The sequence below is a fragment of the Lagopus muta genome, chromosome 1, assembly GCF_023343835.1.
Source record: "Lagopus muta isolate bLagMut1 chromosome 1, bLagMut1 primary, whole genome shotgun sequence".
Lineage (NCBI taxonomy): Eukaryota > Metazoa > Chordata > Aves > Galliformes > Phasianidae > Lagopus > Lagopus muta.
Genome location: NC_064433.1, coordinates 45,501,099 through 45,573,187, shown reverse-complemented (window position 1 = coordinate 45,573,187; position 72,089 = coordinate 45,501,099). Strand labels below are relative to the sequence as shown.

The 72,089-nt window shown below is 36.8% G+C and overlaps 1 long non-coding RNA gene across 2 annotated transcripts; it reads right to left on the bottom strand.

Moving 5' to 3' along the window:
• Positions 1-13,341: 13,341 nt before the first annotated feature.
• Positions 13,342-67,205, bottom strand: LOC125696115 (uncharacterized). 2 transcript variants are annotated; one of them, XR_007378197.1, is made up of 5 exons: positions 67,055-67,205; positions 59,833-60,360; positions 58,794-58,923; positions 35,968-36,131; positions 13,342-13,745 (listed from the first exon to the last, which is right to left on the bottom strand). It is a non-coding gene; the product is annotated as an uncharacterized LOC125696115 (long non-coding RNA). The 2 variants fall into 2 exon arrangements; XR_007378195.1 differs by lacking the exons at positions 13,342-13,745; positions 35,968-36,131 and having other exon boundaries at positions 57,867-58,923.
• Positions 67,206-72,089: the final 4,884 nt, after the last annotated feature.

Genomic DNA, 72,089 nt, shown 5'->3' with positions numbered 1-72,089 from the left:
AAGAATAGGAATATGCAATACAGTTGCGGATCTTTATTAAGACCATCTAAGCCAATCTATGTGCTTTAAATATTCTTTTCTACTACTCTCAAATATATTTACAGTTTTTCATCCAACAGAACTATTAAGAGTGATTAAGTACTCTATCTGAATACCTGATCTCAATAAAATTGAGAAAACCATTCTGTCATTGTATTTTGCAGCACAGTTCAGTGTAATTAAAAGCTGTCTGCAACATTTAGAAATACAAATCCAATCCTCCTATTTTATAAAAAGCAGATGCATTTTTGTTATGGTTGCAGAAAGAAAAATATCTATTGCTGTAAAAGATCTCTGTTACTGTGATATGTTTAACCTTTCTGTTATTTGGTTTTATTGCACCTACTATCTAGCTTTATTAAATTTGCAAAATAGTTTGTTTATCTTCATACTTGGAAAGTAGGTGGCAATAATTTATAAATATGTCAGTGAAAAATAGACCAGTGAGCTGTTCTTGGCTGGCGTGTTGTCAGCATACACAATGTGCTCCTCCCTCCTTTTTTACACTTCTTTCTCTTTCTCTCTCTCTGTCTCTCTCACACACACAAAAATATCTCCAGTAGAGTAAAATATTCACATTAATACTGAAAGTGATGGAGAAGAATCCCGGCCGACATCCCATCTGTTCCCATGAATTAAAGTTAGAACTCATATGTAATATAGACATTTCTGTCTGAACATCAGAAAGCCCTGACACATTCAGGTTTTCATTAAAAAGCTCTGCGATGTGACTTGAATAACAATCTGTCTTAGCTAATTAGTATTTTCAGTTTAGCATATTCACTTTCAGACGTATTGCTGTTTGCACATGGTAATTTAGGTAAACAGAGCCCATCCACAGCTGCATCAATTAACACTGCTAATCAAAACTGAATTCAGGTAATTAGGCGTATTTATGCAAAAAGTATGTAATTTGTGGGGAAAGCTAGATTCTTCAGTAATATTTCAATAAGTAGGAGTCTCTTTTTGCAAATAAGACAAGGAAATAATGGTAAATCAGCTCTAACATATACATGATGCATACTCAGTGACAAATATCTAAATTAAATCTCACTAATTGGTCTGTATTTGCAGAAATTGGACTATATCTTTTCATATAAATGTTTGCCTCAACATTTCTACATGGAAAAATGGATTCAATTCTGACTAAAAGTTTAGTGATTATTCAGACAGGACTTTAAAAGTTAGTGTCTTCTTAAGCAATTTTTCAACTGTTGAACATGATGGTCCAAGTAGTTCTCATTTTCACTCAGGCAATTTTGAATGAAAACTCACTCATTTCATTTTTGATTTCATTTCTTCAAAGAAGATATCTTTTAGTCCACTTTAAAGTAAGGCTTCTAGAAATTTATCTTGCTACTCATTATAAGAATGTGAAATAGTAAATACTTCTAAAACATTGCACTTTGACCTACCAAGTTTTATGGCAACTTGCAAACAAGCAAAAATACTAAAGCCATATAAGCCATATAAGAATCTGTATACTTATAACAGAATTTTCATCAGTACGTAAATTGAATGAAGGATCAGTCACTGTTCTCCAAAAGTTTTCATATGGAGGTATTCGTGTTTTTCAGATTCAGTTCTCTTTATGCACACTTCCATAAAGCTAACAAGTCTGATGAGCAAAAATTCCATCATCAACCTGTAGCTAATTTTCCATAAATTGCAAGACTGACTAAAAGATCACCTAGATAATTACTGATTTTTCAAAAGAAGCTTAAAAGGAACTTATCATTTTTGTTACTTATAGCCAACTCTTATTTCCATAACAAACAAATAAGACAAAATAATTTTACTTCCAAACTCATATTATACATTTATTCAGACTAATCAGCTTGCATCTTCTGTCCTGGTTCTAGGGTCACTTTTGGTGTGTATTTTATGGTCACATTACAGTGCATGTATCACTATTTAGAAAGCTTCTTCTAAGTAGAAAAGCAGAATACTGAGAGAATATTGACGGAGTTCAGAAGAAAAATAAAGCTTACAGAAAAAATATTGAAAATTTTTGAAGTGTTTTCCGTTCAAATAATCATAATGACTATTGCAAATGTAGTTAAATGTTAGAATGTTGAAAAAGATGATTTCTAAAAGAAAGCACTAGGTCAACCTAGAAGTATGTGTAATTCTGGATGCAGTTGTGGCTGGGGAAATGGGACATGATGTAATAATTTCTGATGTAATAATTCTCTGTCGCAAGAGAAAATCAGCTGTGTGTCATACTACAGGCTGAGCAGCTGCTTGGTCTCTCATATGCCGTATTTAAATTGACAGACAGTAAATATTACTTAATCTTATGTGAATTGTTTCTAGAAGAACTTCCTATACTTGATAAATGCTTTTGCAAAAAAGCAAAACAGAAGGTGTGTTGACTAACTATATATTCTACATGATATACTCTGTAGGAAGTGAGTACAGCAACAATATCCTAGCCTCCCTCCATCACCCTGTTCACTATTTTTGCCTAAAGTAATCAGATTTAGTAAATATTCCAACTAAATTTCCAGAAATATTTTACTACATTCTCCTGTCTATTCTACCTATATCTGTCAGTTAATACAAAAACACATTTAGGAGCCTCTTTTCACCGAAGACATGTATTGCTTACATTATTACTTCATGAATTGTCCTGATGCACCACCATTTGCACATATTCTGGAGTGCTAGAGTATCATACTTTCTTGCATTTTTTTTATTTCATGTGGAGTCATAATAAATGTGTGGCAAGATTAAATGACAATAAAATACGGCAGAGTGCATAAGGAGCATGAAAGTCATACAAAAGTTGACTAGTAAAATAGGAATTTCTCACACAAGCAGCACCACTCTTTTTCCTCTCCTGAACTGCTCTACTCTAAAATACACAGAGATGGAGAGATGCAACTACTAAAATTTGAAAAAACACTGGGTGATGTATATACACTTATAGTTAACCAAAATAGGATGGGCAATTACGAATAAAAAGATCCTATGAAATACTGGTTTTCTAAATTTTTATTAAAAAGTATGTTCCAAGCACTCTTAGCACTATAACAAACATATACATATTTAAAGTTCGTATTTATTTTTTATATAGAGAATGCATCTTGTTCTTCATAACAAAAGCTGTGGTAATACTTCATTTCTCCAGTATTTATAGAGTTTATCTAGACAATGCAAACACTGTAGTTTGAAGAAAGCAGAAGCAAGAGCCCAAAGCCAACAATTAGTACTCTACACCTTACTACAGGAAAAAAGCTCAGTAATTTACAAATGGTGAAGGGAGTGCTATCTCCATAATTAAAAATCAGGCAGAGATCCTTTTGGCAAATGGATCTCTTTGTTAAACATCCCACTAATCCAAGCCTGGAGGTATAATTCAGTACCCTGGAGAACCCCCTCTATGCTTTTGCCAGCTGTTCCATTTAGGTCACTTCACCACAAGTTTAGCTTTTATCTACTCCTCACTTTCCTCACTGGGTCCCAGAAGCAGCAGCTCATCTCTCTGAAGGCTGTTTAAAGTGTAAATGAAAAGCCTAGACAGAAGTGAGCCACAACTGCAGGATCCTTAATTACTTAACTACAATTCCTTGGACTTCCCTACCTTGACAGATGCAATATGAAGTCTTTCTTGATGAAAAATGAGAATATAGAATCCAAATGGCACATTCATTGTCTTTTTAATGTTTTGTGGCTATATAAAGTAGGGAATATTACTAGGCAGAAAGTCCACTCAAAGCCAAACAGAGAAAGCAGCCCTTCTGCAACTCCCAAGTTAATGCTATTGGCATACAAGAAGAAAACTTTAAAGAGCCATTTTATCACTACTCGGACAGAGAGAAGCGAACTTGGAATGGAGTGCCATATAGTTTGATGCAGAACACTTTGTGCCAAGGACCATGAGCACTCTTGAGTTGCGATCTGTCCCACTTGCCCCCTTGCTTGGGCTAGTGGACAAAGGAAGGAGGCAGTGATGCAGCAAGTACTTCTATGCAAGTTCAGCCTCAAGTAAATAAACTGCTTTGAATTTTCTGCTATTTTGACATGAATCTTTAACCATCATTGCTCACCAAAAGCCACAGAAATATACAAATTTAAAGTGAATCCAACTATAGTATTTCTAGGTAGTGTAAATTTAAGCTCTCCAAGTCACTGCAATCCTCAAGAACTGCCTGTAAGTTTGCCATTTTATAGTAACACACTGACTTCTTATTCTGGGAAATGCAAAACTGTTTCACTACAAAAGAATCCAATCGTAGCATTCTTTTTTTTTTTTTTTTTTTTTTTTAAACAGGATATGAGCAAGACAGGTCATCTGTGAGAAATTTGAAGAAATTCAACTTTTTATAAAACATCCATTAAAAAAATTAGAGTGAACACATCACTCAGGTCAATAAAATTTATTATTAGTGTGCACACAATATTGTGTGCACGCAGTTGCCAGCTGCACTGTAAAGTCACACAATCTATTACAAATTAATTCAAAGATTGCTAGGTTCTCCAAGTCTGCTCAAAAACAGAGGCAGTGACTCTAAAGACCATTTGGATGAGTTGATACCGGCAAGTAATCTCCCACAGGCTTCAGGCAATTTCTAAACCCATGGTCTGATCCTACTCATGCTGGCTCAGTCCTAAGAACATGTGCACACGTGGTCTGAAGGACTGGGATCAGTATGTTTAAGTGGTACAACCATTCCCACACCTGCACTTGAGCTGCTCTCAAGGAAGTGCTGTCAGTCAAAATATACATTTCTGCATGCTTATAGAGCCAACAATTACAGGTCAGGGAGAAGGAAAAAAACAGTAACACATGCCTCTTTATATCCAATTCCGCAATGTCTCACAGGTAAGCAGTCCAGCTCCCTCAAGCTGCCTTGCAGGCTCAGCAGAACCCCTCACCTGTATTAGGCTCCTGCTCACGCACATTCCAGCCAGCTTGAGCTCAAAACCAGGAGATAAAGCATCTCAATTGTTCTTTCTACCGCTTACCTTACTAAATGTGCCTCCATGTGCTTCTGCTGACATCCCTGCATGAGGGTTTGTCTCAGGCAGCTGCTCCCAAGTTCAGCATCCCTGTATCGCGCTGCTGCTCCAGCGGTGACGAGCAGAGCAGAGCAGAGGCAAGATGCCACTGGGCAACTCCAGCAGAGCACAGTCACGCACCTTCTGCAAGCACAGCTCACTGAGTGCAAAAGGAAAATTAAAACATTTTTTTCCCTTACACTTGAATGACACGGCGCAGTGTTCTGTGTTTGCATTTAAATTGGACAGAATAATTTAGCACCGGCTTTTAATTTCAGGCGGGTTAATCACCTCAGCAAAGGTCAATCAAACTTTAATCTCCAATAAAATTGCAGCAGCTTCAGTCACCTGCAGGACATTTATTATATTCTTATTTCCATGCAAAAGAATGCATCGCTAATCTTCTAACTCTTTATATTAGCACATCTGCCATTAACATTTTACTAAAATTATTAATTCCTCTGAAACTATTACAAGAGCTCATTTCTACACATCTCAGAAGATAATCCTGTTAAAATCCAGCCACATCTATCTGACATTGCTTTAGTTGTCTGCTCTAATCCTCACAACCGTTTGATACTCCAACTGAGTTCCAACAATGCACAGTCTCAATTACATCAAATATTACAGGGTTTAGTTTAGAATAACAATATACTGTTTTAGTAACTTAATCTTTCCTATTGTCTGCAATTACAATACTAATCTATTTTGCCACTGTTCTCAGCATTTTTCATTCAAAACAAAATATTGATTTTTAATTTTGCTTAGTACCTCTTGAAAAGCAGCAGATTCAGTATGCTAAGTTAAAACAGGAATATATTACTGATTGAAGAAATAATCACGATTATTGAAATATTTTTATGGCCTGGAAAAAAAGTATTTCTTCCTCAAAACAGAACTGTCTTCTAAGGCATAGACTATTGACAAATAGAGAAATGATAATAATTTTTAAAAAGGCTTCAGTTGGCACTTCCAATTTGGTCTACTACTTGAAAATAGTTTATCTGAAATTAAAGTGACTGAGAATTGCAAATTCTTTTTCAAAAACACAAGCCAGGATTAGTTTGAAATTGCTATGATATTTGTATCAGTTCAAAGCTATATAGTTATTTAACTCAAAACAGTGAATCGTATAATAGAAAAGAGTACATCTCCCAAATACGCTGTTTTTAAATAAACATCAACTATGTTAGCTATACAGCAAAGCATTTCTTTGAACATCTACTGTAAAAATTTCATCTGAATGCTCAAAACTATTTTACCTGTAAAGACACAAAGAAGAGCAACAGAAAACTCAGGCAGAGCTCATTACAGAACTGAAACACAATGCAAAGAATTCATTTCCCAAATTTTAGAATCTAGCACCAAATAGACATCATTATTAGAGCAAAATAATAACCAATAATACTAAAACAAATGGTCCTTGCTTACTCTCTCACCATGGTCATATTAACTCCTGTGAGAGAGAGAAGGAATTGTCAAATGCTATCTCATTTCTATTTAAAATGGATTTTTAGCCACAGTAACATTTTGACATACCGTGATGTAAATAAACTGTTCTTTCCCATCCCAATATTTCCTTCTGTGTCTCTCTGTCTTTCTCTGTCTCCGTCTCTCTCCTCTTTTTGTTTTAATATATGGCACACAGACAGACACACGCCCCCGTCACTGTCAATATGCACACTCATTAGCAATATGTCAGGCTGGCATTTTCAACACATACTCCAGAGCAAAACTGAACTACCACGCAGAGCGCGCGCACACACACACACACACACACACACACACGTAAAATACAATTGCAGAGAAGATGAGCTCACTGGAGTCATTTTTAACTTGGAAAACTACAGAAACATGCAAAAGGAATAAGTAACGTCCTCAAGCAATTTTTATAAAAGTGCTGTGAAGAGGCTTTCCAGCCGATGGAACTGACGCTGCTCACATTTCAAATGCACACACAATTATGTATATATAAAGGCAAATATTTTAACAGGATATCCTGAGACTGAATTAAAAACGCAAGCAGACAGGGTTTTCCTTCTTTTCTTCTGCCTTTCAAATTGCATTCTAACTTGAAGAATTGAGTGAAAAGAAGCATAATGAAACAAAACTGAATTAAACTACAAGTTCCTGCAATATAAGCTTTCAACAGTATTTATAATTCCTACGACTGAGAAAATTAACTATGAAAAATAGCACATCTGTATTTTTTTTGAAAACCATCTGACAAGACAGCAAAGAACACCTAGAAAAGGTGAGTAGTATTGAACTACAGTTTTGGCTATCTACCTTCTGATGCACTGATAAAACACTTGAAATTGCCATTGCCACTGCTTTAAAATACAACAGAATAGCTTCATATGTCACCCTGAAATGAAAGATATCATCAAAGACCCATTCACTACATTTTTCAAGTGCACAGACGCAGGAGAAAGGTATGGGGAAAGGAACATACCTTTAGTTATCCTAGCGAACGACTTCTCTGCACATCTACATAGTCCTGCGGTTCCAACAGTACAAAAGTCGACACTGCAGTGCTTGTGATCTCTGTGACAATGGTATCATACTGCCAGCAATTTTTTCGATTAAACTTCTCAGACATGGTAGCAACTTTGTTAATTATGATATTAGCCAGCTGGCGGGTACAATCAATCATCCACTGTAAGAAAGCCAGACAAAGAGACATCTAATCATTGCAACCAGAGCAGATAAATTTTGTTCCTTTCTTATACGTGTCAGAGATTCTATCCCTCCTGACCCTCTACACAGCCATCGACTGTCAAATTTAGATTCAGCAAGCTCCCAGCATTTCTTTATCCCTGCCTTAGATCTGAAACTCCTGGTTATCAGGAAGACAAGCGTCACCAGCTGTCTCAGAGCAGGAAGGCAATCAGGTGAATAGTACTTATTATCTCTCATTGCCTTCTGAGGAATGACAAGATTGATTTTGGACCAGGAACACATCCAGATCGCAGGCACAGCTACTACAGATTCCAGTCTAAAATATGGCTCATGCATAAAGCTGACCCCAGCCTTTATTTAATACCACATACTGAAAGCTTGAGGGTTGGTCATTGTTCTGTTTTTACGAGGTTTGGGTTTTTTTATCCCAGTTCTTAAAGTACTTTTTTTCTGCACTGCTTCTGTGGATATTCCCTTATTCCAGTCCTCCTTCCCCTCCACCTCAAAAAATCCAGGCGAGCCTACTGCACCGATACTCCAGAGACTGAGTTTCACAGTTGGGTAGTCTTAATTGGGCCCACAGAAGCAGTTAGCTACCATTAAAGGCGTCTCTGTATACATCTTCCTCTCAACAAGTCTGATAGTCTATAAATCCCAACAAGCAAAGCCTACACTTTCAGAAGGTTAAAAACGCAAATATATTATAGACTCAAAATATAAAAGCATGCTAACAAAATAGAAGCCGATAGACAATTTCAACACTGCTCTAAAAAACAACGCTTCATCTTTTCGTTTACTGCAACTTCTGACAATCTTGTGTTGGTGGTGCAAGACTTTTTTATATATAAACCAAATACGCATCAAAGTAAGGTAAAAGTAGAAAAAAACACTGCAATAGCAGAAATGCCATCACAGTAAAGCATTCCAGCACAAAACTTGGTAATTTTGAAATGCCTTCTGACAGTTCATTTAACTAGTTAAAGCTAAGTGTGATATTCAACTAATTCTAATTTATAAGAACTTGCAAAAATTTTTATGCCCACTTTTGAATTTGTGTTAATCTATTTAATGTAGCATTTGGACTAACAGTTGCTTTCGTAAAGCCATATATTCTCAGGTAATGTGATCCTACACTTCACTTTAAGGCTAGCTTCATATTAAAACTTCTACCCATCAATGCCGCGCTTACTCATTTGTGCCATTTTATCTTAAACAAGATGATACTCTCAACTTTACAGTGTTTAAAAAAACAAACAAACAAACAAACAAACAAAGTATGTTTTTAGCAAATCAATTGAAAACAATACATTTTTTCTTGAGGTTATCACATACAATTCTGATAAAATTTCACACTTTCTCGCGAACCAAACAAAATAGCAACAGTCAGAAAACAGCAGCTTGTAGGAATATCAATTATACTTGACTGCCCTTCTTGAAATTACAGTGTTGCCAGAATTTGCTTTGTCCTTCAGAAGTCAAATTTTTCTCTTATGGAACTGTCTCATTTAGAAAGCTTACAAAGCCATACAGAAGAAGGTTACAATATTTGTTACTGGTCAAAACACAACTAATTGCTTTCTCATATACGTTGAAAAGGATGAGGGCAGGAAAATTTCACCCTCAAATGTAATGCCATCCATCCAGTCATTTTGAGAGACTGATCAAGTATTCTCTCAGCTTCTCAGTCAGATATTGAAGAGTGCACCAGTTCTGCACTGCTACCTAAACTCGAGTTGTTAACAAGTTGAGATCTAGCTCAAGTGTCTTCATACCCTACTATCATCAATGCAATGGCAGACACACTGTTAGAAAGATCAGTCCCAGCCCAGCTAGAATGACTAACTAATTCATTTTGTAAAAATATTTACAACAAAGAGAGTTCTACTCAGAAGTTAAGGAAGACCATTGTACATTATTCTTTCTCATTTCTATTGCTCTACTCAAATCAGATCTTGCTCTTATAGATAGCATGTAAAAATGAAGAAGTAGTCTTGATCTTAATATCCTGACAGAGTGTAAGGCAAGAAGAAATCATTGTGTATAGCAAATGAGGGAGTATCTTGGAAAGTACATAGGAATAGGAGGCTGAGTAAAAACTGATTCCAGAAGGTGAATCAAACTAGCCATATAAGCCTGCCTATGGCAGTATCTCCAGCCAGCGACCAGCGTGGACCTGACAATGTTTCTAAGTTGACAGAGCAGATCTGAGCTGGAGCAGCTGGGAAACAAACAGGATGGTCTCTAACATCCAAATTGAAAATCTGAATTGCAGCATGAAAGAATGATAAAGTCTAGTGCCTGAGCAGCACTTACATTTGTACATTTTCAAATTTTCAATAAATACATCAGGCTTTTCTCTCACACTTCTTTTCTCCTTACTTCAGAGATTGCTGTGGTAAGACATAGAATGAGTCTCACATACTCTACTCTCAGCTTTTAGGCTGGTCATCTGTGCTCTCCTCTGTCACCACTGGGATGAGGGATACAGGCATGACAGAGATCTACTGGGCAAGAATACATTTCCATACCTAGACGCCAGTGGAATGACTGGTTCACTGATGTACTGCTCTCTCTGTTTGTTATAATGAAGGATACTGAATTGATCTGAACTTAATATTAACCCTGCTTTGAGCTGGACCCTGGACTAGTTGACCTCCAGACGTCTCTTCCAAACTGAATTATTCTATTAATCTACGAACTGGCTATGATTAAAAAAAAAAAAAAAAAAAGGAAAAAAAAAAAAAAAGAAAAAGGACCAGAGTTGGCAAAAGCTATGGGAGATGTACCCAATAACATGAACTACACCTGTAAGAATATTCTGAAATGCTTTGATAAATCGTCACAATCGCATTACACAGTGTCAGATTGACATTAGCCAACTTACTTTTTAAGTTACATATACCTTAAAAATGTCAGCCTGGTAAACCTTCCTGATAAATTTGTACTCTAAACCTTGCACATCTTCTACTCAGTACTTCTTTTAAAAAAAAATTGAAAATATACAATACTATATGTAAATTCTACATTTAAAATAATAGGACAGCTTAATGAAAGGAATATTCTTCACCTTATGAGGAAGTGGGCTTTTAAATTAGTTTTTAATGTTCAGTGGCTCCCAACAAACAGAGAGTCTGTACATTTGGTGACAAGAACACAGAAACTAAGGCCAAATACAACTACACAAAATCAATGCAGGACAGTGCACAGATGCCAGCTGGCAAGTTTAAGGAATCACACATGGCAGAGCAAGCGTATGAGAGACAGTATCCTCCTGCAGTAAATGTCTTCATGAAATCGAGAGCTTCAGATGCTCAGTTATGCAACAATCCACAAATCCCCTCACCCACTGATTGATTCCCTCTTAATTCCAAGAAAGAACATATGTAGCTACAGACAGAGAGCTTCTGGTATAATTTCTCATTTTGGCATGTCATACTCATCAAAAATAGCAACAGATTTATTTTACCGTATTTTTAGCAGTGCAAATCAAGAGTCAGACTTCGTCATAAATTGCACATGTATTTCACTGAATAGAATAAAAACGTAAAGTTTCACAGCACCAAACAATGTCTGCAAAGGTCATGTGTAGCTTCTCCAGGGGGAAGCTCCTCAAGGCAGATGTGAAGAGGCCACATGTTGTTTCAGTTCTTAGAACAGAATGAAAAGAAGTGAAATATTAACGCTTTGTAAGAAAAATGACCTTTCGTATATTCTAAAAATTGATCAAGGAAGAAAAGGGGTAACAGCCTATTTTTTTTCAATCATCATTATGATCAACAGGTTCGGTTTTCTCCCCATGTAACATCATCAGTACACATGAGTCAAGGACTTCTGCTCTAATCAGCTCTTAGGTAAGCCCCAAAACTGATTTTTCTTTCACCAATATTGTCACCCACACTCGTAGCTAAACATCTGATCTTTGACAAAGTTCAGTAGCAGGTATCCTAAAAAAAGCACAAGGGCATAGACAGAGCAATTTTTTCCCCATATTATTTCCCAACTACTGCCTATCCATGATGAGGAGGCTTACTTAGTACAACAAATGTCAGGATGACTTAATGCAATATATTCGGCAACTTCTGTGACAAAGAATGACAAAAAAAAAAAAATCAACCCAAAAATGCAGTGAAATAAATGACAACATACCTGGCAATTAGCAAATCTCATGTGAATAGGAAGCCAAGAGTAAAATGAAACCTACTAAAATAATTCTATCTTTCTGAACAATAACAATTAAAAATTAAAAAGAAAGCAAGTCATTCATTCACATTCAGAATGCCAACACTGCACAACTCTGGATTAAATAATTTTATTAGTACCATTTCATCACTCTGTAAGATAAGGCAAGAAAATCTTGCATTGTCTTAACAGAAAGATTTTTTTTTCATACACAAAGCAACTTCTCAAAGAGGGCCTCATTAGGTCAAGTGAGACATCGGAGCCCCAGGGCTCCAGAAGCTGGCAGTAGCTCTTCCCTGAAGGCACCATTTTGCAAGAAACTAGTGTGCAGAAATTCCTTCCCTATTTTGCTCTTAAAAAGCCTTTTCTAAAGCAAAAAGCTCCTACCTGCGCTAAACTGGAATGAATTTCATTATGCTTATGGGATGACATACAGACACATGGAAGCGCAGAGAGAAATGACATCTGAATTCAACAAATGCTTGCTCTGGAGACAAAAACGAGTACAAAACATATTGGTGAAAACATATTGCCATGTTACAGTAATGCAATCTCTTTAGGTCATATAGGATTTTTTATTTTTTTTCAAAAGTAAAAAACTGCACTTACAATTGAATTATTCAATCAAAGTATTCTAAAAGTATGGGTTTTTTTTTCTGAACAAAAATGAAGCACGTAAAATAATAATGATGTAGCTGAATCAAACTCCATTACCTTATAGCCTTTCTAATGTGCAGTGTTCCAAACAAAGCAAAATAACCTAAAATATATGACAGGTAGGATTTTGATTTATTGCCTATCTATTCATTATTTAAATAAAAGTGGTCGCTATAGTTAATGCTTTGGGTCTGGATTTTCCAAAGGCAGGTCTCAAATCATGAAACTGCGCAGTATGGGCATTCAGGATTTCATTATTTTCCAGATTGCATTAATGAGATGCTTTCAATACAATTAGTTTATTTCCTGACAGATAATGTTTTACATCTGATTAGTTTAGGAACAGTTAAAAAGCTGTAACTCCAGAGATAAATAAAGTAAAACAATAATTTTAAATGAAAGAGAAGATGGCCAACTGTGCAATCATTTTCATCAGAATCTCAGTTTCTTTCATATATGTCCTAAAACTGGACTCAACCTCTGTTATTATCTTCAGTGTCAGAGGACAGCAAGCTCCTATAGAGTCTTACATCAAGCACTAGCTAAAAGAAAATACAACAGTAAGAGAAATATAGTTGGAAGATAGATATTTATTATAACAGGAAACAAGTACGATTTGTAGCAGATGTAATTGCATTGTACAACATCAAGGTCTTTTAATGTTTCATTATGGAAATTATTGTGATGAACATTCCTATCTACCTTTGTCACCATGAAACAAATCGAAATGTTACTCATTTCTTGAGACTAATTCCAAAACAAACATTGCAAATTCTTGTGATAAGGAATACATGGCTGTGTTATACGTTGCTAAAGTTTTCCAAGCTGCCAGAACATCATGAATACTCTAATATTACACATGTTCAAGTGCGTTCTGCATCGTTGTGTGTTCTTTTTAAATAAATCTTAGCAAGCTCAAAAGGAAAAATATTTCAATTTCTCTGAAGTTACTGTCTTCTTTCTTTTTTTTCCCTCTCCATTTTAAAAGATTGTGTTTGAAGGAAAATATCAAAGGATTCCTGTGCAACATGACCAAAATGATCATATTTAGTTGGCCAAAGAAGCATTACTCAAGGATCCCTCTCCCGTTCCACATGAAAGTTCCTCCAGTTTCTCCAACACACAACAATCAACCGCCCCTTCCCCAGGCTTCACCACAGAAGTTCCACATGATGAGCCTTCTCCTGTGGAAGAACAAACAAAACAAACAAACCAAAAAAACACCCAAATGATGCCTATTCTCTAAACATTTTTAAGTCAAAAATATGACCAGTTTATGGATGAAAACAAGAAATAGCCTTGTGCAATGCCATATATTAAAGATGCTGCATTGCAGTAAAATATATCAAACCTCTTATGAGCAAGGACTCCTTGAGATTTTAGCTGTTGCAGACCAAAAGCTCTTCGCTCACTTGAAAACGCTCTTGCCACTTTAGCATTAATGATCACTAGAGGAATTAAATTGGTACTGTCACTCAAAAATGGAACACTGATTTAAATCTTTTTGAGAAGGGAATTTAAGCTCTCTTGCGTAAATGCTGGAATCAAATATACCATTGCAAAATGCTTTGTTGATACTGTTACTTTAAAGCTAAAAAAATATCATCCAAATTGTTCCTTTCCAGTTTTCGTTTGGAAAAGAATTCATCACGAGTTATCTTAGTTAAACTGGAGGTAAGTTAACAGTAACTTTCCACTTAAAAAAACTAGAACATTGAATAGGTTTAATCAAAGCAGCCTGAAGCAGAATAAGCCCACAGATTATCCCTGCTTCATGGTACCTAAGGAGCTGCTAATTTTGAACAGAAATTTAGACAGTGCCCCTAGCAGGCATGAACTTCAACATATGCTTATGCGTTACATTTCAAGAAAGCACTGCTTTATATTGGCATTGCCCACCAGTGCTGTAGTTCAGATTTCAATACCCAGTAGCAGCCTACACCAAATGTATATACTGTGAAACATCCTCTCATTCTTTGATATTTCCCCCATTTATCACACTCACCAGGAACAAAAATCTTCAAGTTTGTAAAGAAATGAAAAAATCTCATGTGACAACTCTGATCAAGTCTCAAAGATGCTAGGTGCCAGCCATAAATAAAACCTGTTGGCTACATATTTGCCTGTGCTTTTAAACACCCATACCAACTTAACTATGACTAAGTTAAAGTTCTACAAACAAGTTCATAGCACGTGAAAAGGCATGTCTAAAGGAATAAAGTAAAATTGATGGACTCAAGTGGAAAATAAATAAAAAAAAAATAAATAAATCACTAGCGAGGAGTTAGGAAGATCATGCATTAAGATGAAAGATGAAACAGATGCAACACACAGCAAAGATCAAAGAGCTACATCAATTCATTCTGAGAGTCAAAATCCAGCTGAGCATGGGAGCTCTGTCCGCATAATAAGAAAGGTTGACTAAAACATAAGGATTAAACAGATGAGCTGTCTCCAGTGAATGTATGGCATAGGAAGCCCTGCTGAGCCACTTGTAAAGACACTTTGGAATTGTACACCTGCTACTTCACAGTAAAACCTACAGGAAGCCAGTCTGGAAGGGCAAAGAAATCCACTAATGCACTAAATAGCTATCTTTAGGAGAGAAAAAAAAGAATAGAGTCGATACAAGAAAATGACATTTAACAGATTTGCTCTTCTCTCTCCAGCTAGTTTGTTTACCAAATATTTCTGTCAAAAGTGAATATAAAGAAATTGCTACAACCACCCTCTAATTCCCTTGAAATAAAAGAAAAAGGCTCAGTGCATACCTAACCTATGAATCATGAATATACAACAGGGTCAGCCTAGGATTCTCAATGATATATATACAATAATGACAGAAAATATCTGTCACTATAGAACAATTTTGGTACCTCTTCTTGTACTCCATCACTCATATTAAACGGTCAAAGCTCTAATAACTACAGTACAGCAGTATTAAATAAGTCTGAAGGTCACTAGAATTGATATTATTTGTATTACTTGATGCCGTGTTAAATAGCCTTACATTTAGATCTTCAGTTTTCTTGTCCTGTTCATTAAATAGATTGCAGTGGAAACGCTTCAGCAATCAAAAAGATACGTAATGACTCGTTTCTTTCCTCTCATTATCTTTAGTAACAAGAAATAAAACTAGAAAAAAAGTCATTCACAATAGACAAGAAACACAATTTAACCAAACTTACTAATCTGAATGATTCTAGTATTAATGTAAAATCCCTGTGGATCCATAAGCACAACCTTCATGTAAGTAAAAAGCTGTAGCACTACCTCTCAATTCAGTCGCTTCATTACTCAAAGAAAGCCTCTGAAAGGATCAGAGCTGTATGCTACACCTCACTGCAAGGGACAGACAAAAGAAACCCTTGCATCAGAAGGCAGCAAACCATAACTTAAAATAATCAGAAAAAAAAAAGCTAATTGAACATACACATGCTTGGAATTTTCTTAAGGCTCTGCTTTCTGCTGGATGTTCAATTAATGTCAGCTGCTTGCTACAGGTGGCTCTTTATTTATTTTTTAAATGAATGTTACCAACCCGCTTGTCCCATGAATGTTATTTACAATCACATCTTTTATTCTTGTTTTAGTTGACAGGACAATCTCTTCAAGGATCTGGGCAGAGCTGATCTATTTGATTTGCAGGTTATCTACTGCCTGCAGATACAAGCACTTTGATTGTTTACAATGCAGGAGTAATTGGTAACAGTTAAATAACTCCAGAGACTGATTTAAAAGTCCTTCGCCTACTGCATGAAAGTAGGGCTTCATCCCACAGCTCTTCAACTGGCTAAACTCTCAAAGATTTCAATACAAAAATAACATATTTTAAAAATATCAAATGCTATGATAATTAAAATCATCAATCACTTGCCAGCATTATATGTAATTTTAATGGTTTTAAATGAATTTGTATTTACAAATGAAAATTATCATAAGAAGCAAGTATTTTCAAATTTCTCATTACATTTCCAAAATTGGTTGCAAAAGAGATTTTGTATTACACAATATTAAGTCAGATTTCTACAGTGCTTCTTTCAGCAAACCAAAATCCAAAATGAGAACACTAAAAGCAAATTCAGCAAGTATTCCTATGAGGAATTTTATGTGTTGTTTCATTGGTAATACATTGCTTCCTGATTGCATACGTTCAAGATGTGGATAATATTTAAAACAACTTTTCTACGAATTTGTCTAGCCTTGAGCAGTCAAAGAGAATGGCTTTGCTATAAGTAAATCAGGGTAATACTTTGTTTAGGAAAAAAGTCACAGAGCACATTTTATTTGCTGACACCATTTTATGGCCACTGAACGATACTGTTTCACAAAATGGTGTGGAAGCACAATACCGGTAAGATTACACTGATTGCTAACGGAACAACTCTTAAGTTATATTCCAGCACAAGAACCAGAAAACAGTAATGAAATATGTCACTGAAGTCTTTATACACTGCTGGACAACACCGTTGTGGACATAGACTGACTCAGGTGCTTAGGCTCTCCACTCCGTGGAAAGACACTCCATTAGTACTGCATGAAATTCACCATGGCTCAGGAGCAAGGCTGAAGTACGCAGGAGGACATGGGGTATCCCTGGCCCTTCTTCATCACTGCAGCTCCTGCAGGGAGTATTGCAGCAAGAATTCTCAGTAACTTCTGTATAAAATTCAAATGGGTTTGAACAGGGTGCAAGTTTGATGCACCTGTTGGAGGACCAAACATGATGCCAATGGAAGAGCTGACACGCTCATGCAGCACTGTGGCTGCTCTTAGTCTTTGCTGGATCCCCTTTGGCTCCGTGCAAGGTTATCTGCAGCATTTCTCAATCCAGTTTGGGCAGAACTCTTTTTTCAAGAGAAGGAAAACAGAGAGGAAACTAAGACAGTACCTAAATCCTTAACAATAGAACTCCTTGATTTCTTGGAGCACAGATATTGTTAGCGAGCTGTCAATCATTTTACAAATTACAACCAGCAGTGAACGACACCAGGACTCTTTCAGATCCCAGGTGCACATCCTGCAGAAAACACTTAAGATATGTAAGGAGATACTTAGCCAACTTTTCTTCCAAAGAACTTGGTGAAGACACCATTAATAAAATATTACTGCACATGTGAAAATCACACCACTTTAAGACTAAATTGCAACCATTTCTATAGAGACATTCCAAAGACATTTCTCCTGAGATAGAGCTGCCACCTTGAAAAATTTCACCCTGATTCCCCAGCTGCTTCGGTACTACAGCTGTCATTAAAAAGGTCAGAGCCATCCCTTTTCATAATGAAGGCGCTGTTTTTCTTCCTCTGTCTTTAAATACTCCTGAACAGTTTTATATACTCTTGAAGTAATTTTTGCAATGAAAATATTTAGTACGTAAATGAAAAGGCAGTATGAGGAAAGTTCAAAACTGATGTTAAGTGAGGAAATTGGCTCTATTGCTATCTTAATCATTAACCACTATTCAAGATCCGCAGTAGGATGTGCTTATTTACATGTTTGGTTTGCTTTTAATCTGAATAAGAAACCATCAGCTCTTGCAATCTCCTGTTCTAAAATAAAGAGATTTCCCTCCGTAAACATCTAGAGATTCAGCAGAAGGAAAACAATACCTTATCTGATTCTTTCAAGTTAAAAAGAAAAATTTCTTTTAAGCTTCATGATTCAACATAGAACTTTAAGAAAAAAAACCATCTGAAAATACTTTGAAGTATGCCAAACAGAAATAAATAAATAAATAAATAAATAAATAAATTGCACACAACTCTGAAACTCTTCTTCTTTGCAATTGCCTTCAAACCAGACTTTGTTCTGCCTTTACAGAAAATAAGAGCTGTGATTAATTTTTATTTATTTATTTATTTTTGGTGAGGCAAGACAATTATTTTCCAGGTCGTTCTGATGATGATTTATGTGTATAACAGATACAACTGATCAGTTGTGCACATAATTCTGGCTTCTCTTTGTAAACTTAGCTCACTGGATTCAATTTCCTACTCTTAAACTATTCTTCTTCATATTTCCTGAAGGAGAAGATCAGACAATAAAGTATATGCAAACTACAGTACCATTTCAGAGAGACTATAGTTATCAGTGCAATTTTTTTCATCCACCTCACCATTCAGTTTGTCTGAAAGGTTCACATCCATTGTACTCTTATCGTAGTATTTCAATTGTACTTCAATCAGGCAAATATATTTCCTGATGTTAAAAGTGTATTAAAATTGATACAGGGAAATCACATTGTGTAAAACAGGTGAGTTTTACAGTCACATCACACGAACGAAACCCTGTTTACAGGAAAGTTTCCATACACAGGTTTTGTTTTAAGACAATATACAAAAACACATACATATTGTAAATGCTACTATACCCGAAGTGAGTTCTGCTTTTACAATTTCCTTGATACAGTGTCATGAATTATCTAACTTCATGTCAAATTCAGATATTCAGTCTCATATTGAAACCTCACTTTGTCTATCTGTTCAGCTTCATTTAAATAGTGGATAAGGTGCTACACAAAGAGAACAAGGGTAAAAGAGTTTTGACCTACAGTTTGTACTTCAAGCAAAGGAGATAACATAAGACGAAAATGAAAATGAAAGAAAAAAGCCCTAAAAAAAATGTATTTTCTTTCAGGTTTAAAATACTCATAAGCAAAATCTGGTAATATTTCCTCAGCTTTTCAGATTTAGCTTCCACTGATGAAGACAGCGCTACAGCATTCACCTGCACATGATCACACGTACCTGAATCTGTAGAAAAATGGATCTCTGAGTCCTTTCTAGACTGAACTATTCAAAATGGATTATAAGCATTTCTCTGAATGATTTCAGGCACTAGATGGTATAACTACATTCAAGCTTGCCACACTTCAGCAATGATCATACATTTACCATAGTTTTCATTATATCAAAAATGCTTTGGCTTCATCAGCAACAGATGAATTCATTAATTTCTTTATTAATTCAAACGATTTTTTTTCTAATTTTTTAGAAGCCCCAAGGTTCTCTCAGCAATATTGGCTCCTTCTCTGTTCCATAAAATTGTAATCAATCTCTATTATTGTCATGAAAATGGTATTTGTCACTTTGCTGAGAAAAAAATAATCAATACATCTTGCAGGGCAGAACAGGCATTTAATGCAGTGAATTGATGCCTGTTAGAGAAATTTAGCTTGCCAGTAGTTTGGGACAAGCTAATAGAAAACCAGAAAATTCACTGAAGGTTGACAGATGAATATACAGACATGCCACAGAAATTAATATTTGGACATTTTGTATAGCCTGTCATTTCACATGATAGAGAGAAAATAGATTTAGACAAGCAAATCCCCAAGGAAATCTTTTTTTTTTTTTTTTTTCTTTCTTCTTTTTTTTCTGTAAGACAAAAGCCAAGAAGTATGTACAAAAAGAAATTCCTCACTGTGTTATTTCTGTAATTATATATGTTTCTGGAAAAAAAAAATAAATCTGATATAATCTTCTATTTAAATGTTCCGCTCCAGAGATGAAACTAAATATGAAAACACTGTTGACTGCTAAGTGACAAATAGAGCAAAGGCTCTGAGGTAATACTGAACTCCTGATCCTTCCGGAGAACACAGCATTATAAATAAAAATCAGAGCACTGCTTCAAAAATAAGTACCTAAATTTCACAATGGCACTGTTCAGAACTTTTTTTTTTTTTTTTTTTTTTTTTTAACCATTAAAAAACAGTGAAAGTGTCATAGCTGGTATCTACCAAAAAAAAAAATAAAAAAAAAATTCAATCATACTTCTCGTGACAAATACAATATCCTCAAAAGAACTGCTAGAATTATTTGAACCTTGTTAGTAAAAAGTTACATGCTAGGAATGCAATCTTCTCTCCTGTCTGCTGCCATCTGCAGAAGCTGTCAAAACACTCCTCCTTCCAATTATGCACGTTCTGTCTTTCACTTGCTCTACGATAAGCCTATAATCTGTTTAATTCCCTTGTTTGGTTGGTTTAATAAACAACTCTTTAAAGTTGCAGGGCTCAACAAACACAGCACCCAACATACAAGCTGCAATTATCCATCCTTCTAGGAGCGCATGAGCATCACTGACAACAGACACATCCCACTGCCAACAGCAGAAAGAAGTGGGGGGGCAATACTCGTGGACTTTTGTTGCAAGGCTACAGTTTTGCCAAGTGCACCTGAAAAAGTTTTTGCAGTAAATGACGAATCTGCTAATCTGCTCATTTTTAACTTGCTGCATTTTGGGATGGACCACTTCTGACTCTCTTCACTGTGAAGAAAGTTTCAGTTCTACTTCACGGAAGTCTTTCAGAGACCTAAAGAAAACAACAGCTAATCCTAGCATGAAAACTATCGCCACATTGCTCCTCCAGCATGCAAGGGTTAACAAAGCTTCAAGAGAAGACTGTCTCCTTTCTTAACTCCATTATTCTTAAGAAGGTGCCCTGATTCTGGGTTGGATGTAAATGGAGCACTCTTCAGTGACCTGCCTGAAGCTTCTAGCAAGCTGCAACAGCGTGAATTTTAAAACCTGAGGTACCTATTAGATCAGGGAGCAGCAAAGAGAACGTTCCTCTAAATGCCTGAAAAGGCAGCCAGACAATTGCTCATGGTGAAATGCAATCATGCTCTAATTCCACAGACTGAGCAAATGAGCCCATCACACAGGTGCTGTTTATAAAAGAGGAACAACACTTTTTTCATCATGTGCAAAATAGCATTGTCGAGAAAAAGGAAGGGCTGCTGAGGGCATCAATAATTTTACATATCTTCTGAACAAATACTCATGTTCAAACACTGGAGAATAGAAGGGAGGCAATTTAACATCTTCCTGTCTCTACTCACAGAATTGAAATAAAATCAGGCAACAGAAGTCTCTAACAAGGTGGACACTGAAGAAATTCTGTATCTCCTACTGCCTTCTCCGTTCTGTCATGGATATTTAAAAATATCCTTGTAAATTAGAACTTATATTGCCACTACTGTTCTCATTCCCAGCAGCAATGGTGCTAACACTGAACCAATTCTTGGCCATCAGAAATTCACTGTAGAAAGTGGAGGATTGCTGACATCACTGAGATTCTCCCAAAATAGGCAATTTAATCCAAATTTGTACTCATTTGTAAAAGAATTCAACCTCCTGACCAACAAAATTCAGGCTGAGTTTCCTAAACTAAATAAAAGGAAAATAAACTTGTAACAAAACAAAATTTTGCAAGCCTAGTAGAAAAGAAAAAGTAATACAATTTGCAGAAGTTTTGCATTCCTTAAATAACCAAGTCATTAAAATGAAATAAAATAAAGAATGTTAAACTCCATAGAAATTTGGCAACACAAACATACGGGGTCCCAGAAGCCCCTGTACTATAATTATTATTTTTCTACCACCAGGTTCCAACTGCTATTGTACAATATAGATCCACACAGCTGGCAGGAATGACAGAAGTCACTGTTGCATGACACTGTCAACATTTCTATTTATGCCTTGTGTGAATGCAAACATTTGTAATTCACCCTAGAAAAGTTAAAGGGTTACTAGAAAAGCTGACAGAATGTTACAGAATGCATGTACTACATCTTGGAAATTGCTTGTATATTTAAGTCAGAAGAGCAAAGCACAGATCAGAGGAAATGTGACTGCAAATTTACCAGCTCTGGAAGTACTTGCAAATGTCGTTGGCTCCATGTGAATGTATACACCATATCTGCTTCATGCCCAGTTGGGGAAAGACAAGAATAAACTCAGTGTTAAGTATGAATATTTTTGTAATCATTATGGTGGACCCTGAGGGAAATACTCCATTGACTTTTTCTTGGGCTTTCAGAGCCGATTTGTAGGAGACTGATGGGGAATTCAAACAGTTTTGAAAGCACCATCTCACTTAGGAATGAAAGGTATTTCCCAATTCAACTCCTATATTAGCTTACTGACAAAGGGGTATATATTTTAACGTACAGCATGTATTAAAAGGAGATTAGATTTTACTGAATACACTAATTTTTCAGGTGGTTGTTTTCAATTTCACAGACATTCTTCAGTCATTTCTATACAAACAGTAAGAACTTCTGGTGAACTCGTAGAACGGACCAATGAATTAGCAGCAATAGTGAAGGAGGGCTTTCCTTCTTTACTCTTCTCCTCAGTCACTGACAATAACTGAACCGCAAGAATGTTCTTAGCAAATTAAAAAAACCCAACATTTATATACAAATACCATCTGTAAGAGTTACGATAAACTTTTAAGTTTTCTTCGTAATTCTCTAAGCACAATCTTGTCAGTCTGCTTTCTCAGAAATATTAAACACTTTTAGGGTCTATGTGAACATTTTTGCTAGTAAGACTCCCCAAAATTATGATGCAAGGGCATGATTTTACATCGATATAAGTTAATAAATAATCTGCACTAGTATAAACAGTACAGGAAGAAAAGTCAAAGAACTAAAGTGCAGCCAAAATAGAGGATAATCCACTTAGCATCTGGTCTCATTTACCATAAGCACCTGTCATGGCCATTAAATAAAGGATGCCTTCAGTTTAATTTCCTTTGCACCTACAATGTCCTTTAGCATAATAAATGCATTTTTCTTGACTTCAAATAAAAAATTCAAAATACCAAGAAGCAGATATTGCATTGCTTTTCCTGCCCAAATAAAAACTGTTGGGATTTTTATTTCAGTAATTTAATGAAGGGCTTTGTACAATATAGATTTTCTCCTGAATCCCCTTATTACTCTCCCTTTACATTTGCAAATAAACCCAATTGATCAACAGACAAGACTTCATACAGTATTAAATAAAAAAAAACATAACCAATCTAAACAATCTTCTAGTTCCTTCTCAAAATCTCAGCTTCTTTTCTAAGAACAATTATGACAGATACTTTACATAGCATGCCCTTTAAAGACTGAGATACTGAAGTTTTAGGAAAAGTCTTTGGCTTCCACAGCATCCATTTCTACTCCCTTCTTCTGCAGGGGGTACTAAGTTGAAGCTTAGAATAACAGCAAAGGTTGTCACACATACCCACAGCAGTGACAAACTCCACTGAAGAACAGACTGTCCTAAGTCTGCTTTATTTACCCTTACAAAGAGTGTTAACTCTTTTCACTTTAAGTTAAGCCTACTCAGTTGTGGGTTTTGAAGTCAAGGGGTCTTGAGAGTTATATTTGATGCATAGCAGGTTCTTGTACACCAGGATTTTACCCATTAGATTCTTAAGGAAAACATCGGCTCTGAAAATGCAGGAAGTGAAAATGGGTGAGCCAGCATTCTTTCATCTCCTCCCTAAACTTCTCGTCTTCAGTTGTAGATGTAAAAACATGTTTTCTTTGAAGTCCAAGCCTTTTATTTCTTCCTGATCTTTACTTCTGGTCAAAGGTATTTCAAGGAAATGGACAACTTTCATAGAGACCAACTGAAACAAACCACCACCACTAAGTAGAAGGAACAAACTTCAGCGAGGCTATCTGCTGCCTCTTTTGTATCTACACAGAAGGATTCATCATGACCTCAACTCCTCCCATATCACAGATGGGTGAAGGAGGTGGTCACTGGTCCTCTTGGAGCTCCCTGCTTTCTATCTCGTTCCCACAGGTCCCTATCACAACTTCCAGTGCAATAGGGAGCACATAAACTGTTTTCATTCTTACTGGAGAAAGAGGAAATGCAGCATTCCTTTTATATCAGGTATTATAACTTGGTTTGTGCAACAACAAGATAAAGGCTTGATCCACCAGCTTCAATAGTCACAGCAGAGGTATCAAGATGGGAAATAAGAACCAAAGAAAGAATCACAAAATCTACGAAAATAAATTGTTTCATGTCTTTGTAGAGAATGTGACAAAATGAACACTGACTTGACATATGGTGCAGCAGAAAAACACAATGTTGAATGCATTGGAAGTAGCAAAGCAGCAGGCAGAAAAAGTATGAAGTGAACAGTTTACTCACTTCCAGCTGAGACAACAACAAGGTTATCAGTTTCTTGCTGCCTGACCTGGAAACACCAAATGGTGAAGTTTCCTCCTTACCATAGCAATGACAGAATGAACAGACAGATATTTCTGTTGTTTCTTTCACCTTCAAAGGATGTTTTCCCTCTGCCTGATCTTCTCTAGGCCTCTAGCATTCCTTACTAATAGCATTTCTGCTGCAGAAGCTATCTTTAGTTTAAGACTAAACAAAGCATTGCAAGGAGAAGCATCATGTTATTATGTGCCCAGTTACAGGTGTTGAGCAAGAACAAGTGCTACATATGCCATAAAAAATAGTACCTTGCACTTTGTAATCTCTTTCCTTGGGAAATTGGGAAGCCACATAAAGCCATAATTTAGTAAACTCCTTTGACAAAACTTTTGCTTTGCTTATTACTGACAAAATGTTCAAGGTGGCTTTAGTGCAGTACCCGAATACAAGCTACTATAAGCTATTAAGTTTATTAAGATGTATGAAAAACAGACTGTATCCTTGAAGTCCAGATTTTTTTTCTTTACCCAAATAGTTTTGTACAGTGATAGATTATCAATTAATTTGTTTTAAGTGGTTAAGAAATTTAGAACTTACATTTTTAATCCTGACAGATTGTAAGCAAAGCTTAATTGTTTATTTTATTCTTGATGTTTAACCTAAATTTAAACTGCATATTTACAATTGAAAAAGTGAAGTTGCAATACATGGTTATGTTATCACAGAACTTGAATATATATACCTCAATACTGGAAGTTACATATATATGTGTGCACATACACACATCCCTAAAGTAAAATAAAATAAGAAAATGAAACAATCTGTACTTTTCTACACTGACGCAACTATGTTCACTTTCATCCTTACATAAAATAAGAGAGAGAGTAAACTCGAGTCAAAAATTACAGCTACATTTGTACTTAGCCTGATGGTCAACAACTTTGATAGCGGTCTGCTATAATAGCTGGTCTTGTTTGACATTGTGCAGTCGCATTGACTCAGCTGTGTAATATAGACACTAAAAAAGCTGCCCTACAGAGGAAATCCGTAACATGGAGACATCAATACAACTTTACAAAGAAAATCCTCCAAGAAATCAACTGCAGAATGTCTTGTAGCAGCTCAAGAATAGTCTGAACTGCACTTGTGCATTGTATTGCTCTGACAGCACAAAGCAACAGCAAATTGTGCTAAACTCAAAGCTGGCCTTGATATTGTGGATGATTAAACTTTGATTTAACATAGAATTGAAAGTTATAGTTCAGTAACATTTAATGATGATACATGATCATCAGGATCATCCTCAATATGGAGCAGATCATCAGCAGTACAGCAGAACAACCTAATTTTATGCTGACTCACTGTCAGAATACCTTGAAGTAGAATTAAGGCAAAACATTAATATCAGAAATACAAATATATGCATTTTAAATAGACCAGCAGTTTGACAAGACCCACTGACTTAACAAAGTTCAGAATTAAAGTAAGGCAAATAAAAAGTCTCAATTAGGTTAAACAGGGGCATACGTAATATCACAGAATCACAGAACTGCAGGGGTTGTAGGAGACCTCAAAATTTCAATAAGTCCAACCCCCTGCTAAAGCAGGTTCCCTACAACAGGCTGCACAGGTAAGGGTCCAGATGGATCTTGAATATCTCTGTAAAAGAGACTCCACAACCTCTCTGGGCAGCCTGTTCTGGAGGTCCACCATCCTTATCATAAAGGAGTTCTTCTGCATGTTAGTATGGAACTTCCTATGTTCAAGTTTTAGGTCATTACTCCTTGTCCTACCAGTACACTCCACTGAGAAGAGCTTGACTTCATCCATTTGCCTCCCACCTCCCCTTAGATACTTATAAACTTTTATCAGGTCCCCACCCAATCTTCTTTTCCCCAGGCTGAACAGACCCAGGTTACTCAGCCTGTCCTCATACAGGAGATACTCCAGGCCCTTGATCACTTAAGATGCCTCAAGAGCTTTAATTTTGGATCATGTCTATCTGAAGAAAAAAGAAAATGGGGGAAAAAAGTCAACTTGCTATTCATTCCTTCATGAATGTTGTAGTTATTAAAACACAAACATACCATTCTTTCAGGACATTTATATGGGGCAGCATCAAGACAGTTTAGCTGCTCCTGTATTGAGCTCAGTACCCTTTTAGGGAGCATAAATTTAAATATGAATGCATCATATCTTCTATGCTTCTGTACCTGTTGAGAATTCTCAACATGAATTACACATTATAAAGTTTATTCTCCTGCTCTATAGTGGCATTTAATTCACCAGAAAATATTTATTTTTTAAATAATATGAAACACATGAATCGAAAGCTTCCCTATAAATTTCAAACTGAATTAAAATTTTAGCGAAGCAAGCAAATACAAGATGAACTTGTGGCACTTACTTCCTTCTTCTGAACATTGGTAATACCATCTATTACTGTGTGCACTTATTCAATCTGAAGAGTGGAAGAACACTAAAAGTGATGTATAACATGTGGGAACAGAGTACTATGATTATATTATACCTAACTTATAAATCAGTTCTTAGTATTACTACCCTACTAAAAGTGAAATCATACTATTTCACTATAGTTTTTTTTTTCTTTTTAAAGAAAACATAGCATCCAAATCTTAAGTGTCCTCAATTTTTTTTAACGGCTGCCTCAAAAACATCATTCTTCTGTTTCTTTCTTAGATTAAATGTAGGCAGGAGATGTTTAATTCACAGTTTGGTTCCTCAGTACTTCCATGAATCCCACATAGGGACTTTCACTTTTGTTTTGTTAATAATAGCACCATGCATGAGGTGGTCATCAGAAGCTCAAGGAGAGCACTTTCCTGCGGGCTGTTCTCAGTGAGGGTCTGCTCAGAATGGAAAAGCAAGAGGAAAGAGATAAAGATCAAGAAAATGGCAGAGACCAATTAGTCAAGGCAGCCTGTCAGAGAGACCCAGCATCAAGAATGAAGAAGCTGTCTCGCTGCACACCAAGCCCCAGAAACAGCAGGAGCAAAAATATATACTTGGGTAAAGTAAATCCTAAATGGCATTTCTCATGTTAAAAAAAAAAAAAAAATCAGGGGAAAGAACCTATCTTATATCTAAAACTGTTGAAAAATTTGTATCAAAGAGAAATGCTAACTGCTAATTTGGGATCTGATTAAGACTCTCAAACTGTGATACTGGGATTACACAGAAAATGAAAAAGATAACCAAGAAAATAGGGTATTTGGAGAAGGACAAATATTGATGCCAAGTAGAGTGTTCATGTACTTGTTCAACTTTCTTATATAATGATTTTATTACTTCTCACTATCAGCAAAAATAGGCTGGAAGAACAGTACTCAGTAAACCTGAAAAGCGGCTGTAGCACAAAACATCTCAGAGAAAATTTGCTCTAAGTAGGGAAGAAAGTCAGAAGAGAAAAAATAAGACTAGGGAAACTAAGGCAGCCCATGGTGTTTGGAAACAAAACAAGTTTTAAAAAAATCACATAACTACATCTGCGAAAGCAGGAGTTTGGAAAAGGAAAAAGAAAAATTAAAAGTCTGAAGGAATGTTCCACTGGGAGCATCCCAGAAAAGGTAGGCTAGTTAAATGCTCCGCTTCATAAGAAGTCTGACAGAGGAGGCTTTACACAGTGTGTAGCATTCACTGGGTAGATAATAAGATTAGACCAATACAGCTAATTTTATTTAGCTACAGAAGGCAGAAAAGACAACATTAGGTTGCTGAAAAATGAATTAATAGTTTGAAAGAAAAAAATACATATACTTAAAAAAAAAAAAAACAACAAACCCAAACGCTGTGTTGAGTGACTTCAAGAACAATTGATGAATTTCCCTCTGTGATGATATCTCAAAGAAACCCCCTCTATGCCCAATTAGATCAAAATTTGCCTTCTCAGAATTTACTAAAACTTACTGGGCTTTGACCAGCCTTCCTTCATCTTTTTAAAAATTTTAGTCTTTCTTTAACTGTGTGCAATAACAGTTTGCTTCTTTTACAGTGTATGCAGCTATGGCACATGAGTGAGAACACACAATTCTGTTCCACCCCTATTTGTCTGCTGCTGTTCTGCAAAGTAAGAAACAAAGTGACACTGAAGCTGGAGGCCAAACACCAAAACCAAGCTGACTTCATAAGAAGTTATTAAAATAGATTTTAAATGTAGAACACACAATCATCTATTATAAATAAAATATTACTTAAAATGTTCCTCTCTATATTCCCATGCCCATAAATTCCCTATTCCCTCTGTTTATATTCCCCACAGGGACATTCTCAATTTCTAATCCCACTCAAGAGAAATCATTCAAACAGAGATTTACTTTGAGGTCTTTCAGATTTAACATTAGATAGGAAAACATATTTGAGAGTTCTGACTCATTCAAGTGCCAGGAACAGTTGCAGGTGATGAGATAGGGGAAATTATGTCAAAACTGGAGGAAAATTAGTTTCAAAAGCTGTTGTTCAATTCACGGATGCTAAATACATCACATGACAGTAACCAGTTTCATACTGTTTCAAAGGCTTGGCTTTATTTGGCACTTTAGTGATTTAAAAAGTTGTCCTGTTAGGGCTATAGCTGACTTGAAAAACATGCTGGACTACTTCACAGGAGTATGGACTGAGGCAGTTAAAAGAGAAAGAGCATCTTAAATCCCTTACATCCATATCTGCGTCTAAAATTAATTTAAACATCAAATAGATGCAAAAACCGTACATATACATATTTAAAACACTCAAAAATATCAGGACATTTGTCTTGTAGGAGTTATTGCTCTCGGTGAAAATACTTACAGAAGAACAGAGACTTCTGATGATTAATTGAGCCAAAATAGGCCTACACATTACAGACAGAACAAAAAATAAAATCCTTTCGTACTTCTGCCTTCTACATTCTGGGTTGTTTTTGTTCTCAAACAACAAGGCATTCCCATGGTGCTGCACTGTAAAGCTGAAATCTGTCCTGTGACTTTCAATCATAACATCACAAATACAGTTAAAAAGTCATTTCTGACTCAAAAATCTGTATTAACTACAAAAACGTAAGTGTGGCATCTTTTGTGATTGATGTAAAACTGAAGTACACTAGCAGGTTACAAGCATGCAACAGAGGTGCTACCATCCATGATTAATGGAGTAGAAATTAGTATTCTCAAATGGTGCTTCATTGCGCATTTGCAAGAAATAATACCAAATAATTCAATAAAACAGTAATTAAAAACCTGCCTCAATTCTCCAGGTAGCGTTGCAATTGTGCTCCCACAACCTCACAGCTGAGCACAGAGAACTCAGCTGCCTCCATTGAACTGCGCATACACAATCCACCCACCACTGACTGCTGCTGCTTCATAGGGGATCCAATTACTGATATCATTCTGACACTGGAGATTAGCTGATTGCCAGTTCAGTGTGCTTACAAAATCTTATGTGTCACAGGAGGCCCTTTACTTGTTTCTGTAAGACAAACAGTATTTTTTCTCAATCTATTAAAAACCCACTAGAACGTATTCTCTCTCATGTGTAGCGCTTCAGCCCCATCCTGTTGGCCTCAAAGCAAATTTCCCTTCTTAAATTGCCACAGAACTAATGCATGGTGACAGCAGCAGGAAAAATACACTTTTAATTGTACTTTTTAAAGAATAGACTTAAGAGAAGCAGGAGCCATGTAAGCCACTGTTTTAATACTCAGAAAGACCACTGCTCTATTTTAAGCCTGAGAATGCAACCAAAAATTTTCTTTTTAAAAAGCATTGATTGACTTTGCATTGATGTTTTCTTTTCTTTCCAAATTTAAGAGCAGGCAGGAATAAACATTTGTGAAAGACAATGATTTGACTTCTGCTAAAAGAGTGTTTTTCTATTCTTCAGTGATGTAAATAGAATTAATTAAGACAGTGGAGTATTAGTTTAAATCTTTTATCATTCAGTGGAAATACATCAATGCAGTTCCAGAACTATTTTCCCGTTCCAGCTGTTGAATCAAACTGAAAAGAAGGCATGGAAAACCAAACCACAAGTAGGGCAAATTAATACCTAAGCAAGAAAAGTCAGTTGCAAGACAAATGTGAAAGACAGAATGATGAGCAAGAAGTATTTCTGTTTTCTCACCATCAACACTGGTATTGTTACAGGCAGACATTCTAATGACTCTGCTGATTATTCAAGTGTCTAGACTGTATCTACATATGAGATAACAAGAATACCATCCTTAATGCTCTGATGAACTTTGCTATCCATTCTAGAAAACAATGTCTTCATCAGCTGTGACCAGACAATTTATATTACTTTGAATACTGTAGGATTGTGTTGTAAATAACACCTTCTCTAGAGAACAGAATTTTTAATTGACGTGGGACATGATGTGATGGCACAAAAACTCGGAATAAAAGAGACTTTATTTATGTTCCTATATTCAAGAAAAAAAAAAAACAACAAACCAGAACAAACAAAACAAAACCAGAAGGGTATTCCACAACACCCATTTTAATTAATCTTATCAAATCCTCTTTAAATAAAGCTGGAACTGAACCCATGAATTTCTGAGGTTGAATTTACCTATCGACAACATGCAAATTTTGTTTCAAATGATAAAAAAGACTTCATTCACAACAGAAGCACCAAGAATACTGTGAAAGAACACAACAATCAGGGTTCAAATAGTATTAAAGAAACAAGCTGCATTTTCGCAAGTCAAATGCAAATCTCGTTGGGATTTGACTATCCTCTTAACACCCTTCTTGGAAAAAGTAATCTATGGAAACCTACCGGTGAGAAGTATCTTAGAGCTTTATCTTATGCCCTAACAAGCGGTAAAATAAGGTGTTCAATCATAAAACAGCTTAGGGTGGAATAGCTGTTTCTGACTTTTGGACCTCACTGAATCCCCAGAAGAGCATAATATCAGACCTGGGTACAGGAGGATGAGAAGTAATGTCAGAATGTCATCTCATCCATCCTTCTTCTTCCATCAAGGAGCTCCAACCTGCCTTTGATGGACACTGCCTCATTCCGAAAGTCTCCGGTAGAAAATCCACTGTATCTCCAAATAATCAGCTGCCATCCTTTACAAATGTTACTTTTAAATACCTTGGGAGCTATTGGGAATAGGTGAACGGTTGGACTGGATGATCTTTTAGGTCTTTTCCAACCTTGGTGATTCTATGATTCTAAAAGATTTCCCTAATGCCTAACTTAAATATCCCTCACTACAATCTAAGCCCATTATAATTCTTGCCTGATGCCCCACAAATAAGAAAGTTTACTCCTTTCCTCTATGCAGCAACCTTTCATGTATTTAAGTACTCAGTCTTTTATTCGGCACACAAATAACACTAATTCTTTAAAACTGTGGGTTTTGTGCAGGTTTTCTGGCTTGCTGGTCCTTACGGCTCTCTTCTTTTGGACTTGCATGAAAGTCAGACTAGCTAAAGGAATGTGACATACAACTGTACACACGGTGTTAACTTCCACCACATGAACTTCTTTACTGCCCATATACCAAATCTGTGCTTGCCTATTGCACTTAGCACTTAAGGAGTGCTGCTGGTTTCAAAATAAGCAGTTCTTACTAATAAAATCACTGAAAAAGCTATAAGTACATTTATCTTCCTAAATGAACATTACTTGAAGAAAAAACCTTTCACTGATTTATAATTTTAACTCTGCATTTGGTGTGAATACTGCATCATTACATCATCTATTGAATGCATACTGTTTTTGAAGTAGCAAAGAACTTAATGGGTTGAAAGACATTTCTTGTATAGTCATCGTGAGTTGATATTCAAAAACAGGGCACAGAAATAAACCTGATGTGTTCATACACCTGAATAAAGTTACTTCCATTAAAGAAGAAATATAAGTGCAATACACTGCGAAGAGAAGCTCTCCGTTTTGAAAGAGATACCAGTGAGAGGCAGCTGTAAGCCCTTTGTAACTCACACAGGTTAGGTGTCATCAATCCCCTGGCTCATGTTAAACATTACCAGCCGAACCCACTAGTCATTGTTCCTACGGCAGAGCTGCTACAGCACCGAATCCAAATGTACAAAATGCAAGTGCTGGTATTACATGTTAAGCATTCCTAATTGTTAATTCTACATTACATAATTGAAGTATTATCACTCTTTTGGTGCTTGCCCTAATACCGTGCTAACCACACCTCTTTGCCAGCACTGACATCAGCAGAGCGTGAGCATCACTGCACATCATTCCTTACATGCCAAAGCTACCCAGGAAGTCTAAACTGGTGCATTACAAAGTAGAAATGTGTGTATGAGCTAACACATTCCAAGCAGGTTGCTCTGTGGCACCAAACATTTCTAACCACTTATCAGCTGTGAAGCTGCTATTTGCATTTTATACTCCACACTTGAAAGCATCACAGCTGCCTCTGGCAACAAAGAAAATGCAAAACCTGTTGGAAGAAAATAAATAAAATAAAGCTGTTTCCTATGGGACAATTCAAAGTCTCACCTCATCATCCTGAGACATCAGGGATTCTGTGTTGCCTCTATTTTTATTAATAATGCAGCAACAGTCTTTCAACCACTCTTTCTGAAGAGGTGCTTTTTCTTTGGAAGAGATATGAGTCATGTGATTATCTCACTCATCTGGAGTCAAAGGCTAAAAACTGATAGAGGTTCTCACTATCAACTAGTCTATAATTTGGCACCTAGAAAAGCAGTAATAAATGGATGTTTATCTACTCAACAGGGAATTTCATTTTACTCTCCGCCTCCAAAGTCATTACCTGCACAATAGGAACAAGCAACAGGAATACACAACATAATAAACTACTGTGGGCTTACTGCCTAAACTGCACCTTAAAATAATTTTCTGTATCAGAAACGCAAGCAAACTATAATCCGCAATATGACTTTGCTGACACTGAAACAAATGGCATTTGCATCTCCTATGAACAGAAAAGAAATTTATGATTCAGATAAAGTTACTACTGTTCTCACTATTGTTTTCCTTGGTGAGGAAAAAAAAACCCCAAAACTTACAGATTTCTTTTTTTCTTTGAAAAATGCTGAACCAGAGAATTCTATTAAATAAAAGTTGGGTAAGAGACTTTCTGTGTAACCAAAACTTGACATAAATATTAGAGTTTGTTGAAAAATATCATATGTTCTCAACAGCAATATAAAAATATTGTTCAATTATTTTGCTTTAACATTTAAACTTATGCCTGGAATATATCTCACCAGTTAGAAAATAAATAGTACTTTTAGAATAAAACCCTGTTAAAACCATATGCAGTAACTTATTCTGAATTATGATCTCTATTTTTTCTAGGCTTGGCAAATTAATAGAAAAGAAATGAAAATATTTGTAAATCAAATAACATTGAAAGTACATAGCCATATTATAATTCTTATTTTTTTCTTTCTTCTTTTTTTTGGGGGGGGGGGTCAAGGAGGAGGGTTTTGTAGAGTGGTATTTTACAGTATGGTACAATATGAAAAGCTAATATAGTTTCAAGTAATATTTGTCCATTGTCTTACTCTTAATAACCTTGATTCTTGATTCTTGTCAGTATTGTATCTCTTCAAGCATGAAACGAGTAATTCTTTTTCTTTCTTTTTTTTTTTTTTTTTTTTTTTTTTTTTTTTTTTAACATACTTTGGAGATATTTCAGTGTAGAAAGAGATACTTCTAGCCCATTGCTAATGTCACTTAAGTGGCTGGATAGTCAACCTGTGATCCTATGCAACACAACACAGCAAGAAAAGGAAGTAGTCATTAAAGGAGCCAGAACAGTCACTTATATAAATCAATATGGATTAATTGAAAAGAATGTAATGAGAAGAGATGTTTGACAAACAGCTGTGTTGTTTAAGGCAGGACTGTATCACCTACTCAAAACTTGAGAAAAACACCAGGAAGTAACTCCACTTGAGTTTAAGCAAACAAGTCACTGTTTCTGTATTGTCTAAAAAGAATCAGTCTATATTACTCTGCAAATTTGGTATCTCTAAAGTTTCTTGGTTACTCTAGAGTGACTGGACTAAGTAATTCCTTTAAGGTTAAAACACACAATACAGCCATCATACCACAACATACATGTTTATGTTTCCATAGCTCACAAAGAAAACTGAAAGTGAGAAGTACATCATCTTTTTTCCAGCCAAAGGAAAGGATTTGCTTCTAAAAACATATTTGTTTTTATGAAAATAGCACACTTCCTGTCATAAAACCCGGAACATCAGTTGAGGTTTGTGTTCTTTGGTTGATTTGTTGGCTTTGATTTTTTTGTTTGTTTGTTCTTATTTATTTGTTTGTTTGTTTATAATCTGTAAGAAGGAAAAGATTACTGGCAGGAAGAGACATCTCCAGAGAAGTTTTAGTGAGTTAGTCTCATCCCAGACAGGTTCAGCTACAGGCATGGGGTTGTGCTCAACTCCTATAACTCTGGGTCATCTCAGTCACCATGAAAATCTTATGCCCTAGCCTCTTCCAGTCCTGCCTTCAAGCTCAGAACAACAACAATCAAAGTATTTCATGTGATGTGAATTATTTGTCAGGCAATAAAATATGATAATGAGATGTTTCTCTCCACGGACAGCATTCTGCACAGTGAAGCTTACAGTTGTCACTTTCAGTAGCAGACAAAAACAAAGCAAATTCTCTGTAAATCTCAGAGTTTTCCCACAGCATCAAACTTTATACACTGACAGAGTAGAATGGGGAAGTCTTTTTCCTTTTATGCACCATTTTTTGGCTAAAATAATAGAGGATTTTAGTCTAGCTACGAGGCATGCAGTTTTGCCTGGTAATAAAATTACAAATAAAAGCTTCAGCTTGTGACAGAATGAAAACTAGAAGCTTAGAAATTGAAATTCAACATACATACTGGAATTTGTAAATAAATGTACATGTATATCCATCATCAAGAAGGAGTCCTGACTTGCATTTTATCAGAACTTGACTGATTGCGGACAATTACTAATCGTTTATCAGAACTGGTGAACTTATTCATTAGTGTTTTCTTTCATATATATACTGTCTGAAACTAGGCCTTCACTGAGAAGTTATCAGAGAGACCGAGGCAGATATGGCAAGGTGCCACAGAATGGATAGAGCGGACTTAAACATTCAGCCTTGCTAGTCAGCCTGGACATTTATTCTTATCCTGGGACTCCCACAAAAAGCAACAGAAAGCAGAAAAATTACCTTTATATTATAACTTCAATAATTATTTGGGGCCATGCTGAAAGGAAAGAGGAGGAGACAGTCTAAAATTTCAAAATCTTCAAATTAAAACTATGCGTACTAGCAGATTGCGTGTTCCACAGAAGGTAAGCATTTTGTATCATGGCGCACATCTTAAGGGTAATTGACACCAGAATGTGACCCCCACTCTATGTGTCAAACATTACCATAAAATCAATAGCACGTCACATTCCCTGCGCTATCACACACCTGTGTCTCAGCCTGGAGGCCTGCAGCACTTGGTGTGGAGTCCCTCGAGGTGCAGGCCACGTTGGATGGGCAGCCATTGCCCCACCAGCCCCAACCATCTGCAGCAAGAGCGCATGGCAAGACGAGGATGGCCTCTGGCAACTCTGGGGCTCTGTCAGCAAATCCTGTGGAACAGAAAGCATACAGTTTGTTTTCTACACCACGGGTGACATCCTCATTTGAAGATGTGCTGGAGCTGCCTTGTGACAAGCACAATGTTAAGACATGACAGAAATATACTCACAAGAACAGCCATCCTGCCAAATACATTTAGATTCAACTTAAAGCTTTCACTTGATAGTCCTCTGATTAATTCTTTTTTTCCAGGGAGAATACACTTTCCTTTCAAGCTTGTTACGAATCAAGCTTTTCTTCACTTTATAGACAAATTAGTTTTTTAATGGCCTCTACCCTTAAGAAGGCAAACAGTTTACCTTATCATAAGACCAACAAAAACTTCTGGGTTAATCAAATGTCACAATTATGAGGGGAAATAAAATTTAAAAAAAAAACAAACAAACATAACCAAACATGAAATGAACAGCTACAGTTCTCTGAAAAACTGCAACAGATCCCTTTGCCGTGAGCCCCTTCTCCTAAAAGATTGCGAAGGCAGTAGCTTCTCAGTTCAACATTGCAGAACTGTCAGTCTATGAGAAGCTCCATTTTCCCAGATGATGTACAGCCTTGTTGGTCACTAGCACTTTCCAAAATGTGACACAACTTTCATAAATGGTTGTTGTTGTTTTTCTTTTTTTTTTCTCTTTCTCTTTCTTTTTCTCTTTCTTTTTCTTTTTGACCATATAAGGGTGCCATTCTAATAGACTTCTTCTTGATCAGATGGTTGTGTATGGACCTACCATAACATATGTAATCAGAAAATTAATACAGCATACCACCCTCAATTGAAATTTCAGCACCTAAGGTTACCTCCTACTACGGGTTTCTGATGTGCCAAATCACTATTCCTAAGTTTGGTGATTGCAGTATTCGTAATTCAGCACACACTTGAATTTCTGTTTGAATCTTGTTCCTGGATATTTTGATTTATGCAGTGGTGCTCAATTATTTCTCTCCTTTTACTCCACCTGAGGCTTCCAAACCCAAGGCTAGCATTTTACTCATGAGGAAAAAGACAGATAATTCCCATGGCATAGATGAGAAAAAGATCAAAACCACAAATCCTCGTGTTCACTGACTGCAAAAATACCATGCTCAGTTATCACTGCCAGGCTATCAAGCATAGCTCAGTCAAATAATATCAGTGAGGTCACTATTCAGAGAAGCAGGTGCTGTGTGCCTCATAACTGAAGATGTTGAGGCACACTTGACCCCAGTGCTATATGAAACCATATACATGGCAACTTTGGCTCCTGAAGCTATCCACTATGTTCCTCTGCTAAGAATCAAAACTGAGAAAATCCATTTTCCCAGGTTAACACATTTTTCTATTTCAAATACTCTAAGAAAACATAATAATAGCACTAGATTTTTCTGAAGAAGAGGATTTACAATGAAGAGATGACAGTGCATCGCCGTCTTTGAACACATAGTAGTAGCAAATCCTGAATGGGGATGCTAAGTGAATTCACAAACCTGTAGGATTTGATGTAGTTTCATACCTCCACCTCTGTAAAACAGCAGCTTTTGTCACAAAGGACCTTATAGACTGGGACTGAGAAAACCTAAGGGAAGTTTGGAACTTACTGAATATGTGGTGCTGTTTTAGCATGTGATGAGAAGTCAACTGAATTATGATGGCACACATCTATTTCCTTACCTTGAGAGACATTTTTTGAGTTAATCACTGTCTGCAATGTTTCTGAAAGCAGTTTACAACTTTTCAAAGCTTTGAGAGTAGCTTAAGCATCACTTCAGAGATAAGCCATCTCATTAGCCACTGAAATGCAACTTTGTTGCAAAGCTAACAGAAGAGGGTGGGTATTAATTTTGGGCAGAAAAAGGAAAAAAAAAAAAAAAAAGCAGCAACATGTTTTTGTAACAAAGAGAATCCTGAATTAGCAAGTGTTTATGAGAATGACCTCCACAGGAAAATATCAACAGATTTCTCACTGAGTGCTTTAGGATGGGGGCTTTATAAAGGACTTCTTGGAAGCAATCAATTTAAGTATTTAAAAAATCAATGTCTAGAGAATTCAGTTCTGCCTCAAAAGGCTAACTGGTGAATGTAGGACACCCTGTTGAAAAGCAAACATCCCCACAGTGTGTTTAAAAATCATGGTCAGAGAATGGAATATCTCAGGCAAAAAAATACTGTGCTATGAAAATAGGACATATATACAATATTCAACCAAGCTAAAACAATAAGGACATCTTTTCATTTACCTATGGTTTCAAAATGCTAACCTCAGACTCCCCGCCTAAATCCCAAGTGACCATGAGTGGAGGAGTTAGACCCTACCTACCTATAACTAAGAGGCATTGGAATTCCTCTGCGCTGTACTGCAAATGTCATTTGTCCATGTAATATGCTTCAGTGAGTAAAAGAGAGCTACTAAAGAGAAAAAACTGGCTACCAAATTAAACCTTTTTTGCGTACATGAACAGTAAATTATTTATATCGCAGAATATAAGAGAAATATAAACTGCAGGAGATAATTTCTCTACTCCTCATGAGATATGCATTAAAAGGTTCAACAAAAGATATTATGTCAGATTGTACATTTACTTCTAAATTATTGATGAGCTGCGTCTGTTGTTATTTGTGCTTGCATTAATAGAAACAAAAGCAAATACTAAACTTCTAAATAGAGTGTGTCTGAAAAAGCATGTGTTCATAGGCTCCAGGATTCCCCACAGACCTGAAGGGATTCTCATAACCTCACAGGTATCTTCAAGTCCTAGAATTTGCATTCTGCTTTCCAGCTCAGCTTGCAGATGTTTAAAAATACATGCAACAAGACAGCTCGCTTTTGGCTACACATCTAAGAGGTTCAAACATCTGAATTATTCTGTCTGAGGTCAACTATGATATGTGTGCCAAATTAGGTTGAAATCCAGCTGGGAAGAGCTGTGAAAATGCTAAGATCTTTGGTGCTAGGGAACTTCTGCTTTTTTTGACCGATGCACACTCTTTCAGCTCTTCTTCCAGAGAGAGGACAAATCTTCAGGAACCAAATATGTAACCTGACCAAGCATATAAACTTTCACCTTATAAATCTATAGATTTCACTCACTTGAATTTTGCCTTACAGATATAAAATGCTGATTGTGAAATTTCTTAACAGTTTTCATTAGCTACTGGAATGCTAGAAGACAAGGAATACACATCACATGCATTTGTGTACCAAGGAGATTCACAAAAAAGATAAAACACGCATTTCCTGGGATTTGGAATTCTAATATCTCTACATTTTTTAATATAAGCAGAAAATATTTTCCAGTAGTTTGGGATCAAGGCATGTAACCTGAGAAAGCAGTATACACCCAGGATAACTCCATCAAAACAGTACTATTCTGAACAGATATAATTCCAGTGATATATGTATTTCAGTATGATTCAGCTACTTCACCAAAGAACTAATGCTCATCCAACAACTTATGAAAATTTTTGGCACAAGTCAAATTGTGAACTAGATTTAAGGAACTCTTTTGACTGATACTCTAAAAATAATTTCACATGCATTTTTATGTGATGACTGATATTTCATAAAATAACATCTCTTGAAACATTTCAAAACAATTAAGGTAGAGCTAAACAGAACAAGTGCTTCTGCTCTTCAGGGATTTGTCTTTATACTTAAAGTCCCAACCACCAATCTGAAAGCAATCTTTGCTTTCTCTTCTTCTGGAATAGATAGCACCAATTTTAAAGCTACTCCTGGGAAAAGAGAACTTAAAACAGAATTATCCATAAATGAAAATCATTAGCATTTTTTCTCTTTACTAAATACATCAGATTTCTAAACCCAAATATTTTAGGAATTTTAAGCCTCTAAAGAAAAGTCAAATAGCTACTTCACTTCAGCACTGCTAATCTCTCTCCCCACTTCCCCCCTGCCTCCACCAGCATCTCCCAGGTTTATCTTACTTCTTCCATTAAAGGAGACTAGAAGAGTCTGAAAGCAGTGGAGAATGGACTAAGGTACACTTGTAAATATTCATTTCATCCTGGAGACCTACATAGTAACATTCACTAGGTGTAGGACACATTTTTTCATGAACAATCAACATACTACCATAAGCCTGAAATGTAAGCCTCAAATATGCTATAATGGACTAATTCCAAAAGTGTCTGAGATTGCCACCTATTAAGAAACCTCAGAAAAATGATCAGTGTAAGAGGTAATTTCTGGTATTTGTTTCTTCAAATCAAAATCAAAATCTACACAGAGTCTATTAAATCAAAGTACTCTATTCAATCAAAGTACTCTATTTTTACCAGTATGGAAAGAAGCTGTTTATGATATAACTTTAAAATACACAAACCATCACAGAAGCAGTACAGAACATTGCAGCATACTGTGTCTAGATAAACGAAGTGAAAACACCAGTTGCATCTGTTCTGGAAGCTGAGTTTGCAATGGCAAATTTATAATTCAATTTCTACCAGAAACCTGCAGAACTGGTCAAAGAGTGGAAGACTCTACTAAAAGACCTGACCTCCCTGTTCATTACAGAGTCCTACTGAACAGCTGTGCATTATTACCTCCTTAACCAAGACAGAGCAGAGCCTCAATAATATCATGTGAAAATCTATTTAAGGATAGCCTGAAACAAGTATCTCACTTATCCAAAGGAAAAATCTAAGGCCTCCAATGTGCAAAAACTAGTCAAGGATGCTGTCCTTGACCATGACACAGAGCAGGCCTCTTAGGAAGAATATAAGAACAGGGCATATTCCTCCTACTTTCAATTAAATCAGTGATTTACAGAGAACTGATAGGAGCAGGTCACATCTGAACAGTTGAATTTTACAGCCACCGTGGACGTTACTGTCCATGAAGCTTGCTAATCTCATTTTTAATTGATTTAAAACTTAGTCCCCCTTAATGTCCTCTGGCTCTGAGTTCCACAACCCAGGTTCAAGCTGCCAGGAAGGGTTTCAGAACTTGCCTTTACTGGGCAGCCAAAAGAAACAGTAAATAGCTGTTCTTTGGACGCCTTCTCCACAAGTGTCCTGGTGGAAAGAGAACCAGCTCCGAACATATTTGCCATAGGAGACACACCTCTCACTCTCCGTCACACTCTCTCCTTTGTTTCAATTTTTTCCCACTTGCTCATTTGCTGTGAGCAAAATGGTAATTTCTTCTTCAGGGAAACCTCTTTTCTCCCAGTGCCCTCCTTACAGAAGATCTGTGACTGCTCCAGACTTACAGATCACTTTGGTCCATAAGGCTTTCAGTTTCTCTTTTCTTGTAGTAACAGCTCTATCTAGTTATGGCTGGTTTCTAAATTAGGCGTAGTATTTGTGAGCATTAAAACAGATACTCAGAAGACCTTTCACCTGCTAATCAATTCCTTTATTTTAATGTAACTGTAACCTGCCCAAACCACCCATATATAGTCCCAAGGAAGCTGGAGTCTCAAGATCTTGTTCAAAAGTGGTAAAAAAAAAAAGTAAAATCTCTGCAGAAATGAAGTGCATTTTCCCTGAGCCCTATCAAAAAGAACAAAATCAAGGAAATGGAAATTGATGGAGAAAGGCGAAGTTTCAAAACAAGACAACTTTTTTTTAAATTAGAGACAGTCGATATTAACTGAGCATTCGTTGTTTGAACCAATGGCCATTGGAACACAGTTGTCTGTTTTTCAGCAGATTCATTAAATGTTTAGTGTGATGCAGAGAGGTATGTTAGTTTTAATGAAATAACACTAAGAATAGAATAATTAAGATTGAACAATAGAAAACACCATCAGTTAGTGAGATATCTTAAGCCAAGAAACAGTCCTGTCCCTTGTGGCAAAAGTAAAATTTCTAAGAACATCTAGAGCTAAACAGTGGAAAAAGCATTTAAAGATATAATTACACTTAAAGCACTTAAAGATATAATTACACATAGGGAAGAGAAAGAAAAACAAACAAAAAATCACACAGGAGTATCCATCTGTCAGGTTGCTTTTCATCTCTATCATCAGTGATTCTTTTATAAAAACAGTGCAAATCTGACTTCAGCCTGAAACAACCTAGTTGCAAATGCTCGTGGATGGCTATCATGTACTCATGGATAGATGTCCCTGCAGAAGAGGAATAATATGAAGGATAAGTGGGATTAGCTCAAGGTACTTTTCTCTCGCTCTGTAGGCACTATTTCACATGACAGCAACATTCCAGAAGATCAATGAAATTGGTGAAGCAACAGAGGGAGTCTCATGAGCATGGATTAACAAACAAACAAACAAAAATAGTGAAGAAGCAGAAGCAAGGCTGTAAAATTGCTTTCTAATTCTTCATTTCCAAAGAAACATTCACAGAAAATGCTAATATTTGCTTCCACCCCCGAAGTGTCCTGCGACAGCACTGTCATTAGTTAGCACTTCCATTTCTACAGACATGTGTTAGGACCTATTACACTACTATCTAAGCAAATTATACCAAAACTGCTATATTTTCTTCCTTAGTGTGACTCATGCCAGCTGGACTAGTCTAAATATTAATAAACATCATTAAATATATTATATTCAACATTAATTCATGCCAGCAAGGATAGCTAACAAGAAGAAAAGGAAAGAAAAAAAAAAAAAAAGACTATTTCAATAAATCATGCTCAGATGCTTTGGTGACTCGTGTTACTAAGTAAATAAACAAATAAATAAATAAAAACAAGACTTCCAGAAATTCTCAGGTATTTTCAATAAATGGATAGGTATGCCTACCAATCCTTCCGTCAATATTTTCACTGCTGTCACGTGGTAGAAGATTTAAAAGGCAATACAGGAAAGTCTATTATTTGCTAAAAAATTAAAAAGAGCTAAAGTACCTTGATCAAATTCCAGGGTGATCTTTCATGCTTGCAAGACTAAACGTCATTGAGTGTCCCTGGAAAGGACCTACTCTCTGAACTTCCAGTAGGATAACCCTATTTTTGTCCTGGCATCTACAAGCAGCACCCCAAACAAGTCCTTCTGAGCACAGTGCTGAGGAAGGCAGTTACTATGAACATAGTGATAACTGCAAAAATCTACTGTAAATTGCTTTCTAATGTTATGGTGTCTAAATAATTCCAGCACTCAACATTTTTTATGAATATTCTACATTCATACCTCTGTCTGCGTGCAAGAACAGCTAACTGTAGGAACTGATGTGTGTGGTCTTTTTTATGAATTAACGTTTTCAATTTTTTCAATAGTGACAAACACAGTATTTCAGAAATTGCACAGTGAGTCTACCATGCCTCTGGGAGGACGAATCAGCATGTGTTACATCTCTAAGTCTGCAAACACTACTCTTAAGTACATTATAGTCAACCAGAGGAATGCGGAGTACCACAAAGGGAAAAATAAAACTTATAGTAGATAATAACTACTTTCTTCTTGTCTAGAAAAATACTAAGACGCTGAAAATTGCTCATACTTAAATTACTATTAATTAAAATAACCCACAGCCACTCCTTTCTCTCCTCCTTATTCCTTTTTCTCCTGGTGCCCCACAAAAAAAATAAAAAAATAAAAAAATAAAAAAAATCAACCTCAGAAAATTAGAAATTAGAAATGACTGTAAAATGCAAACTTAAAATCCATTAAGTTTTGCTCTTGGAGGTGAATTAAAATTCCTTCTGTTAACATCATAGACAATAACTGGGAGCTTCAGTTTTGCTAACATTTGCCTAAAGGAACTGAATTTTCCCTATGTAAAAAAATGTTTATTAAATGGGCACAGAAAACACAGCCTTTCCCAGCAAACTAACTTTCTCCTATATTTAAGCATCCACTTTATCCCCTGCCCTCACTTACAGACAAAAGAGATTTTCAAATTATTTTTGGAGGTGCAGGAATTTTTTTCCTTTCCACAGAACTGAATTACTTTCACCAGTGACATTTTTACCTCTGACAGATCACCCAGTTACCCCCAGATTGTCGAGCTATTTCTCAGCATCAGTAACCACATCATACAGTGGGGTCACAGTTATGCCTGTTGGATGGAGTACTGGCTGCGGAGAGCTAATAACACTCCAGGCTACACCAGAGAGAGAGGAAACAATTTTGTGCAAGTTCAGCAGGACAGAGAAGGAGGTATCTCAATACTTCTACCCAAGACTTCCCAGGATTCCCAAAGCATTAGCCACAGAAATGGGATGGGACGGGATGAAATGGGGTGGGATGACTGAGCCTGAAGAGAGTTGCACAGATGTACAAGAACATAATCTATCCAGATTCCTCCTTCTGGTTCAGCATCTGCATGTATGGAACCTGCCATTAAACACTGAGCTTTGGAGCTCCCATCTCTCATGGGCATCTCTATGTCTTTCGTTTAAAATTCTCAGGATTTTTAAAATTGATTAAGCTACCACCTGATCTAGTTCCTGTTTTATAAAGGTTAACACAAAAAGCCAAGAGCCAGATTAATAGAATAACAGCAAAATCAATCCAGCGTGAGATTGGATGCACTAAATTCAGCCTTAACACCATCTATGACCTGTTGTATCTGCTTTCAATTTTATATGAGAAATTTCCATCTCCTAAATCCTTTGGGTATACGAATAATCTAAGCTATTTAAATAAACATTTCCCCTTTTCACTGATACATAATAACCTGCTTTCAAGATCTTTCTTGAAAAAAACCTTCGCATAATTTTTCTTGAATCATTATGTGTGTACAAGTCAGAACTTGTCCATGAAAGGTCAGTGGAGGGAAGGATAAAAAGGAACTAAACAGATTAAAAGGAATAACAGACCTAGATTCTGTTTGCAATACAGGTACAACATACAAAACAGTATTTTGCATGCAGCAAGATACACACACATTCTGACAGAGTTAGCATCCAGTGTAACTTCACGCTTTAGAAAGTGCCTTTGTGCCACCCTTGAAGTCATTCAATTCAAAGGGATGAAAACAGGAATGGAAGAACACCTTTAAAATGCCTTTCACGTTTTCTTCCAGTCCAAAATTACAATTACTACACGCTTTCTAAGCCCGCAGCCAGTTTTAGTAAACTGCTACTTACAGCTCTTGCATGACAGCCAACAGATGAAAGAGATGAGTGAGAGCTCTCATTCATTGCTGCTAGCAACCCACTGCCTTTCTGATCCCTTTCTTCAGAAACAAAGATTAGATGGGGGGGGAATAAGGTAAAGGGTTATTTTTAAAAGTCCGTATTTTTAAATCACCATCCAGGAGCTGGCTGAGTTGAGCTCTTATTAGTTGCTTCTCATCTCACACTTGTTTCCATAGAAACCATCACCGCAGCATTGCTTGCCTCTATCAGAAAGTCTTCAAATTCAGTCGATACCAAACCCCGTCGGACACGCAGGTAGATGATAACAGCAGCACTGCTTAAGTGTTAAGGCTTGTGATGCTGGTCTCACCATACGGAAAGCAGATATATAAAACAGAGAAGTCACCTCTATCATATTGAACAGATTGGAGCAGTAGCCGGTCCAAACCACAGCTGCTTCCGCAGAAGCTCTTCCCTTTCCTCCATCACACCTGGATGAATTCATAGGCAGGTTGGGATGAAGACCTCAAACTAAAACCCGCAAAAGTTGGAAAATCATTTAAATAGAGGAAGGTGTTTATTTACATTATCAGAGCAGCAAAAGGCAGCTGGCTACTAAACAGAAGACTTCTCCACTCATTGGACCATGTTTTCTGTTTCTGGAAATTATAGTGGGGGTTCCCACTCATATTCCTCAGGAAAGGACTATAGGGGAAAAAAAAACATACGATACTAAATATTCAGTAGTGTTATTTAGCTTTACGTGTACCAAGGAAAGATACACTTTGGAGGCCTTTCACCCTTATTTTTCTGTTTAATAAGTTCATCTGGAAAGAAAGCTCCTTCCAATGTCAATCACTCATTTTATAGAGGGAAAGTACTTGCTATTCATTATCTTTATTTAAATGTTATGCAAATTAATGACCAGCTGTCTTTTTAAAAATAAAAACCTGCTGCCACTTTTGCACCACCTTTATCCCTGTCAGAACATACCAAAAAAGTGACATTGAGATGAGTGTCATGAGTCATCTGGTGACCCTAACTGACTAGTCAAAAGCAAGAGAAAGTATTATTCCCCACAGACTGCCCAAGGGGACTGCTAAAAACTGCAGGATGGTGAATTCCTCTGATCTAAAGGAGCAGGCATGTTCAGTGAGACAGTCACTCAGTATGGTTTCTCTGTCAACCACACCTAATTTCATTTCAGTTGGAGCAAATTGTTCTTAAAATAAATCTCATCTTCTCTCAGGCATACCCTGATAGGGAGAAGTTGGTTATGGATACAAAAACACAATAAAGGCAGCTACCAACTTGCTAACAACAAGGGAGCCTATGGAAACACTCTCTCATTGTGGAATAAGAAGTGGTAAAATCTAATCTGTGGAAATCCAAAGAAAGGAGGGACTATCCTTACATGTCTGAGAAGGGCTGCAATAATACCTGAACATTATTCCTCCTCTTTATACATACTAGTCCCTCCAGACCGTTTCTGTTCAAGAGATAGAATCATAGAATCATAGAATGTTCCCAAAGCATCCCAGTTCTCTTGACAATCTAGAAGAAATACAATTGATTTTTTTTGTTGTTGTTTTTCCACTGTATGAAAGCCTCAACAATGTACATGAAACATGTACATATTAAAAATCAAACTATATATTACAGAACAGTTTGTGAGGCTGGGTAAGTGTGAGTAGGCCAAGGTACTGCATAACAAACATGATTAACATGTGAGTGGATTGGAACCTACACCCACAATGCATGTTACAGATGTTCCATATCTAGAGTTTTTAATGAAATGCTAAAGCAAACCAAAAATCAAAATGTGTACCATACTGCAAGAATGCATTATGCATTACAGGCTTTTGTAATATCTAGAGTTGTGAAGGATTCCTGGATATGAAGAATGTGTGAGTACAAATATTAGATTTTAAGTGAATTTCATGGATATGGAAGGTGATGAACTGAAAGGAAGAATGTCAGTTTTGTTCAGTAACAATTTTCAATCAATACACTCAATACAGATAGCAGTGATCTCAAGTTCCTTCTCGATAAGACTGCTATTTTTGACAATATCAGTATACATATATTTACACTGGCAAAATTTTGTGTCCAAAGCACTTCATAGTTCCTTCTTCCAGAATGCAATTATCTAAAATTGTGTTCTTTGGCCTAGCAGTAAATAATTTATTTTCCAATAAAACATCTCAAAGATATAACCTGTGGTGTAACAATGCCCAGTAATATGGATTTTTATATTTTAATGACTATCACATTTCACTGAACGATAAGTGTGAATTTGCATTTTCATCATAGATGGAAAAACAAATTCTTCTCGTATCAGTTTTCCTGGTACAGGACAGTGCAGTTCCTGTCTTGGACAATGCTACAATCCTACTGAGATATGCTCAGATAAGAATGTGTTTGTTTGACGAAACTTAGCGCCTTCACCACATTCCCTGTTTTAATTTGCTGTATTTCCTCAGTTATGGAAACTTAGGTAAGTGTACTAGATAAATGTTAAACTGAAGACTGGTGTAGTTTCCATCAAGAAGCTCAGTTTCCAAAACAACACTTTTCAGTTGATGGCCAAGTCAAGGCCTTGGGGCCTCAGCTCTGCATTCAGATGCAAGAGTCCTGGCAGAGTAACAGGAATTTAGATTTTGAAATGATGAAATTAAGAAGTAATGAAAATAAGATTGCTATACAATGTATTGGTTCAGATGACACTGCTGCCTAAATAGTATAGTTTATGCAGCAATATTTAAAAATGTAATGCCAGAAGCTGAGAATAACATTGCAAAAATGAATTTCTTCAGCTTCAAGTCCGTGCCATCAGCAATGAATACGCTGCTACCATTTTCTGATGCCACAGGCCTAGAGGAAGGATGACAGCTGTTACTGAAGATAAAGATGATTTTGAGGAAGTGCTTGCAGAATTACCAACAAGAAATGAAAGTGCAAACTTACTTGATTCTCTAAAGGAGAGGGATGGAATCCATGTAATCAATAACTGTAGACTGAATAAAAGCAAACGAAGCTGAAGGAAATACCTTGATGAGCTACAGAAAAGCCCACAGAGGTCAGAGACACCTCTGGAAGATGCAGCCTACTCATTTCAGCAGCTTGCTTGCCGTTTACTCAGAGAATAGCACTGACAGCATTAAAAACTGAATCTGGAATCAAGGGGGTCTTTCAGATTCAATGGGAATAGTATCTTTGTCTCTGATACAGATCTATGGAGTAATCTATGAGGTTTTGCAAGAAATTACATTTCCAGACTCGGGCAAGAAAATCCGTATCAGAACCCTATCAAGACACAAGGGTAGAGGGGGAAAAACTAATAATAAAAGAAAAAATCACCCCAGTACTCATTAGCATTTGATGCAGGAAACCACTGAGGTGAGTGGCTCTTTTCCCAGGTAGCCCAGAGGCAAGGTGGGCATTGCAATGCACCACATTTCCACCAGCTCCCAGATGTCCTGTGCCTGCACATGCCAAGGGGCCAAGCAGCCCTCCCCAAAACCCTGGTGTGACACAGCTGCCTCTTGCACTGGGGCTTGAGCAGCCATGCAGTCAGCTGGATCAGGCGATTGATCTGCCTGAAAGCTAACCCTACAGGGAAAGAAAAGACAGATTAGCTTTCAGCTGGTCTGCGAGCTTCAGAAGTCACTTCTGCAACAAAGAGGAGGGAGGACCAGTGCTTCTGGCGGGCACTGCAGGGCCAGGTCAGCTGAGCTACTTCAAAAGCTCTGGCTGCTCCAGGCACGCAGCCACCCGGCAGCCGAGTGAGGACTCGCCCAGGTGATCCCAGCAGCCATCTGCGTGCAGTTTAGTGTGGGGCAGCTCGGGCCTCAGTTCAAGTAGAGTCATGTTACTCAGCAGCTGCCCCCGAAGGTCTCCAGCCAAAGAGATCGCAATGGCTTCATTCTCGCATTTGGCACGGAGACCTACACATCACTCAGTGTTCGGGGCCTGAAAACATTTGACATCATTGGTCAATAGTATCATCAGGATGATTGAAGATGATGAAATTGGTGCACAGAGACAAAGAACGCTGCTCTCACTCAGCCAGGCTCTGGCAGAACCTATTGATTTAAAGCAAACAAACAATACGGGTAACAATATTCAAGACAACCTTAAGAGTTTATTCTGTTTGCCCTATTATTTCAACAAAATGGATGTTATTTAAAGCTGTAATTCTCACAGAATGTATACTGACCACACACACTACATTTATATATAAAAGCACAGATATTAATCTTAGAAGTTATGGAAGCACAAAATTAAATAAGAAACACGAGAGGTGCCAAAAATTAAGGCTGATCATGAGCTCAGAATTGGACTTAGTTAGAAAACTATCTTTTAATTTATAATATCTTTAGTATTTTTAATACTTATTTTTAATAGGACCCCTCTCTCAATTAGTCTGCAAGACTTATACTGAGTAACGGATTATTTCACTCCAGTGACTCTGTTCTCAGGCATCTTCTGCCTGTAAAGTGATATACAGACAATATCAAAGACAGGAAAGATGTCCAGTGGAGAAGATGGATAACATGTTGGTGATACCGTCGGATGTTAAAAAGATTTTAGCTACTGCCATTTGGCATCAAACTTTAAAGCCTTTTTGTGCAGGTAAAATAATAACCAGCCAAGTCACTCAGATTCTACTTCCAACTCCCGTGATATTTAAGTCAATGAGAAATCTCAAGAGACAGACAAGTACTTGAAGTCTAGTGGACAGACACAGGAATAAATTAGTAGCCCTATACCAAGTAGGTAGAATCAAATTAATTCATACACATTTTGGCTTCATCCAAAATGCAAAGAAATGTGGACCAGCTTTACACGTCACAGCTAGCTTACACTGGGTACATGCAAAAGAACATGCGTATATCTCATGAAGAACATGAGGGAAATAAAAAATATATATATTTATGAGTACGCATCAATTTATGTGTTATAATTTCTTCTCCTACTTCTCTTCCAAGATGTAAGACTAGTTAATACTGCAAAGGAAGAGGTTACACTGTATATATCCAAACATTTTACAAGTTATCTGCAAGATTACATGCAAAATCATGCATGTTAAGGAGAAGAAATAGAGATTTCTCCAGTGTTACACCTTTACTTCAAAACTTGTACTATATGATAGTCGATAAGGTAGCTGTTGATCAGAAAGAATGATGATTAACTTTATTCACAGGAAACAGAGTAAAAGAAGCTTAAAAAGATTTCCTCTTTTCCTGCAACAATTTGCAATTTCATGCATCTTTCTTACATAATGTTTAATACATGGAAAATCTGCTACAAAAATTGAACTGTAAAACCAGTAATGGAAACTTATTTCATAAGCTGAAGAGAGTCCCAGAAAATGCACTGATATATTTCTCTCACATTTTTGTTCTCCAGTGAGATGGCGGTGATATTTTTGCAGACTAATAAATGCTGTTGTATTATGTGTGACTGAAATAAGAAGACATAATTTCTGTATTCGCTTTTTGTAAGTTGAATTCTAGAGCTCCAAAGAAACTGTTTCAGATATCATGTTTGTATATAGAAAATCGAAGGTTGAAAAGAACAAGGACAAGGAATGTCTCTTGATTCTACACTTACTCCAAAAGAAGTATCTGCCTGTGTGTGCTGAAACTAGCTAACTTAAATATTGGTGTAAATAAGACAACATATATGTACTATTCAACGCAACTTCTTTGACTATTATGCTATCAAATTATTTTTGTTCATAAAATTAAAGAAATAGCTATTTTTCCTTACTCGGTTAAAACAAACACCAAGCATTGAAATAATGTCAAAGATGAAACAAATATAATCTTTGTATTTTTATGTGTTTTTCTAGGATTTCTCTTTCAAAATCATTTTCTAAACATCCAGTGGTCCATAGGTCTTTTCTTCCGGTTACTCTCAAATAAAAAATTTTAAAAGTGTACTGCAAAGTGAGCAGTACTTGCTTACCAGTTTCTGATTGTAAATAAACAGCCAGTGTATGAACATCTGAGTATTCTAAAGAACCTTTTCAAGAGAAACATCCAGGTTAGTTTTGTCACTTGTCACTTAAACAAGTAGGAATAGCTAGTAATAACTGCTGCTCTTCGAAGAGCTGAAGCAATAGCACTAATGTGAAAAAACCCCAAGGAACTGCCTCTGCAAACTCAGCTATCAATCTAGCACTGAAAGGCAGCTCAGTAGTTCCAAAAAGCTTTGCAAATTCCATTTCTTCGAGAATTTAATCTGATAATTATTATCTACAGAGTACACTGAAAAGATCTGTCACCACTGTAGATTCAAATTTTTAAAAATCACCTGGGGAAGACAAAAAAAATTGGCACAGTGGGTTCAATAAAAATCCTAAGGCTCATTCTTATCCTATTCTTGAAAGTAAGCTATGAAAAAATTAGGTTTGGGGAAATACCACTTTTACTTCAAGTGTAATAGTTTAAACATGAGCACAATTGAATTATTTTTGCTCCACAGCTGCTTAGCTACATTGAACTCTATTGCAGAAATACATTCATTACATTATTAAGGAGCAAATGGCTTTGTGTTTGTTTGTTTGTTTGTTTAAGCAGTAAAGTGTCAAGTACTAAGACAAACAATTGATCAGACTTTCCTCTCCATGGAGGCCAGTTTAGTAGAAAGCATATTAACAAACTTTTCTTTTTTTTTTCATTTTATCTGTTAATACTTCATTAAAAAATTGCTTCTGCTATTTCCTATTTATTTTTACAACCCGCTTGTGGTACGTACATTGTGAATGACTACCAGAAATTTTGGTACAACAAAATTATTACTGCTCAGATTATTAAAAACTCCTCTACAAATTACCTGTTAGAACAGTTTTCACAGTGAAAGAAATTCTAATGTACGTGAAAGAACCACACAAGCAGGACATGTCTGATAGTAGCAAATATCTGACATTACTTGAGTACAAGGAACTTTTCTAGGAAAATGGGAATATCCTAGAGCCAAGCTACAGTTTATTCGACTGCAAATGTTTGTACAGTTAGTAATAATGAAGCAGCAGACAAACAGCATGAGAAATTGCGTTCCTGACTTTTTAATATCTGTACAGAATAAATAAATTCATAATTGAACGATTATATATTCAAGCAGGGAAACAGAACTCTAGTCTTTCATTCAGCTGACATCCAGTCTCATCACCAGAGAGCACAAATGAAATGCTAATGGAAGAGAAGATGAATGCCAATTTCCTTCACTTTGCTCCAAGTTTCAGAGGCTCTCTACAATAAAAGATAGCTGTTCGTGGAGACTGGCTTGTTCCATACCATTAACTCAGAACAAAACATATTTTTAGTGGGACAGCAGTGTTTACTTGTAAGAGCTGATGAATTGTACACCGCCATTTATCACTTGTAGACAAAGACATTCAGGCACAATTTTGGACATAAATCAAGGTACATGCTCCTAAATAAAAAAGGGATTGCTAAGTCCCTAAAACTGCATAGATTGAGGTCAGATTGGCCATAGCAACCAAGAATGGTACTTAGGCCTCCAGTAAGACTTAGCAACCAATAAATGAGCTCAGATCTCTTTTCATCTCCACTGGTGTGAAAGCCAAAATTAAAAAGATTAGATCACGCTGCACCCATCACAATAGACTTCACAGTGAAAAAGTCATTTCTAGCCTTTGATTCACATCAAATAAATAACATTCATCCCTTCCATAATGAACAACTTTCAAAGTAAATTGAATCTCCATAGTGCCGCTTTCCCTTGCTGCACCGTATTTACATGATAATGTATCACAGGAAGCTCAGAGTGGGTCTTACAAATGGAATACCGAGTGCAAGGCACCTTTAATGCTGATTGCAGTAGATTCAGCTTCAAAATGATTCCCATTTAAACATACTGCCCTGTCGATTATAATAAATATAAACAATGCTTTAAATCTTGTGGGATGAAACTTTGTCATTATTTCAATATGGAAATCACATAGTAAACAGCTCCCCCCCCTTTCCTTTCCAGTCCATCCATTTGAGGATATTCAGCAAATTCTACTTTCCAGGAGTGCCGATGATACTATCTGTCTGGCATTTCCAGGAAAAGGCATGGTACATCATTTTGTTTTGATTGCCTCTTTTCGCACTACTGTTATTCTGTCTCGTATATATTTTGAAGTACTCCAACAATACTTTTGAACATTGCAAACACACAGGCAGCCTAGTAACTACATCCTTTGTACACAAAGCAGCAGGTATTGTTGTTCTTCCTCTCAGAGCATCAGTTATTTGTAAATAGGTAACGCTGCACACAGCTGCAGGAATCTAACACAGATTTGATGTAGGAGATCAGAAAACGTACCTCACAAATGTTTGAATTTCATTGTCCTTCTATGCCCTGTATTTCCCGCACGCAATTTGTCATTACTAAAAATGGATAATCATTCCCCTCTTACTGCAGCTTGCCTAAACTGACATTTAAAGAAAATGTTCACAAGCGGAAGATTAAAATAAGAGTTCTACACCTACAATAACAATATGAAGAAATAATTTCAGTCCTCTGCAGCAACAACTCATGTAGATTATACTATTTGAACTCAGCAGGGAACCTCATTAATTTTTAAAACTCTCTGACCCCAGTGCAGTTAAGAGTGTAAAAATAATTACAAATTAGGGTTGAGGGAGCACTGTTTTAATATTGCATGTGTACTATCAGCTACACAGCATTTTATTGCAAATGGACATCTATTACAGCTAAGCATAATTTTAACTCAGTCAAAACACATCTTCACGGATACTTTTAAAAACACAAATGTTAGAAATGCTTTATTTTTAACAACGTAACTATAGTAGCCAGCACTTCTATGCAAAACCCTTGCCTGCTTCCTGCAAACAGTCTCGTAACACAAAGCATGCAAGCCCAGTTTTACAAGCTAGTAACAGCCTGGATACCACAGTAAACTGAAACACTTCTATAACCCGGCACATCTGAAAGCTAACAATTTCTAACTTATTTAGAAGGCTATAAAATACGCGTCTGAGGGAATAAATAGTCTCTCTTACCTAAAACTTGTCAGCAGAAAGATCCTTCTCCATTGTTGTCACCTCCAGTGCCCCCTCTTGCCACCATGGAGATTGGTTCTGCTATGTTTATTGCTGTGTGCCTCAGTTACTGCCGTGACACGGCTCTGCCGGCAAAGGGGTGTGTGCGAGTGGGTGCGTGCGGGAGCGAGGAGAGCCCGCTGACTTTGGGACTGGGGATCTAAACCTCGGGCCAAGCCAGGGCTCGAGAAGAGCGATGAAAGCTCTGTCCCCTGTCAACGAGCAGACAAGGGTTCTGCTTCCCCCCCCTCCGCAGCACGAAGCAGGGCTGTCAGTAGGGATTCCCACTAGCGAGGCTCTAGCAGAGGCAGACCTTCTCCCGCATGCTAGTGCCTGCCCAGCAGCCCGTGCAGAATACAGGTAGCTATTGTTCCTCAGACAGATATGTAGCCAGCCACTCAGACTCTGACAGATCTCAACAAACCAGTGAGCCTGCCTTCATTTTAACTCTTTATTTACTAGTGCTTTACTTTTTTACAAAGGTCTCCTTCTGCTTTAGAGAAGGAGGGGCAGGGAAGGCAAAAAAAAAAACAAAAAAAAAACAACCATGAGACCATTGGTACATCATTCTGGTTCTGTTAAGGAAAGTGTTTCAGGTTTCACATACATGGGAAGAAATCCTATACACATTTAGTGGCATTGATTTTTATTTTGGAATCTGAACTAGCCTTGTGTTGGACAACACAGCAGCAGTACCTCAGCTACAAAACAGGATTCCAGCTCTATAGGGTGAATGACTCCTACTCTGACACATTCTGAATTCTCATAATTCACAAGGAAATGAAAGAATTTGAAGAGACACCATTCATTTTTGCATAAATACTTCAGTTATTAAAAAAAAAAAAAAAAAAAGCATTTTAGTTCAAGTGCTTCATCACGGGCAGGGTGATTTTCTACCAGCAATCGGTTTTCAGCACTGTCTGGAAGAGAAGATAGGGTCTCCGACAGAAGTGTGTTAGGGCACAGGCATATCCAGCCAATTAGTTGGCACCAGAAGAAGCAGATACTCATGCCCATCTTGCAATGATCTTATTTTTTGGTAAGCTAATCTTACTTACACAGAAAAGATTTTTCTTTAGTAAGACATGGAGCTTAAGAACGTATTCACAAAAACATAATCAAGGAAGCTGTTAGATAAAATATCCTGACATTTATGCTCGGTGCTTGACTTTTAGCAAGTAATGTGTTATTATATGAAGGACTAAAGATTCCATGTCCTGGTTAAACACTGGATAAGCTCAGCCTAGATTTATACCTCAGTTTTAAACACACTTTTCTCCCTTCTTCACTCTAAGCCAGTCTTTACTTCATTTCAAGCAGGTTGCAGTAGAATGCGCATTCTTTTTTTGGGGTGGGTTGGCTGGATTGCTGTAAAGCAATTTTTGAAGTGTGACGGTAGAAGATTACAACATTATTTTTTCCCACAGCAATAAAATGTGATTTGTGAAATACAGATTTGTGGGTTTGTTTTGAACAACCAGACTGCTAACAGAATTGCAAATTAGAGACATGATGTCAAAAACCGTATTTTAACTTGGCAGGTGCTATCAATTCAGACAAGCCTTACCAACAATTACATAAATAATCATTTTATCAGTAACATCGTAAAAATCTGGATGTGCCTTGTTTGAAAATTTGCCAATGGTCATTTTACAGTGTTTCAGAGTAAGTTTTTCTTCATTCTTTGAGAATTTGGTTAGACTTCTACAAAACTGCCAGGCATTCAGTGCTTTTCCAGGCTCTTACAGTACAGCAAGGAAATGAACAGACCAGCAAGAAAGCAAATCAGTGTTATTCAGGGCAATGCACTCTGTGCAGCAGAGTACCCCTGGACCAGCAGGTGCGTTTTAAAGGAGGGCTCAGCATTCACAAACCCTGCTGCTGTTTTGTCACACAGTATCTGATCTATGCCAATGGTAATATCAGTCATTAGGGGCTGAGACATCCACTGGACTGTACTTTTTCCTCATCACCTTACAGAAGTGCCCAGCATTGTGCAGAAAGAAAGCTCTAAATTAAAAATATATTTACAAATCAATGGTGTTCTTCAATAAAATATGATTTCATTACAAATTCTGAAGCATTCTGCATCTCTGTCCTTTCTCTTTCAGGCAAACCAGTAAAAGTGGCCACTAAAACCTAACACATAACTAAAAATTATGTACCAAGCTGGCCGCAAGGCCACAACTACAACAGACACAGAAAACAGCCTGGTCCCTTGTACTCTGACAGCACTGCAAAACGAGGACCATCAGCACCGCCCTTAAAAAGGTCTCAAGCACAACTGCAGATCACGTGAGGCTTCTGAGCATGGCCAAATCTGGTGTCAGCCTCTAGCAAGGCCTTGCTCAGTGCAATACCCTGGGATATTCTGCCATGAGTGGAGGCTCCCACAGATCTTCCAATGCTGTTTTGATTGCCTCTTAGCTGGGAGGCTACATAAATGCACACCCCATCTAAAAACAACACAGTATTAAAAAACAAGAGGTTGTGAGAGAATGAGGAGGAAAACTTTCCACAGTGAGATAATGTGAGCTGGACACCATGTGGGAGAATGGAGAAATCTGTGCTTTCTATGAGCATCTGACTTCCTCCCCAGAAACCCTTGCTGTTTTTGCTGGAATCATCCCCAGGCTGCATCCGTGAGAGAAACAGCTTTCTTGAGGTTTTGAGACAATACTGGAGGAAAAATACTTCCCAAAGACCTTCTGCGCTTTCTGATGGTTGCCTCTTGGCAGCAAGATGATCCTTCCTTCCAGTCAAGTCTACCACAAATAGCTGATAGGAGCCACCTTGCTATGAGGCGTGCACTATGTGATTTCTCTAAAGGGCAAAGTTTCTTGATACTGAGTAGCACTAAGGTTTTGTTTGTTTGTTTGTTTCTCTTTTAACAGCAAACGCACACAAGCACAGACCTTTTTTTTTGCTAAAGTGGGAGGAAAAGCAAGGTGCGTGTAATGAGCACAGTGTTGAATATCTCATCTCAAGTAAAACAGGATATTTGAACAGTTTGAACAGATTTCTCAGAAAGAGAAAGAAAGGCATGCCTGCCCTGCATAGCAACCTGTGCCTGAGGACGTTGCTTGTGACCACACAACTGTAGTGATTCCTTTCAGCCAATCCACAGAGTCACACTTGCGTGAACACAGCCACGTGCCAGCACTGTGTACCCATTTTCCTTCAGAAATACCAACTTAATAATTCTTTAGTAATTAGCTTTGTATTAAGAGATTATTCATACCAGATATATAAAAAAGCACAAGTTTCAGTAACTAACTGCTACACAGGCAAAATACACATCAAATACCCCAGCACATAACCTCAATTAACCTTTTGCCTTAGTTTGCAGACAAACTATAAAAAGTGATGTCTCACTGTGATCAAAAATCAGGTTTACAGCTTCACATTGTTTGTGGCTTGTTCTCTGTACAAATGAATATGGCACAAGGCAATCTTTATGAGCTGCAATTCAAATTTTACTGACTTTGTTTTGATTTTCTTTTCTTTCATATTAAAAGTCATTGTAAAACACGATATGTGAAAGCACTGATATATATATGTTAATAAATTTATTTTAAATGTGGTAACTAGGCATTATTTATCACAGAAAATACTTAAAAACATAAGATATGAAATACCAAGCTTTAGAAATATTTAAACTGGAACAAGTGCCTATTTTGTTTCTGCTGTAGGAAAGTACAGTACATAGTTTAGAAAATAACTTACAATTAATATATAAGTGTAGTTATACACTTGTGATAGAAAACAACAAGGTATTACAGTTGATAAAGTGTCCTTAGGCTTCCCAACATTTTACATCTATATCATTAATGAAATAGCTTTTCTTAAAAATGCTCTGCTAAAACAGCACAACCTTTCTTCCCCCCGACTCTTTTCACAGAAACATTAATTAAGAGTATTGCATTCTCCACTAGATGCTTTGTGATAGCAAATGTCAGGGATTAGGACTCAGCAAGATCATTATAAACATTCTGCATAACAACACAGGAAACTAGCCTCAGAGATGCATTTCACCCCTTCATGTTCCTCATACAGATTACACTTTTGATACATGATCTGTTGGGAAAAATAGGTAGAAGTTGACAGTGTACTCCCCCCACCTCTCCAAACCCACTCTCCCCTCAGCACTCAATTACTTTAGAGCTAACATCAGCAGAATGAATCAAGGTTCAAAATAAGGCTTTTCATTTGTAACTCTTCAGATTCTGAATCCCAAATACACACTTCACAAAACCTCCCTCCATTCAACAGAGCCCCAGCACTTACCTAGCTGTTGGTATGTGAATTACAACCACAGGCTATATTTGTGTGATGAAGGGTAAACTAAACAATTTTAGAGGCTTATTATTAGAATCAATTTTGTACCCAGTTCCATATCAAGACAAGAAATAAACAGAATCAGACTCTTCCTAAAAATGAAACACAATACAAATGGGATGAAAATGAACAGAGTTCCTCTGGTTTAAGTAGGCAGACTATATTACAGATATTCCAGTCTGACAATTCACCTGTTATCATGAATTCGCATTTAGCAGTAGTTCTCATCAGCTCAAAGCCCATGTGGACCTACCGTTTCAACTGCTGATTCACAGGAATCGCTGCTTTCAAAGGGCCATGAGTAAAGTAGCTGGTTGGAGAAAAAACAGTCAGGACTGCCCTTGCAGCTTCAAGCCTCCATGTGTAGTTTTCTTCCTCAGAATCTTTGATAAAAGTCAGAATACAAGATGATTTATTGATGCAGCAAAGTCATTACGATTCAGAGCAAAAAATGTTATTGGACTTCCCTCCAGCTAGTGCTGTTTAAGGAAGCCTTTAAAAAGCAATTTAATTCCATTCCACAAAGTGAAATTTTCTCCACAGATAATTGGTTTCCATTATATGTATAAAAAGCTACAATGAAGCCAATAAGTCAAACTATATCTTTCTTAGGATTTATATTTATTACAGAAAAATTGACCTGCTTTTACAAGAATTATATTCTCCTTTTCTACTGTTCACCTGAAAAACCTTACTGTTAGTAACGTAAGTACATATTATAGCAACATTCACCAATGTACCATGAAATTTGAATATAACCAGGAATTCTTCTGATCTCTCTCATTTATTGCCAAAAATTTCATGCTGTCATCTGTCACAGATTAAATCTTCATGTGTTAACTTTCTCAATATGAGTTAAAACATTCACACTACTTTCAGAGTTTGAGCCATGTAGTTGGAAAGTACGTACCTGGCTTTGGTCAGTATTTTAAAACTATTACACTAAGACAAGTATTAAAGCCTTTTAATGTCTGTATATGAGTAATATCTAGTAATGTGTATTACCACTGGGTATGTTTATATTCAAACAGCCTAGGAATACCAGTGCTTTTTTCAGCATCTTAAAACATCAGACTTGCAAAGCTAATAGACTAATTACAGCAAAGCAACAAGACAAAGCAATTCAAAAGCTAACAAAGTTAGGAAAGCATCAAGAGACATTAATTTTTTTCCATAATCAAAAAACTTAGCCAAAACCACAAACTCATTCAAAGCCCTAATCCTACTTGCAAGTTACACATGACTAAAAATAACCTCCAGGCTAAAGCAAGAAATGAAAAAGAAATACTTACCAAATCCCTCATCTTGCTTAGAATTCATGTCTTTTTCTTTTCTTTTTTTTTCTTTCTATCATTTCTTATTTCTTTAATAAGACCAGGAGATTCAAATTTGAAAGCTGTATTAGTTACTGTCTTGTTCCCGCAGCTCTTCAGTTGTAGGTACAGAGGAAGCTTGGCTGGTATTGTTTGGAGAGAAAGCCAGTGGCCTGTGTAAGCCAAGAGGCTCTGCACTGTCTGAGGATCTCTGCAGTGCTCTTAAACTCCTCCACAGAGACAGGTATTTGTTGCTGTCTGTTGTCCAAACAGGTTCATCAGAGCTATTACTGTCACCTTCATTTTTCAGTCGTGGAGGCCCTATGTGCTGAGAGGAGAGAGGTTTCTTTCTTTCGCTATTTATTTGCTTTTGGATTGGAGGAAGAGGCTCCGAGATTTTCAATTTGAGATCAAAGACAGGCACGTAATGGGACGCAACAGAGTTTTCTGAAATGTGCTCAGAATAACAGTCCAAGTTCCCACGTTCAGTGCTTGCAGCTCCGTAAGCTTCATAGGGAAAGAAAGAGAGATCGATAGATAGATAGATACATGCACGCAGACACACACACATTTTAAACATATTAGTTTTCCCCCTTGCAGCACTGCAGTCTCTCTATTGTCAAATAATAACTGTATCTGAAAAGAAAGCACTTAATAAGGCTAAGGTCAGACTGCTTAGACTTGGCATTTGCTGCGATAACAAATCAGAAATGATAGCATCATACAGATTTATGAATTTTTTGCCCCCGCAGTCACAAACATCAGACGTTTACTTTATAAAGAAAGCTTTTAGATTCTTCCTGCAGTTTCCATAGTGATTTCATTTTTTCCCTTTTATCACAGATTGGCTGAAGTACTGCTACCCTTTGTGCTTTAAAAGGCTTGTGCTACCAACTCTCGATACAAAAGCACTGATGCTAAAGCACACATCAACACACACTGTCAAAAATAATTGAAATAGATAAATGTTGCCTAAAAAAGGTTTCAGTGTTTTCTCCGCTTGTCCCAAACACTACTGCAGAGTAATGTTTCAAATGAATAAATGTAATTAACTTGAGCAAAGCACACTACTGTTCTGTTTCCCACAACCTATGAAACTTCTATTAGGGAACTAGTCAGACACAAAATAATCTATTCATAAAAACCTTTAACAGAGCTTACTTCTCGTAAAATGCCTGTTTGTTAGATAAATTAAAGCAATTTCACTTATTTTTTGAATCTTTTAAAAAAACACACACATGCAGAGGATATTTTTCCTCTTTCGAGTAAGTTTGTTCTGTCAGAGAACATACTGGCTTAAGGAACAATTACACTGTTTCTGGCAAAGCAAACAATGCTCTCTATTGCTGGAAAGATAACCACCTTTCAAAGTAAGCCTGAAGGATTAGTTTCTGTTTAACCCCTTGCTAAACAAATGCGACAGTCTTCTTCTCAACAAAACAGAACTCGGCTAAGCAAACATTTCTTATTCAGTTATCATGCCTTTAAAAATGGAGTCTTTAGATTACAGAATGCAAGCATGGTATTTTCCTACTTCTCTTTCAATCAGCTTAATAGAAAGTTGGTGCACAGCTAATCCTAGCCAGTTGCTTCCCTCTCATGGGAGTTCCTATTCTTTTAAGTCATAGTCTAACTTATTAAAAGTACCGAATTCATACACTGTACTGATATATTACAAAAACTCTTCAAGCTGAAAATTTTCAAGGTGACTATGAAAAATCATGAGATTGATAGACTTTATATGTGAATTTTGCATTAACTTTTTTTTTTATGTACAAAATCGGCAAAACCCTAAAAAATGCAGTAAACACATATTCTAATTTAGGAAAAAGATAAAAATCATGCAACTTTATTTTGAACGTGAGAGGGAATTATTTATTTCCAAACAAATTACCACAGCAAACTATCATAATCCTTATTTTCATGTCACCTGTTTACGAGAGGAGTTACGGAACTGAATTTTGTTGTTGGAATGTTAAAATCTGCTCTTAGGCACTACCAATCCATTAAACAGGCAATAACTGCAAGCATAAAGTATGTTAATACTTGCTGTCAATAAAGTTTATTGGAAGAAAGAGATTGCAGCATGGTGAAAGTGAAGAACTAAATGTAAATCGATTACCAATAGAGATTTAAAATAAAAAGCAGACAGTTATTAAGATTGTGTTGATTACTGACATGCTCCACAAGTGGTCCTTGTAAAAATCAATACAGACAGATGCAGCTCTGTTGGGATCTGATCTGATCTGCCCTGGGACATGACGGTGGGCTGGCTAGCTGAGCTCCTGAAGTGCTGTTGCTCTCTGTAAGCAACCAATGAACAATCACTTTTAGCAATCCCATTGGAACCTGGACCTGCTCTTCGTACCTATTTTCCACCACAGACATCTCAAGAATCATTTAATGAACCAGTTAAACACTGTATTGAAGTAATCAACGTCATCTGGCTTGCAGTGATAAATATCATTGTGAAGATTTTTCCTGTACTGGTAAAATCACCAACAAAAAATGCTGAACAGTGATTCAAGCACAAACTTTCTGATAGGATTGCAATTCTTCACAGTCACTTCTCTTTTTTTCTTTTAAAGAAGAAAATATGGTTAGCACAAAGTTGAATCATTCTAGGAGACAGGGAGAAATATCATTTTTAATTAAAAATAAGTCGCCAATAAATATACATAGGTCTTTTCAAAAATAATGCCTCCTCTTTATTTCCATGAAAACTACAGCTAACTCCACAATAACAGTATTTGATAGAGCAAATTCTCATCTACAAAGCACTGTTTTTTAACACAGTCACCACCATTAGCTGTGCATTTTCAGCAGTGATGAACAAGAGCTCGCATGCCGTGGCAGTAACAATCTCCACCAGTGACCCACAGTCATGGCCGCCTGATGAAATACACCACCCACCACCTCACGGTGCTCACATCCACTGTTTGATCTCCATAGAAGTTCAGAGAGCATTGCTGAATGCCAGTGAATGCCATTTTTTCTGCACTGAGGAATTCAGTGACACAACCTTGGATCTTACACACTTCCGTGTCAAATGCCATTCTGTCAGACTGCCCCTCTGCTGCTGTCTATCACATGGCAACAAAGTGTAACGGAATATTAGTGGGAAGGTTCAGCCTCTACTACCACCAACTTCCAACTCTGATGTTGTGGGCTGACATCATAAGATAGGAGGCATTACTTTCAGAGCAGACCTTGTGTATACATATATGTATATACACACACTCACACATAAAAATGTTTTGTCCCAGAAAAGCAAGTATGAAAAATCTGGCTTTCATGATATGAATAGCCTTGAAACCAGTTTCATCTTGCCTTCAAACATTAAATCATGTTCTAATAGAGCCTTCTTTCCAAACCATACAGACATTAGATATTCAAAGCGTTCCTGTTACTTTTGCAATACTGTTGATTTTCTGGGACTTGTATAACATTTCTGATTTTATCCGCTGTTTTTCCCTAACCAGGGAATCCCCAGGAAATTATTTTTTGGAGAAAGAAAACACAAACTAAACATTTCTTAAGCATTAGGGACTAAATAGGGCATTTGAAATGAAGAGTCAACTGACAGTTTAAGTTAAAAATGATTTCATGCTCCTTTACACGTAGTTCTGCATATTTTCCTTGGAGAAAACTCAGCATACAGCTGAGCTAACTAAAGGAAGCAAATATTTGTTGCTATATTCTTCTAGTTAAATCACTTTTAGTATAAACTGTTCTTTAGTCATCCAGCTGATGAACGTCCAGTACATTCATTTATTACAACAAGAAAAACAGGCCAAGTTCAGACTGTGACATCCTTCTCTTCTTCCATACGCAGACTTCATTAATATACTTTTTATCTTGTAGCTTAGGCAGAAGAAGGAAATAGTTTTAGACTTTAATAATTCATTAAAATATTCAGGAAAAAATCTAAAGAGAATTCTCCTTCTTCAACAGTTCTCTAGCAATGTGAATATTCTCCCCATTCTCCAGAATGGGTGGGGGAACCAATAGACTAGAGAGCCAAAGAAATAGACTACAGTGGTTGGTTTCCCCACATCAACCTGCAAACCACTCCACGACACACAAGAAAAACACCCTTCCAGTGCCATTCCTAGACACATAGATCACAACAAACATCTCCTTAAAAAGAGAAAGAAACTTCTTATCTAATGTCTTTCTAATTTTTCTTTTGGGGAAAGAATATGCTACTCTCTCCTAAAGGAGCAAGTCTCCGAAGATCCTCCTGCATATCTCTGCGCAGCTTCCCAAGATCCTCCTTCTCCCACGAAAGAATGGCATGAAGAATTCTCAGCATCAAACATTGACTGCATTTATTCAAAGACAAAAAATCTGCACTCCACCATGAGATGTGAACTACACGAGAAAATATTTTAAAATGTACATTCCCAGTACAATCAATTAAGAACTGCATTATAAAATGGAAACCTGACTTATTTACCCACTAGTGCTATAACTCAGTAGCATCTTTTTTACCAGCTAGCATCAAAGCTTACACAGCACAGACTTACACAGCACCAAGTTTTCCCTACCTAGTGTTGTCTGTCATTTCCTGAGATAGAACAATCAAAGCTCTCCACCAAGACCTTGAAAAATATATCCGAAAAATAATACAAATTAAACAAAAAAAAAAGATTTTTGCAGTGATGTTTCTCTTGTGCAGTAAATGGAATCTAAGAAGTCATTCCTTTCCTAACAAGAAAAGAAATTACTGAGGTACAGAAAATGCAGCCTGAAATGTCAAACTAGCCTTTCTGAGCTAAACTAAGCTCTTAGAGGATAGTTAAGCATGCACTTTATCTGGGCCAGCATACAAAAGTTTTTTGCTGCTTTGTTTTCAGTGACTTCTCAGCTTGCTAAAATATGTGGCTATAAAACTGTTGATGTTTGCTGGAAATCTTCCTTAATGAGTGAAAGCATCAGATGCATCTAAAGAGCGCCAGCTCTGAATCAAAGTCATAACTTACTGCGTATGCCAGTTCGGTAGAGAATTTGCACAATTTCTTTTCTCTTCAAATAGATGGAGACACATAACTGCTGCACAGAAAATCATCCTGTATTTGTTATCCATACATTTTTAAACAATCATTTTCAGATATTGCAAATTTTTGCTAGAAGACAACCGACCTGAATTCCACTAATGGAGACATAACAACTGCATTGGGGCAGAAAGGCATCCCTTCCTCTTTGGAAATCAGCAGCTAATCACCAAGAGAGGAGCTCTTTTTAAGCTATGTTTCAATGTGCATTACATAGGGATGCAAGACTACTTTTTTACAAGCATTTAGGACGGCTGTGAATGAAACTATCTTAGTTACCACAATGCATGTATTAAAGCAAGAACTACTGATTCTGGTACAAACCCTTCACAGGGTTCAAACCCTTAACTTAATAACATCTGAACATTTTCTAAAAGGGCATCCAGCAGTATGATTCAAAGGTATCATATTATTTGTTCCTCTGTCCTTTTTCACGGGTGAGGACAATGTCTGAGAGATTAAGAGTTTAGTTTATTTATTGTTTCCTACACATTGTTGTGCATTTGCACAAGGTCAAAAAGTGTTCTTACCAATGAGAGCATGGATTAAAATGAGATTTATGATAATTCTTATCTCCTAGGGGAATCCCAAAGTCCTGAGGTCATTCCCAATAGTATTCTTTGTCATATAGAGACAATTTTTGAACTCTACAAAACACACATTACAGCAGAATAATGACACTTTCAGCCAAATTCTCATTCCGGAGCTTTAAGCAACTTTTAGATTGGAAGAATCCATGGAAGAAGTTAACTGGGAATCTCTGACCAGTGTAAGGTTAATTTTAATTTTACAGCATAATGGCACAAACTATATAATAGTCTGGAGAAGAAAACAGAGAAAAAAGAAAATCACATTCAACACACACAAGGAGACATAGGTAACTTTAGAAGAGGCATGTGCGAGGGCTGCTCCAAAAGTAATACCTCCTATTTTATTCTGTTGGCTTATGACTTCAAATGCAGATGTTTGTGGTATGGCAGCAAAAGCTGAACCTTCCCACCAACATCGCATTACATTTTGTTGCCATGCGACAGATGGCAGCAGAAGGGCAGTGTGACAGAATGGTATCTGACAACACTGGTCTTCCAAACAATGGAGAGAGAGGGATCTTGGACAGACAGACTTTCATAGCTGATGCCAATCTGATTAAACATGATGAGGTACAAAGCCAAAATCAAACCCCCAAAACCTCAACATTTTTTGTTTTGTCTTCACAGTCTCGTAAAATGGAATCCAGTCTTGTAACTTGTTTTTACATAAGAAACACTGAAAAAATGCCAAATCTGTATGATTTTAAATATGTTGTTCCTTTGTACTGGAGCTTAAAGAAAACCAGTTATGAGAATATCATAAGAAAAACAAATGTTACTAAAATAATAAGCATATATACTTCAAAAGGGAAATATCTATACAACATTTACATTTCAAAGTCCATGCCATTCAAGAAAACTCTGAATAAGGGTACAGCTCAACTAGCGTAGTGCAAGTACAGGTTAGCTTTTATTAACAAGAATCTCTATCATTTTCAAGAGTTATTTTTGTTAAATCCCTTATTAAATTCAGAACAGACTTTGAGAAAATCTAAGGTAATCAATACAGAACCCTATCCCATAAAAGCTATGAATTAAGATCCAAGTTTCATCATTTTAGATTCTTTTAAAAAATACTTAGCATTTATTACCTACACTAATTAAGCTTCAACATGCCTGTAAGGCAGGCAAGCAAAACCTCACTTTACAGACAGGAACATTTACAGTAGACAGAGAGGTTATGTACATTGTCACTGATTAGGAAGAAAAATCTCTGACCCATGGTTGGAATTCATAGAGCAAATTGTCAGCACACATCCACACTGTTAAATTTCTCCTGCAGCAGTTTACACATGGAACAAAGAAAAGTTAGACAAACATATAAATTTGAACATATTCTCAAGCCAAAAAAGTATTCCAAACAAATAATAATAGGACAAGCACTCGACAGCATGCCCTGGCTCACTTCCACTTCCTCAGAATTCAAGGAAATACAAAGGTGGCAGGGAAACGCTGAGAAGGAGACATAGATGAGCACTGATCATTATGAAAGCACTGAGTCCTGTCTAGATCACAGGTCTTAAGACAACTTTCTTAAGAAAGTTCTGTTATTACCTGCAGGTCAGACACTGAAGAGAAGTGCCTATAGAGGCAATGCTGAATTCTGAGTAGAAAAATATCCCTCAGGGAACTAGCTTGTTCTTTTCTGAAGCAAAGCTGAAAGCACTTGGTGTTCTCTTGGATAAAAAGAGAGATCTATTTGTGATGCTTGCTCTCATCTGAAAGAGTGACTTGATTACTAAGTCTTTTCAAACTCAGCTGTATGCAGTACTGCCCTGTTTGTTAACTTCACCTGGGTGTGCCCTGTCCTGAGCACACACTACTACAGAAGTGATGAGCAGGTAAAAGTGCCACTTCCAGTGACAGATGGCCTCTGAGCTAAAGAGTCTGAAATACACTCCATTGTGGAAATTTATGTAACACACCCACAGTGGCACTGTGCTGGAAAGAAAATACATAAATGTTAGTATGACAACTCTAAGTTCTTTATACATAACCTTATCTCTGCTTGAAAGCAAAGCTGAAGATGAGACGATACGTTCTCCAGCTTGTTTTAGAGGTGTCGGTATGTAAAAGAATGGCAAGAACTAATATGTAAGGAAACATGATCTATCATCTCTCACTTCAGCCACTCTCATCTCCTCACAGGATACTTTTGTCAGAACTCTGTCAAGTGCAATGGCTATGATAACAGCTAAGCCCATACTCTTTTGTAACAGACACCACTTTATTTCCCTGGGACCCAGTGTAGTCTTATGCTGACCTGGGAAAAACAGGACTGTAAGAACTGAAAATACAAACCAATCAACTAATCAACTAATGAAAAAATTCCAGTGTAACTCAGATTTTACGTATCTGTTACATAAGCTGTGTTTCCAAGTATCTCAAGATAATGCTTGGCCAGTATAGATTGTGTTATGTTAGAAATGCAAAGACCAATAATGTTGTTGGGGTTTTCTTGAAAGGAAAGAGTTAACCTTAAAAAGAAATCTACACACAGATTCTTTTCTAAGATTCATTTTCTAAACTAATGTAATGTGGTATTTATTTTAACTTACTCAGAAATATTTAGGAATTAGAATAAAGTAGTAGTTATTTGTTATTTTCCTTGAAAAAACTGAAGGTTTTGCTAGTGTACACTTTTTAGCTTCTAGAGATATGCAAACACTCATTAATTATGCTTTCTTCATTGAACTGCTGGCATATTTATTAAATCACAAAATGGCTTTGGTTGCAATGGATGTTAGAGCTCATCTTGTTCCTACCTTCTGCCATGAGCAGGGCCCCATCCAACCTGGCCTTGAATGCCTCCAGGGATGAGGCACCCACAGCTTCTCTGGGCAGTCTGTGGAAGTGCCTCACAGCACTCTGAGTAAAGAGTTTCTTTCTAAAATCTAATCTAAATCTCCCCTCTTTTAGTTTAAAGCCATTCCCACTTGTTCTGTCACTATCAAACCACGTAAAAAGTCACTCTCCATCTTTTTGTAAGTTTCCTTTAAATACTGGAAGGTCACAATGAGCTCCTTCTGAAGCCTTGACTTCTCCAGGTTGAACAAGACCAGCTCCCTCAGTATTTCATCATAGGAGAGGTGCTCCAGCTCTTTGCTTATCTTCATGGCCCTCCTCTGGACCCTCTCCAACAGCACTATGCCTTTCTTGTCCTGGAAGCTCTGGACACAGTACTCCAGATGAGGCCTCACAATGGCAGAGTAAAGAGGGACAGTCACTTCCTCTCCCTGCTGACCATCCCTCTTTTGATTGGTCTTTTGGGCTGCAAGACCATACTGCTGGCTCATGTCTAGTTTTTTTGTCCTCCGGAACCCCCAGGTCCTTCTCCTCAGGGCTGCTCTCAAGGAGATCTTCTCCCAGTCTGTACTCATTTCTGGGATTGCTCCAACCCAAGTACAGCCCTTTGCACTTGGCTTTGTTGAACTTCACTTGATTTACATGGGCCCACTTCTCAAGCTTGTCCATATCCCTTCCTTCTGTTGTATCAACTGCGCCATTCAGCTTGGAGTTGTCTTCAAACTTGCTGAAGGTACAACTCAATCCCACTGTTCCACTGACAGTGGGACACATATTATAGGGAACCACTAATCATTGGCTTTCACCTGTACATAGAGTCTCTGGCTACAACTACCCAGCCCATTCCTTATCCACTGAATAGTCCACCCTTGAAATCCATCTCTCTCCAATTTGGAGATGAGGATTTTGTGTGGGACTGCGTCAAAGGAAACCAGAGGAAGTAAAAAGATGAAATAGTAAAATTTTGCATATCCTGATAAAGCTCTAATCGGGAACATAGGCCTTTCCATACTGATTTTCCGTGGCACGCTGTATCACAGAAAGAGGGCATCATTCTAAAACTTGCTTTGCCATCTTCATAGGACTGCTGAAACTGTCTCTTTTCCCTCCCTCTTGCAGTTGACAAGAGAGCAAAATAATCACAGATGATCTTCTTTAAAGGCCATACTGAACCAAGAGAACTTGAAAGTTTACAACTCTCCTATGCTCAGAAGCAAATTAACATATACTGTTTTTATTATTTTTTTCTTGTTTTTTATAATAATTATACCTTTTCTGTTTCCTCATTTGGTAGAAGGCCTATCAAAGGAGGCAGCAGGGAACTGAGAAAGTAATCAAAGCCTGGAGAGAATCTGAAGTAACTGCTCTGCTCAGGCAAAGTTTATTGGTAAAATAAACACTGAATTAATACAGAATAGGAAAGCAAAACTGATGCTCTGTAAGGAGTGAGGGAACAGTGTGACGCACAGTACAGTGCCTGTTTGTATCACACTAAAACAATTCTCACTTGATACAAGGAAGATATCATTCCGAAACAATAGTCACTTGATACAAGGAAGATTCCCTTTCATCCAGACTTTATTACATTTCAAGTTTGGGAGTTAAATGCAGTTCAAGAATAGTTCAGATCTGATAGAACCTGACTATTCAAACTGTTGCACATGCCTCTAAACTGGTAATAATTCAAAATCTTCTCTCACCATTATCCATAGAAAGGCTAAATGAGATTACTGCACTCCTATGATGGTACTTGTGTATTCTGAAGATTAATGTCTTGGCTTTGTATTGCATTTGCATTCTATGTATTCATTCCATGGAAATAACACGTTAAATAGTTAGCATATAATTTGGGTGCATATCAGCAAAGCATGTATTCTACTCTCAACATGAGCTTCCCACATTAACATTGTTGCTAGACAGTGAGAAGATTAACTACGTAAGTGAAATATACTCATTAGCCTTAAAATGATCATAACAGACCTATACCATATCTTCAAATTGCTTTTCAGAGCCTGGTTTCTATTTTTATAATCAATTTCCTAACTAAACTACATTCCTCATTATGAAAACAAATCATGTAAGTCATATGCACATTTTTGTCTCCTCGTGACAGACATTGATTGAGAAAGGAACAACTAGTTTCAACCTCCAGTAAACAGCTGGTATCCTTAGATAAGAAAATCTCTGCACACAGCTAAGCTTCCAATATTGTGAAAGAAAAAAATGATGCAGGAGGAAGAAAAAGAAAACAGAAGCCCCAAGTGCTTACATGAGACAATATAATTTATAACCAATATTCAGAACATAACTTAATTATCACATTCCTTTTTGTATTTTGTCATTAAAGTGCAACCACAGCTTCCTTTGGCATCATTTGATTTGTTCTTGGCAGAATAAAACATATTACAACAGGAAATGTTTGAGTTTTGGTATGAGAAGATCAGAGGAGAATGGCTGAAAGATAAGTCTATGCAATAATTAAGCTTTGATATATGACAGTTTGCCTTCATGACTCATTCATAAGATATGCATGATGTGATAACACAGAGCCAAGCCCAATCCCACTACCACGTTAGCAAGTATCTTGGGGTAGGACTGGAGTGTCTGAGTGTCATTTTAGCATAAATATTATAAAAGCAGTTCAAATACATTTTGCTGCTTAGAAGTCTTATCACTATATTTAATAATTTCAAAGACATTCCTTTTATAAAACAATGACTCATTCGGATATCAAATTAGGCAAATACATAGACAAGGGCAAACACAGACTAGAATGTGAATAGAGATATTTAATGTCTAAAGTCATTCCGACCGATTCATAGAGATGGCATAGAAGAAGCCAAGCAACTAGTTTTCAGTGACCATGCAAGCAATTCTACTGAAATAAATTTATAAGAAAAACATTAATTAGTGATAAAAGAGTAAGCATGGAGGTGGGCTAGGGGACTGTGAAAAAAAAAAACACATTTGGTAAGGAAAAGAAAAAGATGAGGGAGATTTACAGTTCTCTCCTTAAAACAAAACAAAACAACAGTTTCCATATATTTTGCCAGTGTAAAAGCAAAACTGTTAGTAATGCTCCGTATAAACTAAATTAGTCTATGCCATCACAATCTTTCCTAAACCAAGGACTGAGTATTATAATCTCCTTATTGGTTCCCCCTTTGCTCCAGAATGCCAATTAAAAAGAAATAACTGAAGAAGCAGTGGTCCCATCTATGCAGTACACCATACACTTGGCAGGTTGGACAGCAACAAAAGAGCATGCATGGTCCTCCTTCAATTAAGCACTCAGAGCAAACAAAGTGGCCTTCAGCTTCCATAATTAAAGAAGAAAGAGACAATTGGTCTTCAGGCCATAAACTTTTGCTGAAAGAGCAGCTAAGATATAAAAGAAACAGGAAGAACTAAAGATCCAGATAACAAAGCTTATAAGAAGAAAGGAAAAAAAGAAAAAAAAGAGGAACAAAGGAAAATAATGCATATGGAAAACTATTAGGAAGGGCATCTTTAAACTCTTCTTTTGTTTTTCATTAACTCCTTGCTCCTTTCTATGAAATGCAATTTGTTTTAATTTCTAAGTCATCATATTCACTTTTTGGGGACTGTGGATTATTTACTGCAAAAGTTTAAGCAATTGTACTATACACATCAAGAATAATAAATCACACCTCCAATATTTTTAGTCAATAATAATCCTCATTCCAAACATGTTTTTGGTTATTCTGCGTGTCACGGAAGTGTTAGTTCACTGGTATGTATTGGAGCAAGTTACATATTAGGT